The sequence below is a fragment of the Cricetulus griseus genome (assembly GCF_003668045.3).
Source record: "Cricetulus griseus strain 17A/GY chromosome 1 unlocalized genomic scaffold, alternate assembly CriGri-PICRH-1.0 chr1_1, whole genome shotgun sequence".
In the NCBI taxonomy this organism is placed as follows: Eukaryota; Metazoa; Chordata; class Mammalia; order Rodentia; family Cricetidae; genus Cricetulus; species Cricetulus griseus.
In genome coordinates, this window is record NW_023276807.1 from 27,554,644 (window position 1) to 27,626,732 (window position 72,089).

The 72,089-nt window shown below is 38.4% G+C and overlaps 2 protein-coding genes and 1 pseudogene across 3 annotated transcripts in view; 1 reads left to right on the forward strand and 2 right to left on the reverse strand.

The window, feature by feature from the left end:
- Positions 1-12,121: 12,121 nt before the first annotated feature.
- On the reverse strand, positions 12,122-12,390 carry LOC100763811 (annotated as a pseudogene).
- An 11,310-nt stretch (positions 12,391-23,700) lies between these two features.
- On the reverse strand, positions 23,701-49,948 carry Crisp2 (cysteine rich secretory protein 2). 2 transcript variants are annotated; one of them, XM_027387386.2, is made up of 9 exons: positions 49,867-49,948; positions 49,024-49,106; positions 45,803-45,880; positions 41,405-41,521; positions 30,526-30,613; positions 28,718-28,860; positions 28,186-28,283; positions 26,152-26,240; positions 23,701-24,316 (listed from the first exon to the last, which is right to left on the reverse strand). In XM_027387386.2, exons 3-9 carry the CDS (start codon positions 45,869-45,871, stop codon positions 24,189-24,191), a joined length of 732 nt encoding a protein of 243 aa, XP_027243187.1. In that variant the 5' UTR covers positions 45,872-45,880; positions 49,024-49,106; positions 49,867-49,948; the 3' UTR covers positions 23,701-24,188. The 2 variants fall into 2 exon arrangements, with proteins under 2 accessions (XP_027243187.1, XP_035308799.1); XM_035452908.1 differs by lacking the exon at positions 41,405-41,521.
- Positions 49,949-62,237: 12,289 nt separating this feature from the next.
- Positions 62,238-72,089, forward strand: part of Rhag (Rh associated glycoprotein) — a 31,134-nt gene continuing 21,282 nt past the window's right edge. Inside the window, exon 1 of the mRNA XM_027387485.2 lies at positions 62,238-62,382. Coding sequence (XP_027243286.1) covers positions 62,238-62,382 — 145 coding nt within the window. The remainder of the gene's footprint in view (positions 62,383-72,089) is intronic.

The window sequence follows — 72,089 nt, forward strand, 5'->3', positions numbered from 1 at the left end:
TTACAGGGGCTAGTGACACATCAGAAGCTCTAACTTTGAAATATATTGGGAAATCGAGGGGCTGCCCAGCTGGTCAGTTGAGAAATAAAATAGAGCAACACACCATGCTGAGGAATAGAAAAGTCAGTTCCAATGTACTTCCTCATCTGTCCATGATTAAGAAGAATGAGGCCACATTTTGCCTAAACTTTAGACCCTAAAGTAAGTGTCATAGGGAACAGAAGCATTATTTACAATTCACTCATTACTGGTCACTCTAGAAGGTATGGACACAGAGTGTAAGAAGACCCAGGGTCATTGGGAATGTGTTCTAGTTCCTGGGTAGTTTTTGATGTCTATGTGGGAAGACCAAAGAAAAACACACTATAGATCTCTGTGGGGGCATTTAAACTAAAATTTTACTCGTGAATTGCAATGAAATTCAGGCAGTCAGCTTGAAAGAGTGCATTAAGGACAACATAGGAGGGCTTCATTGGAAGAAAGGGAAGGGATAATGGTATAAAAATATAGAGTTACTAGACCTTTGATGATAATGGATCTTCATTGAGATTTAGTAAATTACATTCTTTTTTAAAAAGGAAAGATTTTGAGGATCTGGAAAGTACACAAAGTATAAAAATGAGACTGTGTACCTTTAATATGCCATGTCAGCCATTTGTATGAGCTCCAGAAGAAAGATGAGTGCATCCCACACTAGTGGCTTTTACCAGCATCTAAAGGATGTACAACTTGGAGACTCATTGAGAAGGAACATTTTGTGCAATGAGTAGAGGGTGTTTAAAACCTTATGAAACAACCCATCCAATAAAACATGGATTGAATCAATTTAAATAGATTAGATAAGCAATTATTAATTGTGTTTATATTTTCATATTGAAGAAAAATGGTGCAGTGGCTCTTCACAGATGACATTGCTGAGATATTTGTTTGTTTATAGCTTTGTAAACACAACCCTGGCACTTTGTTTCATGTCCAGTATAAATGATAGCTATAAACAGGGAACTGCAAAGTCAGCTATGATACAAATTGAAAAGAAAATTTGAAAAAAATTGAAACTAGGAAGACAGAAGAATATAACTGTGCAGCAAGAAACTAGGAATTCTCTAGACTTTTCAAATACACATCAGAGCCATCAGTAAAGTCCTTTAGGTATTGTGCCTATTAGAAGCAAAATAGGCACAATTAAACTACAGTGACCCCACATAACAATTCTTCCCTTATATTGTTAATGAATTTGTCAGCCATTCTTGCCTTGGCATAATTTCTATCGATGTGTAGTTTAGCTCTGTGTCCCACCCACTGCTTAATTAACCAGAATTTTTTTGTTGATTAGTTTTCAGCCATGTCTTCTTTCCAAGTCATGTTGTTTCTCATTACTCTGTTGCTGTCTTCTATTCTCACAGAAGGAAGGGTAAGTTTAAAATGTATAGTTATTGCAAATCTACCAAATAACTTTGTAAAATGGTACACTGCTTGAGAGTATAGGAATTCAGAGGGTCTGTTGAAGGCTGCATTTCCACTGGCATTTTGAAGCACTTAAAAGTGCATTCTCTACCACTAACAGGTGTAATACCTACCCACCAAAACATATGGGAACTGGACACTTGAAAAGTGAAATGCACTACAAATGCATGGTCCTTATCAGACACCTAAGACACACATCAAAAGGCTTGAGATACATGTCAATAGGCAAAGCATTGAAACTTGAGTTCAGATATCTAGCTTCTCTTAGATTGCAACATTTTCACTGTGAAATGCTAGACACAGACAGATAAATCCAGCAGCAACAAAAGGACCTTTTCTCAAATGTAACTGAATGTGAGGACCAACAGCCAAAATTATCCTTTAAATTATATAATGTTTGAGGTTTTCTGCAATTTCAAGAGATAAACCATCCCTTCTCTTTGTCATTCATATGGCTACTAATCATTTGATGATATATTGTTCATTCAAGATGAAGTCTGTAGAGATGTTATAATATATATATATATATATATATATATATTATATTAATTTTCAATATATATAATATATATTCCTAAATTATTGTTGAAATTTCTGCCCTCCTAATAAAAATTTAACTGATACTCATTAGAAAATGTATCTTTTCAAAAGAATTGTGTGTGTGTGTGTGTGTGTGTGTGTGTGTGTGTGTGTGTGTGTCTATAAAACAAGATAGCTACAGAACCTGGAAAAGCTGTTGCTGCTATTGATGCATAATATATTGCCATTATTGCTCTTTTTATATAAATATAAATATATACATATATATAAGCTAAAAAATAAAAAAAAGAAATATAGCTGTAAAGGATGTGAGAATGAAGAGAAAACAACCTATTATAAATATTGATTTTATTTTCTTGTTGGTAGTGTTACATATTTGTTCACTCATTCAATAAATTTGTGAGAAAAAAAGAAAAAAAAGATAGCATAATGGGTAGAAAATTATTATTTGTTGTCTAAGAAAACTCACTTTGATTTTTGATATAAATTTGTTTTTACATAAATTTTAAAATTTATGTAAAATGCAGTGATTCAGTATTACAGATGTCTAGCATGTACATTCTTTTTTAGCAAGATTTGGTTGCCTCCTGGCCATGGGACCATAAAACAGGAGATAGACATACACATTGCTATACTGTATGGTGAGGTCTATGAAAACAGAATTCTGGCACTCTAAAAACAATATTTCTTTGGTCATGGAGGAGTGAATACCTCACCTTGAAATACCAGGAAAAATATATAATGGCCCTATTCCTGTTGACATATGCTTAAAGTGTTCTCTTTCCACACTGTTGTGGAAAATCTTTAGACCTTGTTCAGACAATTCACAAGCATTGTTCTACAGCTGCACTTGATCCTCACATAAATACATCTACAAGATAATGTGTCAATTTCAACAAGAACTAATAGTTCATCAGTTGCATGTCTGTCACTAACTTGCACAAACTGAGGAACAGTCACTTCACTAGATCAATCTACTAACCCCAAATAGCCTGGAAGATTTTTGTGTTAATACCTGAAAGCTGGATGTTGAGTATTCCTGGAGAATGTCCAAATCTGTGAAATAATCCTGGTAGAATACGGTGGGACTCTGGCTCTTTCACTGAGCCAAATCATGTGTAACTCTGGATGCCAAGGAGCCAGTGTTCCTTTGTGGTCTAGGATGAGTCCTGAGCTCATAACCTCTTTCCATCTCACTGTGTCTCACCCAGATACAAATGGATAAGTCTTCTATATATTTCTTACTATAAATCTTGTTATAATTTTCTCTACCTCAGGTTCTGACTCAGACTCAGAAAGAACCCACCATATCTGCTGATCACATGACAAATGAAAAGGCTGTTTTAGACAAGGTAGACTTCCAAGGTAAAGGAAACAACACTGAGGCATCGCAGAGGCTGTTTTCTGCCTTCCATCAACATGAAACAGCATTTGAAGACCTGGCCAATGTTAGTCAAAACATGTTAGACCTGTCTACAATCTTGACTACCCTGAAAAAATTGCGTGTTCATGAGAACCAAGTGGACCCAGTAAACTTCTGTAGCAGGGCCCATAGACCTGTAGGGACTGAAATTTCAAATAAACAGGATGGCTCCACATGCAAATTAATCTACACATTGGCCAAATTCTTGAACTTAGTGGGAATTACTTTGGTTTCCTATTAAATTTAACTAGAGCTCCTGGTGTCCTACTGTGTCTCTTTTTTTTTTTCATCAGAACTTTATGTACCACATTTTTTAAGAACAAAATTTGAGTTTTAAACCTTGTTATGTTTACTACATCATAGTCATAAATAAAACAATGGGCAAGTGTTTGTTCTTCACATTGTATGAACTGGTAGTTTTATCATTCAGTAGCTCTGTGGAACTTATATGTTAGCAAGTTATAGGCTCTCTTTCAAGTCCTGCATCACATTTAATTAACCACCAACACACAAGGAGAGAGGGGACTCTAAATAAACACAATAAACTTAGTAAATAAGTCTCCCCTCCTCCCAGTAAAATGATAAAGATGTCCAGAGGCAGCAAAGAAAGTATTCTAAACAAGCTACTGAAGAAACAGGCAGCTAGTAATTAGCATGACTTAAGAACTAATGGCCTAACCTTTCTTCCTTTAAATGCACATGTTATTTCATGGCAGAAGTCCCGTTAATATCATCAAAGGACACTCAATATTCTTCACTGTAGTCTAATCAAATGTGAATGGAAATATCTTAAGCTTCAGACCTTGAAACTTTATGGTTATCAATTATTCACCCCCACAGTTTTTCCCTTTAAGTTCATTTTGATAATTTCATACAAGTATCTAATAGATTTTGATCACACTCACATCTCAGACTCTCTTATTTCCCTCTAACACCTATGTACTATAAACTGTCTTCCCAATAACTCACTCTCCTGCTTCATGTTTTATGTTGTTGCTGTTGTTTAGTTGTTAGTCACCCACTGGGTTTCACCTGGGCTACACATATGGCCATATGTATAGTGATCCCTTAAGCAAAGGCAATCACCAAGGGGAGATATTGACTCCCCCTCTTTCAGCAGCTCTCAACTGCCAATGCCTTCCTAAAGAGAGCGAAGGTCTTAATGATATTCTCTCTCATCTATGACTAAATATTGGCAAGTCCAGTCTTGTCCATACTCTGTTCATGCAACCCTATGTCCCTTTCTCCATGTGGAAAAGAAAAGTAAGTTTGAACTGGATGGTTATATTCATTCAAGTCAGTTAGGCTCTTGCAAATCTCAGATAAGGGACTGATAAAGTACTTGTTCTTGAAGACTGCCCTTTGCAAATAGAACAGCTTGCACTCCTTACATTACAAATATCTACTCTTATATCACCACCACCTTCTCCCAGAGGCCTGGAAGAGTAATATTCCCCTAAATCTTCTCTGTGTATACCAACCTTTGAGAGTGTTGGTGAATTCCTCAGAGAATGGATCTTCTTGACAATCTTTCTTTTTAATTTTTTGAAGTTTATTTTTTTATTTCATTTTTGCACTCCATCCACAGTTCTCCCTCCCACCCCTCCTCCTGTGCCCCTTGCCTCCCCTTCCCAGCCCACCTGCCATCCACTCCTATCATCAGGTAGGGGCTCACATGGGCAGTCCACAATGCCTGGCCCATTAAGTTGATGCAGGAACAAGCCTTTCTGCCTTTATTATAAGTTTGAGCATGTCATAGCACTATCTTATAACATTAAGTCCTCAAAGCAGATGAGGCATTCATAGTTTGCTACTGCCTCCCATGGAGCTTCTAGTGGTGGGTCTTTGACATTTGAATTTATAATTGTATGTACCCTGTGCCTAACTCAGATAGTTTTTTTTGTTGTTTTTTTTGTTTTTGTTTTTGTTTGCCATGATGTAGTGATGCTTTTAGTTTGCTTGAGATTTTCTGCTTGGCAGGGCAGAGTATCCACTACCAACCAAGGTATACTATAAAATAGGAGAGCCTGTTGTGGAAAATCATCTTTAGACCTTGTTCAGACAATTCACAAGCATTGTTCTACACCTGCACTTGACTCTCACATAAATACCTCTACAAGATAGTGTGTCAATTTGAAACAGTGCTAAAAATAGTCCATAAGTTGCATATCTATCACTAACTTGCACAAATTGAGCAACAGTCACTTCACCAGGTTAATTTACTAACCTCAAACAGACTAGAAGAATTTTTGCCTGAAAATACCTGAAAGCTGTATGTTGAGCATCCCTGGAGAATGTGCTGCTAATCTGTAAAATAGTCCTGGTAGAATACTGTGGGACTCTTGCTCTTTCACTGGGTCAAACCTATATAACTCCTGATGCCAAGGAGCTGGTGTTCCTTTGTGGTCTATAATAATCACAAGATCACCCTCTCTTTCCATTTTACTGCATTTTGCACAAATACAAATGATAGGCCTTATGTTTCTTACTGTAAACCTTGTTTTTTAAAAAAAATCTCTACCTCAAATTCTGTTACAGACTCAGAAAGAACTCACAGTATCTGCTGTTCACATGACAAGTATCAAGGCTGATTTGGACAAAGTGGACTGCCAAGGTAAAGGAAATAACACAGAGGCCTTGGAGAGGAAGCTGTGGGCCTCCCATCAAGATGAAAGATCATCTGAAGATCTGGCCAACATTAATCAAAACATGTTAGAGCTGTCTACAGTCTTGAATGTCCTGAGAAAATTGTGTGCTCACAAGCATCAAGTAGAGACAGTAAACCTCAGTAGGATGGCCCACAGGTCTGAAGGGACTAGAGGTGGGGACCAACAAGAAAATTTCAAAAACAAATACATCCTCCCATTGGACGAATTCTTGGAGTTAGTGAGAATTACATTGGTTTCCTATAAATTTAACTAGGAGCCTCCTGGTGAAGAGGCCTACTGTGACTCTTATTAGGCTCTCTTTCAAGTCCTGTATCACATTTAGTTAACCACCAACATACAAGGAGAGTGGAGTCTCTAAATAAACACAATAAACTTAGTAAATAAGTCTCTCCTCCTCCCAGTAAGATACTAAGAATGTCCAGAGGCAGCAATGAAAGTGTTCTAAACAAGCTACTGAAGAAACAGGCAGCTAGTAATTAGCATGACTTAAGAACTAATGGCCTAACCTTTCTTTAAATGTACATGTTATTTCATGGCAGAAGTCACAGTAAAATCATCATGGGACACTTGGTAGTCCTCACTGTGGTCTAATCAAATGTGAATGGAAATGTTTTAAACCAACAGATCTTGAACCTTTGTGGCTATAAATTACTATCATGGGTTTTTTTTTTCTCTTTATGTTTTTTTTTTGATAATTACATACAAGTATCTGAGAGAATTTGATACACACACACTCACATCTCAGACTCTCTTATTTCCCTCCAACATTCATGAAATATAAACTGTCTTCCCAATAACTCACTCTCCTGTTTCATGTCTTTTTGTTTAGTTGTTAGTCACCCACTGGGTTTGACCTGAGCTTCATGAATGGCCGTGTGTATAGTGATCCCTGGAACAAAGACAATCACCAGTGTCTAACCACCGAAGATAATGACTCCTCCTATTTCAACATCTCTCTACTTCGAATGACTCCCTAGAGAGGGCAGAGGACCATGGATACCCTCCCTCATCTGTGACTGAATGTTTACAAGTCCAATCTTGTTTAGGTTCTCTTCGTGTAATCCTATGTCCCTTTCTCGCATGGAAAGGAAAAGTACGTCTGAACTGGATGGTCACAGTCATTCAAGTCAGTTAGGTTCTAACAAATCTCAGATAAGGGAGTAGTAAAGTATGTGTTCTTGAAGACTGGCCTTTGCAAATGAGACAGTTTGTACCCCTACATTACAAATGGCTGCTCCTACACTGCCACTACCTTCTCCTGGATTCCTGATAGAGTAATAGTCCCCTAAATCTTCAGTATACATATCAACCTTTGAGAATGGTGGTGAATTCCTCAGAGAATGGATCTCCTTGACAATATTTTTTTAATTTTTTAATTTATTTTTTATTTAAATTAGAAACAATCTTATTTTACCTATCAATCCCAGTTCCCTGGCCCTCCCATCCTTCCATGTCCCCCACCAATCCTCCATCCCACCCTTCATCCACTCCCTAGGGAAAATGAGGCCTTCCATGGGGGAATCATCAAAGTCTGTCACATCATTTGGGGCAGAGCCTAGGCTGGAAGATTATCCCTCCATGGGGGAATGGGCTCCCAAAGTCCATTAGTGCACTATGGATAAACACTGGTTCCACTGCCAGAGGCCTCATAGACTGCCAGGCCTCATCTCTCTGAGGGATTCAATGGCTGGAAGCGTCTGGGGGCCTCATGTCAGGGGACTTAAAGAAGGAAAAGTGGGGAGGAGAAGCCTGGCACTCACCTCTCCCGGTGGGGGTGGGGTCAAGACAGCTTATTTTTTAATTTCATTTTGCATTCCATCCACAGTTCTTCCTTCCACCCCTCCTTGTTTCCCTTCTCACCTCCCTTCCCCAGCCCACCTGCCATCACTCCTCCCACCAGGTACCGGCTCCCATTGGGGGTTCACAAAGCCTGACTTATTAAGTTGAGGCAGGACCAAGCCCTTCTCCCTATATTAAGTTTGAGCATGTCATCCCACCATCTTATAGCATGAAGTCTTCAAAGCAGAAGAAGGATCCATATAGTCTGCTATTGCTTCCCATGGAGCTTCTGATGGTGAGCCATTACCATTTTAATTTGTAATTGTCTGTCTCTTGTGCCCAATTCTTATACAGTGATTTGCCATGATGTAGTGATGTTTTTAGTTTACTTGAAGTTTTTCTACTTGGAAGGGCAGAGTATCCATTACCAACCAAGGTTTATTATACAGTAGCAGACAATGAATACTGATTTAAGTGTATATTTAAATTGCAGCTTCAAATGCTTTTAATTCTTTTTAAAATTTATTTTCTTGTTTATACCTTATAACCAAACCTTGCTATCCATGCCCTCTTCCTAAGGTCCACAATCACACTAGTTAGTCATGGAATGTTGCCCAGGTGTCTAGTAATAGGCACCATCAACATGTGACTGACCCTTATTAGACCTTTACAGATAATTTCCCTGGTGATACTTGTTTCTGGTTAAAAGGTGGTGTTGCAGCTGGACTGTTGATTACTTAACCTCCCTTAGAAACTTGTACAGTATTGTCTGGCACTATGGAAGCTACACTGCAGGAAGGAGTTTTCAGGTTGATCCAACTCAAATTATGGGAGCCTATATCCTAAGAATGAAGTGTCTTCAACAATACTACATCACATTCAACCTCTGAGAGACAATGAAGAGACACACCAACAGTCTTTATATCCTTGGGAGTCATCAGGATTAACCTGAAGAAACAATCATTCAAAAGATTTTCCATGCCTGGCACTGGGGTCTTTGTTAGTCTGTGGTTCTTTGGGGGAGCATTGTTAGCCCAAGAGGCTGAACTTCGTTTAACACACACACACACACACACACACACACACACACACACACACTGTGTATGTGTGTATACATACAATTATATAAGCTTACACATATATAAATTGTGTATCATTCTAAATATAAAATATGATACCATGATGCTGTTATTTGTTCCTTGTCATTCTGTCTCCTCCTGTATTGACTAACTACCTGCCTGGTTTTTGTATCCTACTTCTTATCTCCTGTATCCTGCTGTTCCCGTCTCAAGCCCAAGCCCTTGTGCTGACCCATGCAATTTCAGTACTTGGAAAACTGAAGTAGTGTGGGTCTATTAACAGCACCAGCCAGCCTCAAATTGTGGGGTTTTAAATAAGACAGGAATGATGTATGTGGGTATCGCACAAAACACTGAACCTCCAGAGAAAGAAATTTGAGAAACATTTGCAGGCAACAAGCAACTAAGATAGCATTCTGGATCTAATTCTGAAGAAAAAAAAAGATTACATGTGGGACATTTGACGAAATGCAAATGAAATATATAATCCTTTATGCTCTGATCTTCGATTCTTGTTCTGAACAGACATACCAAGCTAAAGTGAAATCATCTAACCAAATAAGCTGACAGTGAAAGAGAAGAACTTAGAATTGTGATGTAATAGGTTGGCAAATTCCTTGTAAATCTAAGAATACTCTAGAAAAAAAATGATATTTTGAAATGAACCAAAACTAAGAATACTTTTCTTAGTTCAATAAAAACATTTCACTTTGTCTACAAAATATCTTAAACTTCTCTCTCAGATTTTTTTTCATAGCTTCAGTTCCTGAATTGGATGATTTTACTCTGTTATATTTCTCATAGACATTTCACATTATGAAAATAAACTGTCAAATGGGAGTCATGTGTATCAAGTATCCAGATTCTATAATAATTTCAAGAATAAATAATTCTTTCAACAAATATTTGTAGGTGTGAAGTGTTAAGGCAAGCAATATTCTTCTAAATGCTCATGAATCTGGAAAAACAAAACGTGAAATCCCTATCATCAAAAATATGAGAAGCACTGAAAAGTAAGGTAAAATTGCAGTCAATATGAAAGACTTATGAAATATAGGAATATCTAGTAATACAGTTATAATGGAATTAACAAAATGTGACCAAAATGCTAGACAAAACAAGTGGAAGTGAACACTTTGAGTCTCCTCTCTCCATCTCTTGCTTTAGAAAAGGGAAAGAGGAAATCTCTAGGAGCTAACACAAAATAGTCGGTAATGGACACAAGAGAATTCTGGGAAATTACTCAGACTTCTGTCACATGTCACTCACTCTCTTACATATATTGATGAGCAAGAAGCAGAACCCAAGAGAAACTCTGCAATCAAAGCAGTCAGCAGGAAACAGCAGCCAATGCAGCACAACCATGTGTGGCCTCAAAACTCTCTATTTCTGCCCTCTACCCAACGAAAAAGGAGACACTGAGAACCACGGAAGCACAGGCTGATCAGAACTCAAAGTCTGTGAAACAAGTGATTCTACCAAAGACTGTGAGGGGTGAAAGCAAGTTCCATGGTAAGATAACAGTATTTACAAAGTTAGGATTACAGTGGCCAGTGATACATCAGAGCCCAAGTCTTTGAAATATATGGGGAAATTGGGGGACTGCTGAGAAATCTTGAACAATGAAACTGTTCAGGTAAGGAGGAATATAGAACACACCATGCTGGTGGCTACAAAACTCAATTTTCATGCATTTCTTCATCTGCCCATGACAGAAGAGTGAGGTCACCTTTTGCCTTAAGCAAGTGTCACAGGGGGCAGAGGCATTACTTGCAGTTCACTATTTACTAGTTCACTAAGTACAAGAATAAAAGACAGCATTCAGGAAAGTACAGGCAATGAGTGTGTGAAGATCCCAGGTAATCCAGAATGATTTCTAGACCAGACAGTTACTGGTGTCTATGAAGGAAGAGTGATGAAAAAGATATTACAGATGTCTGTGGGGACATTTTGACTCAAATTTTAGTCATATATGACAAAAGAAATAAGGAAGTGATTAGAAAGAAATCATTACAGAGTATATAGGAGTATTTGAAGAGAGAAAAGGAGGAAATGATATATGAAAAAAAGCAAAATGTACTGGATGTTTGCTGATAATGGCTCTCCACTGTCGTTAAGCCCGATAACAATTTGAAGCAATTTGTATATTTTTTAAAAAGTTGGAGAATTTATAATTTTGAGGATTTTCTACACTATATACAAATATAGTGTAAACGAAATTAGAGCCCACACGTTTAATTTACAAGATAAACCATCTATATGAGGTCCAGAAGGAAGGTTAGTGCATTCCACACTAAGCCGTCTTTAGCAGGATCTAAAGGATGCCGGACTTGGTGACTCACTGAGAAGGAAGATTGTGTGCAATGAGTAGAGTATGCTTAAAACTTGATGAAAATATGAAACAACCCATCTAACCAGGAGGGACCAAGTGAACTTAAATTGACTAGATATTCTTACTGAAGAAAAAGTGCAAATTGACTCAAGAATAAGAAAAAATTGGCACAATTTCATTTGTTCTTCACCAAAGTGCCACTTTTAAGGTGTGGTATATTTGTGTCTGCACAATAACAATGCTGGAACCCTGACTCCTGACCAGTAAGGATGAAAGCTATAAACACAGAATAGCAAAATAAGAAATGATACACAGTGAAACAAACTTTCAAAAGTTTGTGATTAGATCTGTTCTTTTCCACATTTCCCTTGTGAAGACAGTAATAGAAATGTTCAGGAAGAGACTAGGATTTCTCTCCCCTTTTGCAAGTACACATCAAATCACGTTCTTTTCTTTTCTTTTTTTTTTTTTTTTTTGAAGGCCACTGACTTTTTGTAAGGATGGTGACTATTTTCGCTAAAAAAAAAAAAAAAAAAAAAAAAAAAGAGCCAAAGGACATCCAACAGATCGTGAATGGAGTGGGAGAGGCCAGGAATCCATTCGGAAAAGTTAACTGTTGCCATGGGAACTACAGGGTGAGGAGGGGCAAGGCATGCAAGGGCAAGAATTCTAAAAAGGTTCAAATGCCAAGGGGAGAGAACTCCCAAAAGACATAGAAGGTGAGTGTGACAACACTAATCTTTCCCTTCACGGAGGACAGGGAGGAGCCCCACCTGGCTTCAGACTCTGGAGACTCAATTCTGTGGCTGGGGGGCTGAGGAGTCCTCAGAGTACATTATAAGAAGGCATCACACCATTCTCCAAGGCACCCAAAACAGACCCGGGACTGCTTGGCATTGGCACCACACGTGTCCTTCAGCCATTCTCGGAAGAGTACTTCATCTTTCTTTAGCACCAGAAACTGGCCAAGGACCACATAAGTCTTGTCAAAGCCCCTTTCCCCCAGCTTTTTGCCAGCACTTCACCAATCCCGGCCAGGTTCCCCAATAGCTTTTCCCCCATGGGCTCTGCCAGGAAATCACCGTGCTATTGGGAGGTTGTCATCTTAATCAGGTTTAACCAGCTGCTCCGGATCTGGTAAAGGCTCCTCGCACCACCCCACCACTCCCACCGATACCTCAAGCTACTAGCTCAAATTAAGTTCTTTAGTTTACATATCGTCCCTATTGGGGGGAATCTGAGCACACTGAAACTACAGAACAAAGTGCCAATATGGTTTTATACAGATTCTGAGGTGTCCCCATGATGTGTCACTGTTAGTGATAACTCCGTTATCTGTAAGATGTTTTATACAAAAGGTAGCATCCTATTGTTGAGTATCTAACAGGACCTTAGTTCTGCATCTTATAAAGAATGGTTTTAATTCAGATTTGGGTGCATCAAGTTGTGCCTGTTAGAGTAAACTACATACAGTGCAGATAGCTATACCACAAGGGGGGGGGGGGGGGGGGGGAGATTCCGAAGGTTTCTCTGATGCCAGTAGAACTTAAGAGTCATTGAATTAGCTAGGGAAGGTCAACTCCGAAGAAACCCTCCCTCTCCTTCATGTTAGAAACAATCTCAGAGACTGTCTTAAGAGTTTTGATTAGTGAGCTAAGTGTTCCTGACTAAATTCTAACATGATTTCTGCATGAGAGAACTTTTCTTAGTGCAAGCATTTTTTAATATCACGCCAGGTTCTCATAGCGTTATTAGATTAACTCAAAAGCTTTTTCAAAACTTATTAAGAACAACTTCCTGGAATTCCTACTGGTATGCAAACCACTCTGAGGCTCTAAGAACTCACATTTCTTCTGGAAAATTTATAGTTCCCCTGATTCCAAGTAACACATCTTGTACCTGTGGAAAATGTTGATTCATGTCTTACAAATAGTATTCATAGAATCTCAGGAAAATGGAGCTTAGTAGAGAGGAAGGTAGAGCTCTGGGAAAAAGAGATGATTGCCAAAGCAATGGAGGAAGAAATGAATGCATGGATCATATTGATCTACTAACATCATGATGTAGACTGGTTACTTACTGTCTTATCCTCTATATCTAATATATTAACAGGTGACATCATTGAAGTACTGTATCTAAAATTAAAATAAATCAAGATCACAGTATGTCTTTAAAAATAAAGGTGGCAGATAAAATAAATAGGATTTTTAACTTAGAGTTATTTATTAACATTGTGAATTCCTAACTAGAATAAGTGGATTGGAATTCAGATTACCAAGTTAACCTTCTTTCTCTGTCTTAGTAGAAAGGATCCTGTAAAGACATTGACTAATCTTTAGTAACATAAGGTGTTTGGGTAAGCCAACAGCTGTTAAAAAAACACATAAATTATGTAATGACATAACATCATCTTCACCTGTAGCTTTACCAAAAATTGGAATTAGTTTAATTTTTTACCATTTAAGAATATACAGGCTCTTTAATCCCAGCACTAGGGAGGCAGAAACAGGCAGATCTCTGTGAGTTTGAGGCCAGCCTGGTCTCCAGAGCAAGTGCCAGGATAGGCTCGAAAGCTACACAGAGAAACCCTGTCTTGGATATATATATATATATATATATATATATATATATATATATATATATATATATGCTCTCCTCTTCTCTGTGGAGATCCTGAGCAGACACGATGTAGACACCAATGGATTAAGAGGCCTGGACCTTTTGTTCAGTAAGATAAGACCACGTAGAAATACTTAGATTCATAGAAATGGGTTTATAATTGAGACAGACCTAGCCAATAAGAAACCATAACCAACGGCCAACAGTTTCATAATTAATATAGCATTTGTGTGTTCATTTGTGGCCGAGGCAGGTCTGGGACCCGGCTGGTGGGAAAGAGCACATGCTACAGGGGCCTCTCTGAGATACTGTGAGTAAAATCAGCTTTCTGGCTGCACCAAGTCTACAGTGACTCTATTTTGTTAGGTGACAACTCTGCACTGATTTATTCTGAGTATCAATGTCAAAAAATATATAAGGCACAAATTAATAATTGATCTCAATAATGACACCTGAAAATATATCAAATTATAGAAGAAGTCCCACCTAAAGCAATAGGCCTATTGAATGATCACAGGATGAATGCCAAGTAACAGGAACTCTATCACAGGGAAGGACCCTGTCCTCTGCTCCAGGACTCTAGATCCAGTACAGTTTCTCCGACCACAGACATCAGCTCTCTTCTAACAGCCTGCGCTCTGAATCCTCGCCACTAAGTCTTCAGTTCTCTACCTCCAACTTGAAGAGAACCTTTCATATCTTCATCCTCTTCAACCATTTCCTGACATTCAGTAACCTGTACATGTGTATACCATTGTGTGAAATGTTCGTGTGTAACCTAACTGCCCAGTGATATTAGTGGTTAAGATTGAGATAAAAGCATCATGGTTGCCCATGGCCAGCTCGAAAGGATAATCAGGTGTACTCATCATATTGTAGCCAAAGAAACCAACAAAGGCTGTGAAGTGATTGGCAACTGATTGAAAAATAAAAGGAGCTTGGGATAAGGATAACCTTTATTAGAAAAACACCAGCCAAACGCAAGCCAGAGCTTTCCAGGGGCAGCAAGGCAGGGATGCCAGAGAGAAGGGGCTCCCATGTGCCTTGCAGCCCCTTAAAACCCTATTAAGATTTTAACCTCACCTTGACCACGCCCTGACAGGCGTGGTCAGGCACACCTATGGCCAGCTTCTAGCAGGCATGGCTTACACTGTCCCCTACAATTCCCCTTTTAGTCTAAAAGCAGATTAAAACTTAAGTGTAAAGTATCCAAAATTAACAATCATAAAGGTGAAATACAAGAAGATACAATAATCTGTTATGACATATTCTAACTATGTCTACATCAGGTAAATCCTAAAGTCATCTGAAAAGAGGTGTCCAAGCCTGAATGCCTCCTTCCAATCCCAACTATAAACAATAGTAAGTTATCCCTAACTAGGCTTACACTACCCTAATAGACAATAATGGGGAATGGGGACTTAGCATCCTCCAAGTTACTTCCTGCTGAAATGGGACGACGGTAGCCTCATGGGGTCCTGTGGGAAGAAAATGTTAGTATGGTGAAAGTCTTTAATGGATTATATACAATGCATGTTAGATGGGATTTGCTTGATTGAAGATCTAGGTTGAAATCATCAACTTGACTGAGTCAGTATCTGAAGTTCTGGTCAGAGTATCAGTTGAAACGGAGTAAGTTGTATCCAGTGCAGTCTAGGAGGTATGGCCCAATTTCCTTCCAGAGGGTCCAGAGATTGCTGTCTTGTGGGTCTTCATTGGCTGTGTGGGACTCAAACATAAGTGTTAGCAGAGAAATGTTTGCTTGTATATGTATGCATGCTGGAAAAGGCAATTATAGAAAAATAATGATTATGAGACAGTGTACACCTTGAAGGAAAGTGCCAAGAAAGACAGACAGTCCCCAAATTCTTCTCTCATTCTGTATTACATCAATTGGTTTCCTGATACAATACAGAAACTCTAAAGTTTAATTAAACAACATGCTTGGATTTTAGAGGAGGAAAGCCAAAACCAACTCTAAATCTAGCATTGATTTACTTGAATAAGGACTAGAAAAATAGAGAAATAGTTATTTGAGAGACAGCTGTAAAGTTTACCCTATGGCGCATTCCTTTTGTTTGATGGTTGTAGCTACCTTCTCTTTTTAAGCATTTACCCATGTAGTGTTCTTAGAATTCTGGAGATGGGTTTTCCTGTGAAGATAGAAGCAAAACACTTCTGTTTCCTTTGGGAGGTTTCTATTTAGTTTATGAGATATACCTCAGTGAATACCTGTCACTTGTCCTTGTTGAGAGGCTTGTCTTTTTCAACTTGAATCTTGATCAACTTTGATGGTATCCACAGTTTTTCTTCTCCTGTGGAAACAAATGAAAAACCCCTACCCCAATGTAACACATGTCCAGGCTTCCATGGATAGTACTGAGGTTAGTACATCTTTGAACATTGAGTTCAGCAGTTTTTTCCGTAGTCCAGTGTCTTTCTGCAGCTGTTTGTCCTTTTTCATTGGCATTAAGAAAGTTTAGTGTCAATAAAGCATTATGCAATCTATGTTTGGGGGGTTTTGTCTTCCCAGCCTCTCTATAGAGCATCTCCTTAAGTGTTCTATTAGATCTCTCAACCACTGCTTGTCCTGTAGGATTGTGTGGTATACCAGTTTGGTGCCCATCAGAAATCCACAACCCATTCTGGCTTATTTCGAGCCAGCTGGGCAAAGCTCAGAAGCTGTGTGACCTATTAGGGCTGTAAGACACTACTGCATGCCAGGTGCCCATGCTGCAACCAATTGCAGGAATTCGACCCGCCTATGTACGGAGATCCTACACTCTTGCTCCTTGACTCGAGGCTACCAAAGTTCCATCGAAAGCAGTGAGTTAAACCTTCTTGGCCTACCGCCTCCCCCACCGCCTGTTGTGCAGTCCCCGCCCTCCACCCAGACAGAGGACAGGAGAGTTTTAAATTTCCCACAGGCTTTTATTTAAATTTCTCCGAGGTTTTTACTGCTCTAGGCAGCAAATACCACAGCCGCTTCCAGCTGTGCGCTCTCATTTAGTGTGCCCACCAGCGGCCCTAAGCTTTGAGCAACACAGGTTTGTCCGATTTTTGTCCTGCCTCACCAAACTGAGAAAGTTTTCCTTTCTGTGTGGGCTGCCGCAGTTTCTGTGGCCTACAGCCCCTGGCAGAAAGACCTCGTATCAGTGTCCTCCACCGAGACCGGCCAATGCTGTGTCCCTGTCCAGAGCTAACATTCCCAGGTTCAGATCCCGAAGCTGAGTGCCTGCTCAGCAGTGAGACCATGTCCAGCTCCATTTGCCAAGCTTGGTCTCCGCCCAGCTAGCTCAGTTGGTAGAGCATGAAACTCTTAATCTCAGGGTCGTGGGTGCCCCACGTTGAGTGCCAAATATTGATTGAGAAATAAAAGGAGCTTGGGATAAGGATAACCTTTATTAGAAAAACACCAGCCAAACGCAAGCCAGAGCATGCCAGGGACAGCAAGGCAGGGAGGCCAGAGAGAAGGGGCTCCCATGTGCCTTGCAGCCCCTTAAAACCCTATTAGGAGTCATCCTGACCTCACCTTGACCACACCCTGACAGGCGTGGTCAGGCACACCTGTAGCCAGCTTCTAGCAGGCATGGCTTACACTGTCCCCCTACAACTGGCTATCGTGGAGACATGATATTCTGCTTGTCTGACAACGTGCACAGAACCTGGGTTCACCACACCCCTCCTCACTCTACACTCTCTGCCACCCACCCTCTCTGCACACAAGCCCTAAACCAGCTATCTCCATGACTCTCTGCCTATACCGCCCAGGCTGCAAAGATGTGGGTGCCCAGGTGACCCAAAATGCCCAACACTGAGCGCTCAGTGAGGGACAAGACGAGCACTCTTCCTGCTGACCCAGCTCCACCCAGCGAAATATGAATTGTGAAATATGAATTAAGAGTTATGAATTATGAAATGTGAACCATGAATTATGGAATGTGAATTAGGAGTCATGAAATATGAATTATGAGTTATGAAATATGAATTACAAATTATAAATTGTGAGATATGAATTATGAATTATGAATTATGGGTTGTGTGATATTGTGAAATATGAATTATGAGATATAAATTGGGGTTTGAACTATAAATTATGAAACATCAATTATAAGTTATGAAATATGAATTATGAGTTGTGAAAAATGAGTTCTGAGCTATGAATCATGAATCATGAATTATGAACTATGAAATGTGAATCATCAATTGCAAAGTATGAATTATGAAATATTAATATAGAATATGAATATGAGTTATGAATTATGCAATGTGAATTGTGAAATATGAAGTATGGATTATGATAAACGAATTAATTATGAGTTATGGATTATGAATTATGAATATGAACCATGAATTTTGGAATATGAATTATGAGTTATGAAATATGAATTGTGACATGAATTTGGGGTTAAAATTATGAAATATGAATTATGAATTGAGATATGAATTATGAATCATGATCTATGAATTATGAATTACAGATTACAAATTATTGGATATGAATTATGATATGGAATTATGAATTATGAAATATTAATTGTAAGGTGTGAAATATGAATTATGAAATATGAAATGATTACAAAATGAGTTATGATTATAAATTATGAGTTATGAATTGTGAAAAATGACTTATGGAATATGAATTGTGAATTTGTGAGATGAATAAGTTATGGATTATGAATTACAAAATATTAATTGTGAATTACAAATTATGAAATATTAATTATGAATCATGAATATTGTGAATTATGAATAGTGAAATTTGGATTACAAATTATGAATTATGAAATACTGATTATGAAATCTGAATTGTGAATTATGAAATTTGAATTATGAAAAGTGAATCATGAAATATGAATTATAAAATATGAACCATGAAATATGAATTTTGAGTATTTGTCTCAAATTTGGAGGGAATCTTTTCTAATTAAGGAGAGTATCTTCTTGACTTCACTTCAAGTTTACTGTGAAAGGCAATCAATTTTGAAAATTTAGTTATAACTTATATAAATAGTACCTCCTAATGAGTACAGAGAAGACCAGAAGAACAAGGCCTCTAAAACACCTGAACAAAGCTCATATGACCTCAAGGAGACTGAACTATCAAGCACAGGGTGGACACAGGTCTGCACTAGGTTCTCTCTGTCTATATATACACAACAGCTTTCAGTAAGCACTTTTACAGGACTCTGAATGTATAAGCAAATGGGTCTCTGGTTCTTTTTCCTTCCCTTGGGGTCTCCTATTATTTTCTTGGCCGGTCCTGTCCAACTTCAGTGTAATGGTTTTCATCTTACCTTACATTTTGTTCAGTTTTGTTGTTAGCTCTTAGAAGCCCGTTGTTTTCTACTGAGAGACAGAAAGGGAGTAAACTGGATAGAAGAGGAAATGGGGAAGAACTGGGAGAAGTAGAGGGAGGGGAAATTGTATTCTGATTATATTGTGTGGGAAATTCTGATTATATTGTATGGTTAATAAAAGGCAGAAGTAAAGTACCTTCTGATTCAGATGCAATCACATTATCTTTAATTTCAATTCTCATAATACTTAAGACATTATATTTCCTTTATCTCTAAGAGTAATTTATAAATTCTAATAAATCCATTATCCAAAACTATTTTATACTAATATTCTTTTTTATCAAAAACACATATCTACTTATCTTTTCCATCTGATGTTTTTTGTAAATGAAAGTAATTACATTTGGGCCAACAAGATAGTTGATAAAGATGCTTCCAACCAAGCCTTGGTTCATGCTTTAGGAACCACATGTGGAAGGAGACTGACTGACTTTCTTAGGTTTTCTATTGCTGTGAAGAGACTCCATGACCATAGAAACTCATCTAAGGAAACATTTAATTGGGGCAGGCTTACAGCTCATTATTGTCACAGGGTGAAGCATGGTGTTAGTCATGGTGTTCGAGATGAGAGTTCTACATCTGGACTAACAGGAAGAAATTATAACACTGAGCCTGGCATGAGAATCTGAGACCTCAAATCCCGCCCCAAGTGAAACACTTCCTTCAAAAAACACCCACTCCAAGGCCACACCTCCTAACAGTGTCACTCCCTATGGGCCCATGGGGACCTTTTTCATTCAAAACACCATGGAGAGTATGGATATCCAAGTTGTCCTCTGACATCCTCATGTATAGTATGACACACTGTCATCAGGATACACACACACACACACACACACACACACAAATACTATTACAAATAAAGCTTGGTAGATTACATTGCATCACAGAAGATAGTTACTATGTCAACTGCAAAAGAGAATGAATATATTGAATTAAGATTATTTCAAAGTTCCAAGATTTCTCTGAATGTGTTTAAAAAGAACTTCTTTACCTAATTATATTTATATATGTATATATTTATACAGAGAGAGCAAAGTGGGAGATTTTTCTCAGCATGGTACACAGGGACCAGGAGACAAGAAAGAGGTATGGTTGAAGGTGTTTTGAAAGCCAAAGAAGAATCTTTGATGTATGAAATTTAAACACAAATTAGTTATTTTAGAATGTAACATATAGGTTATGACCCCTTGACAGGTGCTGTTGTATCGTACTCTGGTTCTTTGGAATACCAGTAAATGCTCTTAACTTATGAGCCTATTGTTGAGCCATCTAGATATCATTTTTAAACAACTAAAGTAGTTGTACCTTTGTCTATGTTAGCAAAAACAGATGACTATCTTAAGAGACTATAGTTGACATAACACGGGACTACATTTTAGGTATACATCAGTGTGTTGAATTTTGACCAAAGAATTTAAAAATCCTATAATTCTAGTCAATATAGTTATACACATTTCTGTTTAGGTTCATAACCATTTTTCAACCTAGTGTGACTTACTAATTGTATTCTTATCTTTATCATTTTGGGGGACATTCTATTTTAAGAAAAATCTGGTTAATAATCTAATCTTTTTAAGTCTTTCCTTTTCCTTTAACCATTTTAACAAAAGTGTATCTTCATACATTTCAACCATTCTCTCTGTTCTGCTTTCTGAATCCCTTTCCCTTTTTTAATATCATGAGATATAAGAGCATAATCACAGATCTTTATAAGCATACTAAAAGAGAAAAACAAATAGCCATGAAGTTCTTTACCCATTAGCCATACAATTACAGTTTTATCTAGGAAGGAATCAGCTCCCCTAAAACATTTCTAGACAACAAAGAGGAGATTCTCCATATCATCATAAGCAGGGACAGATGGATTTATCAGAACATGCCTCATGAAACTACTTCCAGGAATGGAACCTATTCTCACAATCAGAACTGTGAAATAAGTCAGAAAGCAATAGCCACAAGATGAAACCTGAAAGACAAAGCCAAATACATGGGTGCCTTATATCTGAGGTCACTTAAGCTACAGAACACAGTAAGTATATTAGATTAGAAACCACATAGACCACAACCTAGGTAGACAAATCAGAATAGGTCAGTAATGTAGACAATGGATGGGTTGGACAGGTCATCACCTACTTAATAAAGAACAGGGCAATACTTTTTAACTACATGACAGATACTTTTATTAAACTCAGGATTGAAACCAGGGAACTCAGAAACTCAATTTGTTCTGTGAAGTTGAAATTGCTGGAACTTGGATATGGAAAGTCCCTAAATGTAATTACTAAGCAGCACCTTGTAAGATTTCTTGTCCTGCCATGATACAAACCTGGTACATGAGCTAGCTTGTTGGAGCCCATTCCCTATGGTAGGATGCCATGCTCAGCCTTAATGCATGGGAGAGGGACTTGGACTGCCTCAACCTATTGTGTCAGACTCTGTTGATTCCTCATGGGACCCTTACCCATGAGGAGGAGTGGACTAGTGGTGAGCTATCGGAGAGGTGAGGGGGAGTGGGAGGAGGGGTGGGAGGGAGAACTATGGTTGAAATGTAAAAAAAAAATCAAAACATTTTAAAAATGAAAAAAGCAAAGATTTGTTGTCCTGGAACACAGGGTGTTCCAATCTCAAGCAGCCTTCAGAATGAAGTACATATGTGTATACATGTGATGCAAGAATACAGACTATGAAGTTCCCCTAACAAAGCAAATACAGAGAAGGATATGAGAGTTTAGGGGGCTTCAAAAGATTCCAGAACAACTGGTAGTGATGTTTCCCGCTTAGCATAGTCTACCTTATGCTTGCAACATACCTGTCCCTGTTTGGTATATATAAAGTCTTTACCAAATTAAAGGACAAGTCATCCTGTCTACCTGACTCCCACTGAATCATGGAAGAAGCTTGGAGACATTTCTAAATACAATCTGTGAGGGCTAATCTTGATTGTCAACTTGACTGCATCTGGAATCAGCTAAAACCCAAACATCTGGATGCAACTGTGAAGAATTTTTCTTGATTTGATCATTTGAGATAAGAAGACTCATCCTGACTGCATCATTGGAGTTCAGAAGACCTACAGTAAATTGGGCCTCGCCTTCTGGTAGCAGCCCACATAAAAGGTCATGGAATAAGGCTTTTCACCACTTGCCCTCACTCTTGTGCTGGAGCATTCATCTGGAAATGATGCTGGGGAGCTCCTTTACTGCTATTAGAACCTATTTCTTAGATATTCCAATGTAGACTGAAAAGCAGCTGAGACACCTAGCCTTGTGGACTGAACTACCACCAGATTTTTGGAATTTCTGCCAGGAGACAGCCGTTGTTGGATTAACTAGACTACAACCTATAAAGCAATATAATAAACCTCCTTTTACTAAATATAGATCCATTCTATCAGTTCCTCTAGAGAACCCTGACTTTCCATGAAGTAAAATTAAAACTGATAATTTTGTGAGTACATGGTTAGGACACTGAATAAAAATCTGAAGGGGGAATCGACACAAAACAGTTTAAGAGACAATTGATTTCTCAAAGCTACAATGAAGAAACATTCTTTCTGGAGATTTCCATAGACACACTTGGGTCTGAGGTGAGAATGAATGTGCTCAACAACGGCAATGAATCCTCTAGATACACAATAAAAGGCCATTTATTCTAGGAACTTGTTCCAAGTCTTACTTCAGCATCCACTTGATGTTTACTACTGAACAATTTACTAAGTGTCCTTTTAGGATTTTTCCATGTGTATCATAGTTATACATCTGTATTTTTTTTCACCTTAAATTTTAGTATTAGGATGACATAATCTCAAAGAATGAACTGACCAATATTTCCTTCATTCAGTTTTCCAGAACAGACCGTACAGCAATTCTAAATACTTTTTGACATGTTTGGCAGAATTCTGTGGGAAAATCAGGTAGCCCTGGAAATTTTCTTTTAAAGGTTTGAGACGTATGCATTCATTTTCTTCAGTGTTGTGGAAAAATTCAGATATCTGTTTCATGTTGGGGAAATTGGTAGCTCATGGTATGTCACCATCTATTTAATCAGACCTAGTTTTTGGCTACTTCTGGTAACCTTTCAATATTTGGGATATTTAATGTACTTAATCTTATGGAAAGTGAGCTGATTTACATGTTATTGTCAAACAATCTCGAATGAAATGTTCAGAATTATGAATGCTAAGTTCTCAAGGACATTTATTAATCTTAATAGTTTCATCATATGACTAGGCTTGTATATTATGTTGAACTACATCCTCTATATAGTGATTAATTATATATGTGAAATAAAATCAACATACAATTGTTATATTTTTGTTTAAATTTAGTGTTAAGTATCTAATAGATTTTTCCCTGTATAATTATTTCCCTGTGCTTAGTTATTAGCAGTTAAAACGATATGCTGTATAAATATTACATGAAAATTGTATCCATGTAGTTGCTTGAGTTCTTTATTGAAAATGATGATTACTTGTGTTTAATTAAAAGGACATAAGAAAATACATCCTGGTAGACACAGTAAAGTAGGTTGATGGTGACGTTACTACAGCCCATTAATCCATTGCAAGTTGTTTTAGGACACATATGGCTCTCTCTCTCTCTCTCTCTCTCTCTCTCTCTCTCTCTCTCTCTCTCTCTCTCTCTTTCAAAATTCTAGTGATGAATGATCTGTGTTCATACAACTTTCAAAATTCTCCACTCGATTCAGTTCACTACATTTGAAACACCAACGTTGGTCATAATCCAAAACTGTCATCCTAAATGACATTTTTTAAATTGCTGTATGAAAGAGATTTCTGTATAAATCCAGGGATGGAAGAAGCCTTGTCACTTGGGGTCCAACTTTTCATTAATCTGCTATAGGTTTCTCTGGCATGTCTCAGCTAAAGGCTGCATCCCCTTGCATGTACTCCTGGACATCTTAATAAATTTTGCCTTCACACAGGCAGGTAGCCTGGCACTTCTCCTTGAGCAACTCGTGTTCACAGCCTGCTGAGCTCTTCAAGGACTCACAGTTACTAAGGTTATCTTCAAACTCACAGCTATTGGCTGCAATGAAAAGAGATTTCGTTATCTTATTGCCATCATCTGAAGTAGCAGCAGAAAATGCACCAGTTAAAGCATCCTTGGAGAGGTAGGAAGGAGAAACACACTAGCATCATTGCCACTGAGGTGATCTCAAGTAACTCAGGGGGCCACCTTGGCTGAGCTCACCAGCTCACCCATAACTCTTGGTTTCAATGGTATATTCCTAAAATGAATTGAGTTACTTATATCCCTGTCAGTCAAAGAGAAAGAAAAAGATATAAGCATATCTCCAGCTGCTGAGTCTGACACAGAACCCACTAATCAAATTTAGTTGTTCTAGTGTATGGTAAACTAAATTGGCTCCTTAGTCTAACTAACTAGTCCATTTCAAGTCCCCAAGGCCACATTCATGGCTAATCTTCCAAGACACTTGTTATAGAGGTTCTTTCTCTCATCTCACATTCTGGAAATCCAACTTTATACTTTCAGGAATAAATGCCCTTTGTGAATGAACTGAGACAAGGGCAGGGTGCCATGTTTTCCCCTGAACTCCTCAGAACCTCAAAGTAGATTTTAAGTGTGGTCGCTTTACAGGCCTCCTACAACCTCAAGGACATGGAATTCCAACAACTCTGCATTTAAGCAGAAACCAAGCTGGTATAGTCCCTCTTCTCCTGGCAAACATGCACACAACACTCAAACACTCTTCCTTTGGTTCATAGTAAAATAATACCCATTGCATTTAAACTGTTCACCCACTACTTCTAAACTTGATCCCACTCATGACTTTTGTATTATTGTGCAAGGAAATTTTTCTATAAAACATGACTGACACTTTTTTTTAAATTTCCTGTTGAATACTCAGTAAAAATAGGATATATTCAAAACTGTTTAGCAAATAAAATTCAGAAGAGTTATAGTCACTTAACACATTTTCTTATTAGTTTGCATGTTTGATACTAATATTTTTAAATTATAGGTATACAATTGAGTCAGAAATGATGTTAAATAAAAGTGAACATGCTTGATAGGTAAAAATCTCAATGAGTGATTCAATTCTACCATTCAAAGCAATTTTTAAAAAAATCATTAAATTCTGGGACACAATAGTCATGCCTCTCTATATTAGTGAAAAAATAAGATATATGGCATTTATGTTATTCTTTCATTTGTAGCCTTTTATCTATAAGCCAATACTGCATGCATATTAATATTGTGATTAAATATTTGCAAAAATACAATCACCTAATTACAAGAAAAGTGATCATTTTAAGTTTCTGGGTATACTGTAGAAATGAGAAAATCAACATAGGCAAAGACTAGCATTACAGGATGTAAGACAGGCAAAGCATGATGTCAATTCATGTTGGTTAGCATGATTTCCTTTTTTCAGTTATGGGTTTATATGTGCCTTCGTGTCTGTATGTCCAGCACCTGTATGCAGGTATCTGGAGATAGCAGAAGACAACATCAGATATCCTGAAACTGGAGTCACAGGCAGTTGTGGACCACCAAGGTCAGTTCTGGGAATGGAACTCAGGTCCTCTGTAATTACTGAGCTATTTCTCCAGCACCATGTTTTCATTGTTTAAATACCACTTTGGGGTTATTGATACTAAAAAATCCTCTGCACATCACATTGGGGGGTGGTAAATGTTCAATTATAACATGGGCAAAATTCTTTACCGAAAAAAAAAATGTCAGTTAGTGAGGTGTAAAAAAAAAAAAATACTTATTTTAACGCTTTTCTTGGGCAGATTTTTTTCCTTTTCTAAGAATACATCATTTAGTTGATTAGACAGTTCATAGAATAAAATAAAATGCTGACAAGCAGTAGTTCATCCCTTCACACTTACTGCACAGTCCCTTGTCACAGTTATTAGGACAGCTAGCACAAGGTAGCCCTTGCTGGTAAGGAGTGCTCTTTTTCAACACATTGTTGCCCCTGAAATTTGAAACATACCATTATTTTTCCCTTAGCTGCTCATTTCATGCCCTGAAGCATTAGTGAACATATATACATGGCTATTCATGGTTTTCAACTTTGTTTACATCATTTCCTGAACCAAACTGAAAACTGATTTCCATAGCAACAATAGCAACTAAGAGAACATTTCAGACATGAATGCATTTTTCTAGTTTTTTTGTCTGTTGTTGAGATAAAACTGACTAAAAGTGACTTTGGTGGAAGGGGTGTGTTATTTTAGGTAACAGGATACAGTCCATCATTGAGGGAAGCCAAGGCAGGAACCTGGAGGCAGGAGCTGAAGCAGACACAGTAGTGGTTTAAATTCTGCTTATAGACGGTACCCCAGCTCAAGTTCAGCTACCCTTCCTTCATGGTCCAGGTCTGCAACACCAAAAGGTTACATGGCCAGAGGTGGGCCAGGTCGTCCTGTATTAATTAGCCATCAAGAAAATGTCTCACAGACACAGACACAGGCCAGTTTAATACAGGAATCTGAGGTTCCTTCAAAGCTGTGTAAAGATGGCAACCAAGATTTAGCAATGACATGCCATCTCTTTGACCACAGTTCATCAAACTAAGTAAGGAAACTGAGGTAACTGGCATTTAGAATTTTCCCTTTCGTTGTCAAATAGATGAAATAATAACTAAGGCAAGACACCCTCCCCCAGGTGTGGGTTGAGAAAACACATCTCTCCAGAGAAATATCTCGTAAATGGTAGTGGGAGTGGAAAACTTTTCAATACTAAATCTACTCTATTTGAAAGCTCAGCTATTACACAGTTACTCGTTTTGCTGAGAGTGAGTTTATGTTGCTTGTGTGTGGTTAGTAGCATGGACTCAAGCACCTCTGGCTGGCATTTAAAGAGGTATCATGTGTGAGAATTTTATGGTTACTAAGAAAAGAATGCCAGTTGGCAAAGTCTTGATCTGTGCCAACATCCAAGGTTTATTATCTTACAGGAGCCAATTTGTGATTCTTAATGCTCACTACCATGTGGGCCAGTTAGTCAACTTGAAAATACATAAGGATCTGAATCCTAACTGTGCAAGTGGAACAAGGCAATGCAGCTGGGGTTTGGTGTTATTGAGTGAGCACTTAGAAAACAACCATGGGGGTTCTAGAAATGCTCTGTAGGTTCATTCCCAGCTTCCTCCCATTATCCATTCCATTACTGTTTCTTGTGTCTGCCCATGGGATGCTTTTATGAATAAGCAATATATTTAGATACAAATCTCCATGGTCTGTGAATTCTCTCTAGTAAGGGCTAAATGAAGTACTTTCAGAAAAACAAATTCTGAGTTCAAAGCTCTCCTTCTGGCGTCTTCTATCACCTGAGTAACCATCTCTCCACATGTCTGACAGAAAGTGTGGTCCCCCACCCCATTCAAAAAGTAAATATAGTAAAAACTAAAAATTATGTTGTCATTACACAGGTAGAATAGCAAAGTTTGTGGGAACAATGTAAGATGTTTCTCTTTTGTAGGTAACAAGCAACTGAAATATCTGAGTATAAAAAAATTAGGGTATGTCATCCTGTTTGCAAGCCAACAGCTTAAATCTTTTGTTCAAGCATTAAACTTGTACAGTCCTGAAGTACGAAATCAGCAAAACAGATAACGTGAAATCTTAGAAGAATCCACAGCACAAATGGTCCTTGAATGAAGGACCTAGGAAAGGATAATTCAAAGAAAGGACATCATTAAATAAGTGAAGGTGGAGATCTTAGATCTTTACATTCAGAACTGTGTAACTACCCTCTTCTCTGACAAATTAATGTTGTCTAGATCTTCAAAGAAAAGCCCTGATGTTTCCCCTTCCCTTGGTGGTTCTAAATTTTTTATTCTGGCTTGGTTTATATAAAATTTCAAATATTGGTTTGCAGGTAAAATGACACACATTAATTCTGAAGTGCATACTTACGCAGGACAGTATTGGCAAACATAGAAGTACTTTAGGGTATCCTGGTTGGGACAGAAAGCAATTCCACAGCCAACTTTGTAGGTTGAATACCAAACAACCTACAAAACCATGGAAGATAAAAGTATGGATGTTTATTAGAAAACTGGTGAAATACACAAAATAATATTAACATATTTAGAACATAAATATGTAGCTCTTACAGTCTACCTTATAAAATTTTTATTTTAGGAATCACAGTAAATAAAATTTTATTTTAATACCCTTTAAAACTAAACATGTCATGTGTGAGATTGCTATTTTATCCATGTATGATGAAAGGATATACTGTATGCTTTCCTATCAAGTATTCTTCAGATCCCAGGCATAAATTAGCATATCTTAAGCATATCTTAAGGTATCAGTCAAATGACAGAACTATATAAAATCTACTCAGCCTGTCTCCTCAAACTTAACATAGGAACAGGCCATCAGTTGGCAAAGCTTTAGTCATCTCATTACAGCGTTACTATGGCGTCTTCATCTATTTGCTTACCTGAGTGAAATGTCCAACTGCTGTATTGGGTTTTGCTCCTACACCATAAGTAAAATTTTCACTTTCATCGTACCAGCTTTGAATTGCGGTTGTCCAAGGAGTAGGATCACTTGACATATAGAGATTCTCACCACATCTCGTCTCTGGGGAGGAATGTATTTATGAGGAAGACAATAAAACTTTCAATGGCAAAATAAATTGACTACACAAATGCAAAATTCTGCATGTCAGCCATAGACTCTATGGTCAATAACTATTGGTTGATGTGGGAGCAGGGTGACTGCTTCTTAGATTGATTAATTGATTGATTAATCAGATAAGAAAACAGCCATCTGACACATCCAAGATGGCCTAAGCATGCAAATATTTTGAATAGATTGTGACTACTCCATTCTTTTAAAATGCCTTCTCCACTTGCATTGTCAAAACTGCAATCATCTAGACACTAAATGCTTCATGAGTATATGGCTTGTGTGCTCTCAGCTTTGTGATACAGGCTTAGTAAAGACAAGTGACCAACACTTGAGTGTTTTCTATGCTGTCTGACCCATTCACCAGTTTCCACAAAGAAGACCTTAAAAATAAGCCCATGGGATTTTTTTTATGAAGTAAGATGACAAATTTTCAAAGAGACAACTGTCAGCAGGAAGAATAGTTTCACAGACTTAATCCTCTTCCTGAGAGAACCAGACACAGTCAGGACAAGTTGACATCAAAGCCCTTACTGAATCTGTGTGAGCTTGAAATAACATGTCTATTCTACATACAATGAACATCAAACATTCTAAGATACTTCCCTTAGTAGTGAAGGGAAAAGTAACAATCTAATAATACACTAGATCTCCAAGACTGCTTCGGTCTTCTACTGACTCTGATCCTCTCGCCACAGTTCTTTTATTATCAGAGCAGCCATGATAAAATAACAATAGATCAACTAAAACAGTGGAAGGATGACTTCCACAGTGGGCTTCTCTACATGCTTCAAGACATAAGAAAACAGTCTGTGTGAGGTCTGCGTACCAAGTTTCCTCCATCATGGTTCTGGATTGCTCCACAAAATGTGTCCTGCTCTTCTTTAGAACAATCTATACATTAGTCACTTGCAGAACATAGAAAACAACACATAGTCTGGGCTTGGTATTGCACACCTTTAGTTCCAGAAGCAACCTGGTCTACAGAGCCAGTTCTAGAGAAGCCAAGGTTACATAATGAGAGCCAACCTAACCGAGAGAGAGAGAGAGAGAGAGAGAGAGAGAGAGAGAGAGAAGAAAAACTTCACTGCTTGACATAATTTCAAAACATTCTCAACATATTCAGTCTACATTGGATCTCAATATGATCTCAAAACCTTAGGCATTTTGCAACAAAACTGAACAACAGCTGAACACAATTATCGGAAAAATAGATATCAAAATGCTAAGCATTTATGCATTATCAAAATGAGGTGGAGGTGATTAGATTTGATAAAGCAATAAACAAAAACATCAAGTATGACATGACTACAGTGTGTTCTCTGGCCTATCATTTCTTCCTAATGTTGTTTTTCTAATCTGAGGATATTTGTAAAAAAAGGCATGACACATGCTCTGCTTTGCTTATGAGCTTGGAGAGAGCAAATGACACATTGCATGAAACATTTGCATAAAATAAACATGAACCATGCTGTTATTATAACTAAATTATAAATAAATGACTTTGAAAGACTGCAGAAGTGGCATTTATGTGCAAATTCTCAGTGTAATATCCTACAAATGGCTGTTAGTATTGAATTTATTTACTTATGAAGCAGCTATATGTAACATACGTACTGATTTTTCGGTCTTCTGCATTACTGTGTTCTAAAGTACACTTATTAGCCCACTTTTGAGCATTTCCTGCTACTTCTACGTTCCATTCCTAAATATCAAAAGAAAAAGAAAACTACATTTAATAATCCAACCATAACAAAAGCATATTAATTTGATTAGTTAGCAAACCTATAAAACTTCTGGAGAAGTATTTCCTAATTATCACTGATAGTAAAATTCCTCTTTTGTTGTTTGAATTTTTGCATGTGCCAGTATCCACATGAAGAGAAGTCCAACAGGGATGTGTATAAGGGAAAAATATCTAACTGTAAAGCCACATCCGTGATGTTTGTGAATGATGCTAAATATTGATAATATTTTAATATTATAAGCTGCTCTGGGTTGTTCCAAAGTCCTTTGATGCTTGTTGCTTTCATGTGGGAGACATGGGCTTGAATATGATAAAGGCTAATAGCACTGTGTCCTGTGAAATGCTTTACATTAAGAAGGGTATAGTATTGGGAATGAAGAGATGCCTCACTGGTTGAGACAATCTGCTGCCCTCTTGCAGAGGTCCCATGTTTGGTTCCAAGCACTTCCATCAATTTACTCATAGCTGTCCATAAACCAAGTTCTAAGGGGGTCTGATGCCTCTGGTCTCCACAGGTACCCACACAAATGTGCAAATGTGCACGCGCGCGCGCGCGCGCACGCACACACACACACACACACACAGAGAGAAAGAGAGAGAGAGAGAGAGAGAGAGAGAGAGAGAGAGAGAACAATCCTCTTCAAGAATATTCTGAAAACCAGAAAATGCCTTGATTCATACCTAAGAAAGACAATGAACACAATGCTTCACACAGGATACTCAAAGATTTGGTTTCTAATTCTGCCTAACTTATTAGACCCAAAACCTGAAATGTCATTGAGCCATGTTAAAAAAAAAAAACAAAAATAATATAGTCTTCACACATAAAATTTTTAGTAAAATCTCAAAATCTAAGCAGGAACTGCCAGTAGTCATATCAGAGGAGCAGCAGGTGGCAACTGAACTGCAGCCTGTCAGAAGCAAAGCACTGATGGGTGAATCTCAGATAGGAAAGGTCCCAAGGACTTCAGCTCCAGAATATGTCTTGTAACTGCTGTGCCTTTACATGTTTGTCCTTGAAATTTTTCTCTGGTATCTGGCATGGTGTGAATGGGTGTGGGGGAATCCCCATTGTCTTTAATGTAGTGTGATTATCTCATGGAGATATCCCATTTTACTGAGCATTTTTACCTGTAAATTATTATGGAGATGATGTCCTCTTAAGGTGTACTGTCTAACTGAAGCAATGATTTTATACATTAATGGTGTTAGTTTAAATAGAATTTTGATGATTAGGGTTTTTTTAAAAAATATAGTAAGGGATTATGATAGAGGTTAGAATACTGGGAAAATTAATATAGGTAAAGGCAGGATATGGTGTTGCCACCACCCTTGATAAAGCAGGGCCTGAAGAGAATAGGAAATAAGAACAAGGAAGTGTCATGCAGCTAGGATAAACTGTGGCTTAGGTTAATGATTAAGAAAAACAACTGAGTCCCAGAAGCTAGGCTAGCTCAAGTTCTTTTAATCTTAATGTGGGAGATGTGTTCATGGGTTTCAGTGAGCATTGATAGCTAAAACAAAGCTTTACATATTGACTAAGATTAGTTTAAGGTGTTTTTATTAATGGCTTTGAGGTAGAAAGTCTTCCAGAGCAGTTTCAAGTTTAGAAAGGCACATAGTTGAGTGTGGGACTCTTTGAGGTCAAGAAATAACAAAAAGGGGAGCCCCATTATTATTAGCTGGCATGCCTTTCTCGCTGAGGATGGGCTGGTGATCAAGGGTGATGATTAATTCCTTGTACCCATTTTTGCCCTTAGCTTCCTGATTTAAAATATTTTTCATGAGTGGATATGCACCCTGAGGATTTAAAGCAGAGCGGACTGATTGCTTTTCATATATAAAAGTTTATATTTGTTATTTTTTTAAGATTTTTGTATGATATTATCTTTTGAGATAAATAAAATGATAGAACCTTTCTTTGTAACTGCAAAATGCAACCTTCCAGTAAAGGAACTGGCTGAAAAAGAATACCTTGCTTGCTTACACTCTGTTAATCTATAACAAGCTGCTTGGACATGAATGTATATATGTTCTTGAGATAATTTTTCATCTGTAATATGTAAAATGTTTAATCAAGTAAGAGAAATGGGAAAATGTTTTTTACTTGCATTCACTGTAATCATTCATTTAAAAAATAGAATGTAATCACATTGTAATTTTTATATTGCTTGAGGAATCTGCTGGGGTATATAAGCTGTAAGGGAAAAAGTGGTTACCAGAAGTGATACATCTGGATAGAGGTAAGAAATAAAAAGATGAGACAGAGCATTCCGCCGACCGACCCAGGAACTAGGTGAGTGAGTCTCTGCCTGCTCCTGACTCCCGACCAAAACAACATACACCCCATCACCCCCACCCCCACCCCCGCCTGCGCCTGCTGGCTTGGGTCAGACACACCCAGGCAGGGAGGAGCTCCCTGTGCCCCGAATCTGCTAGCACCCCACTCTTCCATTCCGCCGACCCACCCAGGAACTAGGAACTAGGAACTAGTGAGGAGACTACAAGGAGCGTCAAGACCATCCAGAGTTGTGGGCATTGAATTCCTGGACCCCACACACCACTGGGTCATAAGAGGAGATAGAGAGACCCCACCTGCACCCACTAAAAGAAGATATGGGGAGAAGACAGAATAAGATTTCACTCAACAACAGAAAGACCAATATGACACCACCAGAATCTAGGGACTCCACTCCAGCAAGATCTGAAAAGCCCAACACAGAGCATGAAGATGAGATGGACCTCAAAAATTATCTCAGCAAGATGATAGAGACCTTTAAAGAGGAAACAAGAAAATCCCTTAAAGAAATAGAAGAAAAAGCAAACAAAAAATTAAACGAATTGGAGGAAAAGACAAACCAAAAAATTCAAGAAAGAAAGAAATCTCTTAAAGAATCTAAAGAAAGCCAGGAAAAAACATCCAAACAAGTGAAGGAAGCTCTTGAAACAGTTCAAAGCATGAAAGCTGAAATAGACACAATAAAGAAAACACAGAATGAGACCATGCTGGAAATGGAAAGACTGGATAAATGATCAGGAACTAAAGATGTATGTATATCCAATAGAATTCAAGAGAAGGAAGAGAGATTTTCAGCTACTGAAGACTCGCTAGAGGATATACATTCATCAATCAAAGAAAACCTCAAGTCCAACAAATCCCTAACACAAAATATCCAAGAAATATGGGACACTGTAAAAAGGCCAAACCTAAGAATAATAGGTGTAGAAGAAGGGGAAGAAACACTGCTCAAAGGTACAGAAAACATATTCAATAAAATCATTGAAGAAAACTTCCCCAACCTACAGAAGGATATGCCTATGAAAGTACAAGAAGCTTACAGGACACCAAACAGACTGGACCACAAAAAGAAGTCCCCCCAACACATAATAATCAAAACTCCAAATCTACAGAATAAAGAGAAAATATTAAGAGCAGCAAAGGAAAAAGGCCAAGTAACATATAAAGGCAAACCAATCAGAATCACACCTGACTTCTCAATGGAAACTATGAAAGCCAGAAGGTCTTGGATAGATATCCTACAAGCACTAAGGGAGCATGGATGTCAACCTAGACTACTGTACCCAGCAAAACTTTCAATCACTATAGATGGAGAAAACAAGATATTCCATGACAAAAACAGATTTAAACAATACATATCCACAAATCCAGCACTACAGAAGGCTCTGGAAGGAAAACTCCAACCCAACCAACATAACTATACCCACAAAAACACTGGCAATAGATAATCTAATTTTACCAAACACAAAAAGAAACAGGAGGGCAAAATCCACACGCAATGATACCACGAACAATAAATAAAAAACAAAGAAGAACCAATGAACAATGGACATTAATATCCCTAAATGTCAATGGTCTTAACTTACCCATAAAAAGATATAGGCTAACAGAATGGATACGAAGACAGAATCCATCCTTCTGCTGTTTACAAGAAACACACCTCAACTTCAAAGACAGGCGATACCTCAGAGTAAAAGGATGGGAAAAGATTTTCCAATCAAATGGGCTCAAGAAACAAGCTGGGGTAGCAATCCTAATATCTAACAAATTAGACTTTAAACTGAAAGCAATCAAAAGAGATGAAGAAGGGCATTTCATACACATCATAGGAAAAGTCCATCAAGATGAAGTCTCAATCCTGAACATCTATGCCCCTAATATGAAAGCACTCACATTTGTAAAAGAAACATTACTAAAGCTCAAACCACACACACTTATAGTAGGAGACTTCAACACCACCCTTGCACCATTAGACAGAACCACTAGACAAAAACTTAACAAAGAAACAAAGGATCTGACAGAAGTTATGACACAAGTGGATTTAACAGTTATCTATAGAACATTCCATCCAAACACAAAAGAATATACCTTCTTCTCAGCACCACATGGAACCTTCTCAAAAATTGACCACATAGTTGGCAGCAAAGCAAACCTCCACAGTTACAAAAGTATTGAAATAACCCCCTGTATCTTATCAGACCACCATGCATTAAAGCTAGAATTCAACAGCAATACGAATTGCAGAAAACCTACATTTGCGTGGAAAATGAATAACTCCCAATTGCATCATTACTGGGTTAAGGAAGAAATAAAAAAAGAAATTAAAGACTTCCTAGAATTTATTGAGAATGTAGACACAACATCCCCGAACTTATGGAACATCCGGAAAGCAGGGCTAAGAGGGAAGTTCATAGCACTAAGTGCTCAAATGAAGAAACTGGAGGAAAATCACATGAGAGAATTGACAGAACAACTGAAAGCTTTAGAGCAAAAAGAAGCAAACACACCAAGGAGGAGTAGACGCCAGGAAATAATCAACCTGAGAGCTGAAATCAACAAAGTAGAAACTAGGAAAACAGTACAAAGAATCAATGAAACAAAGAGTTGGTTCTTTGAGAAGATCAATAAGATAGACAAACCTCTAGCCAAACTAAGCAAAAGGCAGAGAGAGAGCATGCTAATTAACAAAATCAGAAATGAAAAGGGGGATATAACAACGGACACTGAGGAAATCCAGAGAATCTTTAGGTCATACTTTGAAAACCTGTATTCCACAAAATTGGAAAATCTAAAGGAAATGGACAGCTTTCTGGATAAATATCACTTACCAAAATTAAATCAAGATCAGATAAACAGTTTAAATCGACCTATAACCCCTAATGAGATAGAAGCAGTAATCAAAAGCCTCCCAACCAAAAAAAGCCCAGGGCCAGATGGCTTCACTGCAGAATTCTACCAGAAATTCAAACAAGAGCTAATTCCAGTACTCCTCAAACTGTTCCACACAATAGAAGCAGATGGGATATTGCCAAACTCTTTCTACGAGGCTACAATCACTTTGATACCCAAGCCACACAAAGATATGACTAAGAAAGAGAACTACAGACCGATATCCCTCATGAACATCGATGCTAAAATACTCAATAAAATATTGGCCAACCAAATCCAAGAACATATCAGAAAAATCATCCACCATGATCAAGTAGGCTTCATCCCAGGGATGCAAGGATGGTTCAACATAAGAAAATCCATCAATGTAATCCACTACATAAACAAACTGAAAAAGAAAAACCACATGATCATCTCACTAGATGCTGAAAAAGCCTTTGACAAAATCCATCATCCCTTCATGATAAAGATCTTGAGAGAACAGGAATAACAGGAACATATCTAAACATGATAAATGCAATATACACCAAACCAATAGCCAACATCAAACTAAATGGAGAGAAACTCAAAGCGTTTCCTCTAAAATCAGGAACAAGACAAGGCTGTCCACTCTCTCCATATCTCTTCAATATTGTACTTGAAGTTCTGGCTATAGCAATAAGACAAGAAAGGGGGATCAAAGGGATACAAATTGGAAAGGACGAAGTAAAACTTTCACTATTTGCAGACGACATGATAGTCTACATTAGTGACCCGAAAATCTCTACCAGGGAACTCCTACGGCTGATAAACACCTTCAGCAAGGTAGCAGGATACAAAATTAACTCAAAAAAATCAGTAGCCCTACTATATACAGATGATAAATCCAATGAGAAAGAAATCAGGGAAACATCACCTTTCACAATATCCACAAACAACATAAAATATCTTGGGGTAACACTAACCAAAAAAGTGAAAGACCTGTACAAGAACAACTTTGAGACTTTAAAGAAAGAAATTAAAGAAGACACCAGAAAATGGAAAAGATTTCCCATGCTCTTGGATAGGTAGAATCAATATCGTAAAAATGGCAATCCTGCCAAAAGCAATCTACAGATTCAACACAATCCCCATCAAAATCCCAACACAGTTTTTCACAGACATTGAAAGAACAATACTCAACTTTATATGGAAAAATAAAAACCCAGGATAGCCAAAACAACTCTTTACAATAAAGGATCTTCTGGAGGCATCACCATCCCTGACTTCAAGCTCTACTATAGAGCCATAGTTCTGAAAACAGCTTGGTATTGGCACAAAAATAGACTGATAGACCAATGGAATCGAATTGAAAACCCTGATATTGACCCACGCACCTTATTTTTGGATAAGGTATTTTGGATACCTTATTTTTGACAAAGGTGCTAAATCTATACAATGGAAAAAAGATAGCATCTTCAACAAATGGTGCTGGTACAATTGGATTTGGACATGCAGAAAATTTCAGATAGATCCATACCTGTCACCATGCACGAAACTTAAGTGCAAAAGGATCAAAGAACTCAGCATAAAACCAGCCACACTGAATCTTCTAGAAGAGAAAGTGAGAATTACCCTTGAACAAATTGGCACAGGAGACTGCTTCCTGAACATTACGCCAGTAGCACAGACATTGAGGTCTGCAATTAATAAATGGGACCTCCTGAAACTGAGAAGCTTCTGCAAGGCAAAGGAAACAGTCAGTAGGACAAAACGACCACCCACAGAATGGGAAAAGATCTTCACCAATCCCACATCTGACAGAGGACTGATTTCCAAAATATATAAGGAGCTCAAGAAGCTAGCCACCAAAACACCAAACAATGAAATTAAAAAGTGGGGTGCAGAACTATAAAGAATTCTCAACAGAGGAATCTGTAATGACTGAAAGACACTTAAGAAAGTGCTCAAAATCACTGGCCATCAGAGAAATGCAACTCAAAACAACTCTGAGATACCACCTCACGCCTGTCAGAATGGCTAAAATCAAAAATACCAATGACAATCTATGCTGGAGAGGATGTGGAGAAAAAGGAACACTCCTCCATTGCTGGTGGGAGTGCGAACTTGTAAGACCACTCTGGAAATCAGTATGGCGGTTGCTCAGAAAAATGGGAATCAGTCTACCTCAAGATCCAGCCATTCCTCTCTTGGGTATATACCCAAATAGTGCATGTACATACAACAAGGACATATGTTCAACCATGTTCAGTAGCATTGTTTGTAATAGCCAGAACCTGGAAGCAACCTAGATGCCCCTCAACTGAAGAATGGATTGAGAAAATATGGTACATCTATACAATGGAGTACTACTCAGCAGAAAAAAAGCAATGGAATCTTGAAATTCGCAGGCAAATGGATGGAACTAGAGGAAACCATCTTGAATGAGGTAACCCAGTCACAAAAAGACAAACATGGTATGTACTCACTCATATTTGAATTTTAGACATAGAGCAAAGGATTACCAGTCTATAATGCTCTTCACCAAAGAAACTAGGAAACATGAAGGACTCTAAGGGATCCCCAGGAATGGAAGTGGCATGAACTGCCGAACTAGTTGGGGGCATGAGGGTGGGGGGGAAGGAGCTGCTACAATAAGAACAAGAGAAGAGGAGTAGAGGAGAGGAAATGGAGGGGCAGAAACATTGAGTTGGGGGAAGAATAGAGGAAACAGAGCAGGATGTGAGATACCATATCAGAGGGAGCCACTATAGGTCCAAGAAGAGATCTGGAATCAGGGAGATCTCCAGAGACCTACAAGGATGACACGATCTGACAATCCAGGCAACGGTGGAGAGGATAACCTAAAAGCCCTTCCCCTAAAATGAGATTGATGACTACTCTTTATGCCATCCTAGAGCCCTCACCCAGTGGCTGAAGGAAGCAGAGACAGACACCCACAGATACACACTGAGCCGAAATCGGGAATTTAGTTGAAGAGAGGTTGGAATAAAGAACGAAGGGGTCTGTACCAGGTTAGAGAAACCCACAGGAACAGTTGACCTGAACAAGGGAGAGCACATGGACCCCAGATGCTGTCTGGGAGGCCAGTACAAGACTGATCCAGACCCCTGAACATGGATGTCAATAAGGAGGCCTCTGCACTCCAGGGAGCCTCTGGTAGTGGATTAGTATTTTTCCCTGGTGCAAGAAGGGACTTTGAGAGCCCATCCCATATGAAGGGTTACACTCTGGCCCTGGACACATGGGAAAGGGCCCAGGACCAGCACAGGAAGATTTGGTGGACTTTGCAGAGCCCCCATTGAGGGCCCTACCCTGCCTGGGGAGTGGTGGGTGGAGGGGGTGGGGGAGGAAGTTTGGGGGTGAGGGGAGGGAGAGGGAGAAGGGACTTGAAATAAGCTTGTTCCCTAACTAGAACTAATAAATTAAAAAAATATCTAGACATCCCTACTACCCACAAAGCGACAGCCTTAGCTCACTCCCTTAAAGCAATCAGTCTGGGGCTAAAGAGATGTCTCAGCAATTAAGAGCATACACTTTCTTGCAGAGGACCTGTGTCTGGTTCCCAGCATCTGCATCAGGAAGCCCACAATTGTCTGTAACCCCAGCTCTAGGGGAATCCAACATTCATCTCTGGATTCTGAGGCACTTTCACTCACATGCACAAACCCACACATGAAAATACGTGCATACAAACATTAATTAAAAGACAATAAAAATAAACCTTTCTGAGAGAGGTAACAGACTCAGAAAGACAAATATAATATGTACTCACTCATAGGTGGATATTAGACAAAAAAGCAAAGATAACCAGCATAAAATCCATAACCCCACAGAACCTAGGCAACCAAAAGGACCCTAAGAAAGACAAACATGGATCCACCTACGAATGGGAAAAAAAGACAAGATCTCCTGAGTAAATTGGGAGCATTGGGGAGGCAGGGGGAGGGTGGAAGGGGACAGGGGAGGAGGAAAGCAGGGTGGAAAATGTATAATTCAATGAAAACAAGTCTTTTTTTAAAAGCTATGGGGCTCAGAATCCTATCACCTGATAAACATGAATTTGTCATCCTCACTTTCACAAGACTTATTCCTTCCTCTACTGTTTCCTGTTTGTACTGGGCTTTGGCCAAATCAAAACTTGAGGACTAACAAGTTTTACACTCCTCTCCGACCTGGACGTTCTTCCACTGTGTCCTGGTCCTCTCCTTCTCACTGCGATTAGATGACTCTATTCTGATGTATTGATTTCACTCAGACAATCACCATCTCTTTTCTGGGCGAAAGCAACAGCTCCCTAACTTCTTCCTCCCTTAATTACAACATGCAGCCCAATTTTAGCGAGCTGTTCACGTCATCACTCCTGTTAAAATCCTAAGCTGACTCCCCACGACTCTCAAGAAAAAAGTTGAAGCCACTGAACAAATCCTACTTCTCTGTCATGCCCTAGCTCTCCAACTCCAACCCTTCATCACCCCTCACCAGACCACAATGCCACACAGATATATTCCCTGAACTAATCTTGAATGCCTCCTGAGTCAGTGTATGCCTTCCCATGCCTGATCCACCAGCTGGTGTCTACTCCCCTTTCGGCTGAGTTAGAGTAAGGTTTTCTCTAGGAGAATTCTTCATACCTCCATGTCATTAGGTACCCGAATGCTCCCTTTCTATTATTGTTTCCCACTGTGATCATCTAACTGGCGTTGGACCTGTGAGTGCACTTATTCTTCCAAAAGACTACACACTCCATCCTAATATCATGTTTCAGCCACAGAGACTCATATTTTCATTTATTTCTCAAACCTTTCATAATTTGAACTGGAAGACTGAAGAGAGCCTTGGGGCTTCAATGGCTACATATCTCATGAACCCTAAGCACTCATCTTAACATGTTCAGATAAGAGACGTGATATGAGGAACCTTTTGCACAGAGATGGAATCACACAATGGATAATATCTTCTCCCATGTGATCAAAACTAACAGAAGGATGCCTGGTTGGCATAGGAAGGCAGCATTAACTGCGTCACAGAAACTAATGTCATTAGCATCGTAATCTACCAAGACTAACTAATAAATGCACAAAACACTGAGGCACCACAAATGAAGTCAATAAAGAAAGTACGGTTGGTTTGTGTTTTGTAGCTGTACCACATATCCGCTTATGCATTTTAAACTGTGGAAAGAAAGAAATGATATATGCTTAATTGTGAACAGCTATTATGTTAATGTGATTTTTAAAATAAAACTGCTTTCCATGGCAAAAAAAAAAAAAGATGAGACAGAGGTAATAGAGAGATCCTAAAGGGATGTGATGAGTGTTATTCTCTTTTTCACTAGGCACAGTGAGCTAAATTTTGCCCCAGAAAGTTAAGTTTTACCCCCCAGATAGAAACATCAAATTGAGTGATTAGTTCACCGACTTTGGGCCCCCCCTTCAATTCCTGAGCTGCTGAAGACTGGTTCTTACGGCAGCAAGGAATATTTTAAACCACAATGTTAAGCTATCACCAGCTGCTCCTCCCTCCACATCCATCTGCTCCCCCCACAGCTGGCTCACATCATTTCCAACACAGTATCTTACCATTCTTAGCATGTTGCTGGCAGTGGGATTAACAGCTCTCCTCAGTTCATTGTGTTTACCTACAATCTCTAATTGAACTTGTGGTTGGTTGGTTAACAACGCAGTAAAAGCTGGATCCTATGGGAAAATAACTTAACATTTTTGTATATCACAGACAGTGACAAAATTACTTCAATAAAAAAATATTATCACATAATATCATCCGGATAGAAAAAGAAAATATTAGCTACTTGACAGTGCCAATAAATCTGAGTCAGCACTTAATTATAATAGTAATGACTATCTATAGGCAGAAGACTTGGAAATGATGAGTAACTCATTGCAAAACAAAAATTCCTCTAAGGCCACAAATGCTAGATTCTGATTTTAGCTCAGCTTTCATTATATTTTTTTTTCCAATGCAATCCTGTGAGAAGTAATTTAGGGAAGTAGTCTGCATATGCCCAGAGAAGAAAGGTAATCAAATCAACCTGTGAGACTTACAACAGTGATCTGCCTGCATGTTATACTGATGCAATAGGGATCAACATTATGAAAGTAACAAGCCTCTTTTTAATTGGATTTAAGGCCTACTGCATGAGCAGAAACCCATACCTAACAATGCTAAAGGGGCAAAGAATCTGAGACTATATAGGTCATGTGATCAAGACGAAAACTTACTACTATTTTGCTAAAGGAACAGCAATAAAATGACTCCTAGTGGCATATTGTTATACCCATAGATGAGTGCATCTTTCAGTAGATGGGAATTATTACAGAGACCTACAACTTGACAATGTGCAGAAGAGTGAGACTTTGAAGCACTCAGTCCTTTGTGAGATAACCTAAGTGAGATGATGTCTTCATCAAACCCCTGCCATCTGCCCACAAGAGGGATCTATGCAGGAGGAGGAACAAAATGATTCTAAGGTCCAGAGTGATGGGTGAATCCAAGGAAACAGTGTCTTCCAGACACAAGACTGATGCATGTATGAATTTACAGACTGTGGCAATACATAAAAGACCTACCAAGAATCACCAAACAAAAATCCCAGTCATGAGAGGGAGAAACTATTTGTAAATGATATATGCTGGCAAAGAGCAAATCAGTCTTCTCCTCCAATGTAGTGTCAAAATAAAGATTCTATTACTGTCAAGAGACACCAGGACCATGGCAAACTCTTATAAAAACAAACAAACAAAAAAAACCATTTAGTTGAGATGGCTTGCTTACGGTTTCAGTTCAGCCCATTATCATCATGGTGGAGAGCATGGTGGTGTGCAGGCAGGCATGGTGTTGGCTACAGCTTAGCTTACAGACAACTGGAGGTTGACTATCTGGACAGTATCCTGAGCATAGGAAACCTCAAAACCCACACTCAGAGTGACACACTTTCTCTAACAAGGCCTTACTCACTCCACCAAAGCCACACCCCCTAATAATGCCACTCCCTATGAAATCATGGGAGCCAATTACATTCAAACTACCACAGTGAGTACATCAACCATGCTCCAGGGCAGGGCCTATGCCCAACCAAGAATAGTTTGCCAATGAAAAGCAGACTATATTGGTTTTGCCTTGTTTTAGCTTTTTTTTTTGTACTATTTTTGTTTGTTTTGATTTTTTTGTTTTGTGTTTAGGCTGCTTTTTGTTTTGTTTTGTTTTGTTTTGTTTTAGAGAGAGACACAGAACATGAAGTTGGGTTGGTTGGAGTATCTTGGAGGAGTTGATAGAGGGAAAAAAACATAATATATATGGCATGAAAACTTCAGATTAAAGAGATATATTTTGTTGTCAAACACTCACAGCAGGAAGTCTAAGACATATCTATTGGTAATCTCCACTCTGGTTTCACTTCTCCCATTCTAGACCCTGCCCCTCAGAATGTCCAACAAGGGTCAGCTCCTCCCCCAAGAGCTGATCAAGACCACGCCTACAGGGTATTTAAGACCTGGTTGCCAGACCTGACACATGCTCTCACTCTGAAAGTGCTCTGCTTTGCTTTGCTCAGTTTATTAAATCTGGATTTATTAAGTCTGATTTGGCTTATCATATCAGTGGAGGATACCCAATAACCAAGGATCCAATACTTGTCAATATCCATTCACATTTGATCATACCACAATCGGATATAGTGAGGGAATCAATTTGTTGAGGATAACAAAGAGTTCATAAAGATGATTCTGGATTGGGATTTTAAAGATGAACAGTGTTTCTAGGACTGCTGAGAAGTGTAGAAAGTCATGCTGAGTGAGGTAATCAGTAATCCAAAAACCCAGTGACATCCGCTTTGTAATGATTTTTAGGAATCAAAGCCAAGAGTTGGACCAGGAAGTCAAAAAAGAATTGTTTATGTCCAGGAGGAAGAAAAAAACATTCAAGGGAGAAAAGATGGGAAACTGTTAAAATAAAGGCTTGAGACAAGGGGGGAGCTCATGGACCTCAGACTGATAGCTGGGAAACCAGCAAAGGACTGTTCCAGACCCCCTGAACATGGATGTCAGTTTGGAGGTCTGGGCAATCTATGTGGCCTCTGGTAGTGGATCAGTATTTATCCCCTAGTACACGAATGAACTTTGGGAGCCTGCTCCACATAGAGGAATACTCTCTAAGCCTAGACACATGGGGGAGGGCCTAGATCCTGCTCCAAATGATATGACAGACTTTGAAGATCTCCCATGGGAGGCCTCACCCTCCCTGGGGAGCAGAAAGGGGATGATGGGATATGGGCCCGGTGGTGGGCAGGGAAGGAGGGGAATCAGAGGGAACTGGGATTGACATGTAAAACAAGCTTGTTTCCAATTTAATTTTTTTAAAAAAAAAGGATTTAAAAAAATAAAGGCCTAAAAAAATAAAAAATAAAGGCCTTTGGAGTAAGAATCAAATTCTCTCCAGTCTAAGAATTTAACTATTATAACAGACTGGTTTTGGTTATGAATGCCAAATGAGGTTTGAAAAACTATTGAAGTCTTCACTTCTGGCTAGTATTGAGTTCGAAAAGTGAGAACAGAGTGTGAGAATGGTAACAATCACCGCAGTACTTCATATTCACAAGCCTCCATGCCAGAAGGTGAACTCCAGGTGTGAGACTTACACATGCTAACAAGGATGACTGGCCTTATTCTGAGATCACTAAAGCTTGAAGTCTTAGGTGAAACAGGGGGCCTGAATTCAAAATTTCACACAGTAACAATGTTTTATGTGCTAATTCCATGACCATTGGTAAACACAAAGAGACATTGGAATTAGGTTTTCAATTTAAAAACAAGTCCAATTATTTGTAAACAAGAACAATAGATAAATATAGTGAGCAAGGTAAAGAAAATGCAAATTTAAGATTACACATTCTTAAATTTCTGTAGCAATCACATGGAAATTGGATGAAATAAAGAATATAGAAAATACAGAAGAACCATAATCAGTTAGCTCTTTAAACCCATGTAACATATTGTATTTTAAGAATATAATTTGGGGATAACATGTGGTTTTAAATGCAGATGGCCTATTAAAATGTAAAATAAGTAAATTTCAGCAATATATGTACTTGTAATATGTTCAGTAATTGCCCCAAAGATATTTCCATATTCTAATTCTAATGTGGTACCATAAATATGGTACCAAAGTGGAACCTGACTCTCCAGCAAGGGATTTTATGAAAAACATATAGAGATGAGATTATGTCAACATGAAGGAGGAGGTTGGAGTGACACGGCCACTTGTCAAAGGGCAACAGTTGGCAGAAATCACTGTAAGATAGAAAGGAAGCAAGCCATGCGTTTGTGGCACACACCTTTAATCCCAGCACACAGGAGGCAGAGGCAGGCAGATCGCTGTGAGCTCGAGGCCAGACTGGTCTACAGAGTGAGTGCCAGGATAGGCTCAAAAACAATACAGAGAAACCCTGTCTCGGAAAAAAAAAAAAGATAGAAAGGAAGGCATCAGTCCCTTCCTATATCTGCATGTCTGCAGAAAGAACTCAATTTCAGACTTCTAGCGCCCACAGCTGTAGAAAATACATTTCTACCGTTCAGCCAGCAAGTCTTTGGTAATTCTTAACAATCATGCTCTAAACTTCATGTATTATTTAACCAATTATACAAAATACTGTTATCTCACTATTTAACATAGAATACTAGATGAGTTTGTTGTTCAACTTGTGCTACATTGTTGATGCCTGCTAACCTTCTTGGAATAGTCTTTGTCTTTTCAAGTATCTAATAGGCACATGTGACTGGTGGCCACTACAGCCACTAGTGATGGCTTAGTCCCCTATGTCTGCCTCTTTGTGAAGTACTCTGAGACAACCATGATAGCATTGTCACCTATGAGACATGCTGGATTCTTCTGCTCTCAAAGCAGCCTGTCCTTTCCCAAAGTTGTCAGATGGCTGTGAGAGGATGTTTCCACATTAAACTTACCTTTCCTTCTGAGGGCATTGATTGCAGCAGCAAAGCAAAGAGAAGCAGCATCACCTGGAACCAACCCATGGCTGGAAGCTGTCAAAACAAACATCTTCACTGAAGTCAGGAGTGTAGAGACTCAAGACAGGGGATATTGGGTGATCTAGGGTATGCCAAGCACCTGTAGAGTTCTAACAATTTAACAGTTGAAGGTCACTGTATAGTGCAAATATAATCGCAGGGAAAGCCCCCTTGTCTCTAAAAGGGACATGAAATGAAAAAAGCTTGATGGTTGTCCTTGACTTGCATGCCTTGCAGGCGCAGTGACCAGGGAATTCCTAGCATCTTCCTGGAAACTGCTGTTGCCTTTTCTTCATCCAAATGGTGTTGGGAAAAGAGATTCCTTCCTAGCTAATTAGGATGCTGACATTCATTATCCATTTCATTGTGGGGGAGAGGGTGCAGTTTGTTTTCACTGTGTCCCATCTTACTATTCTCAATTAGAAGAGAACTATTTATCTCTTTACACTAGAATTTAGTCACGATTTCATGGTTGGGATTATGCCAAAATAAATGACCAAACACCTTAGAAGAGATTATTTTTCAAGGAGAGAGATTAGAAATTATGCTTATTTTTCCTCATGCTTGTATTATTGTTGAAAGTTCTGGTGTAGAAAAACAAGCATATAGTTAATGAATTAAAATCCTCTACTCAGTTCTGGTTAATCCACGAAAAGGCACAAAGGTTGTTTAATATTATCATTGTATGTTAAAAGGCCTCCTTGCTCATCCCCATATTGCTTCTTCTAAAGAGGATGACACATCCTGGGTCCTTGGGATAGTACTCAAGGCAGCTCAGTTGGGGAAATACTTATCTTCCCATCATCACCCACCGGTAATGACTTCAAACACATTGCACATAGAAAACCAAAAACCAGTTTTATTTTGCAAAGAGCAAATCATTAATGCAGCCTCATGGAGCCCCTTTATCTTTATTGTAATAATTCATATCATGTAACCACATATTAAGTGACATGGAAACATACAAATACCACACTTTTTCACTTTCCCAATAAACATAGTTCTAGTGTAGATGACAAACATGAGAATTAGCTATGCTATTTATTTACATAGTGAATACGAAGTTTCATATAAAATATATATACATATATATAATTGATGTTTTTGTTTCTGTAATAGCATTGCTAAAAGAGTTCGTTGATGCCATTCTTGATACCACAGGTAGATATAATTAAGAATATATATTTTAAATTTAAGAAAATCAACTGGCACACTGGAGCAAAAAGGCTTGGCACACAGGGAGGGTGAATTTTGGATTGACCACTTTGGGCACACTCAGCAGGGTTTGAGTCCTAGTCCCACCCTAATTCTGTGAGTCCAGCATTTCTCTGTGTCTCAGCTTCCTTGCTTGTATGATAAAATCAGTGACTGGGTTGTTAATGGCAACAACCTAAAGCTAGAAAATCAAGTCAACACTCAAGAAAATGGACACATATAGGCTTGGTGCTGTCATTTGAGATGCTTAATTCAGTCATACCCGAAGTCAGTGTAACTTATTCCAGTAAACTCTCCTCATTCACAAAAAAAGAATATATATTTTAGTCTTTGCAACATTAAAGTGATTGGCATGATTAAAATGTTCACATTAGAATGGCTGCTTACTGGCCTGAACAAGGGGGAGCACATCGACCCAGATGCTGTCTGGGAGGCCATTACAGGACTGATCCAGACCCCTGAGCATAGATGTCAATGGGGATGCCTCTGCACTCCAGGGGGCCCGTGGTAGTGGTTTAGTATTTTTCCCTGGTGTAAGAAGGGACTTTGAGAGCCCATCCCATGTGAAGGGATGCACTCCTGCCCTGGACACATGGAAAAGGGCCCAGGCCCAGCTTAGGATGATGTGGTGGACTTTGTGGAGCCCCCATTGAGGGCCCTACCCTGCCTGGGGAGTGGAGGGTGGATGGGGTGGGGAGGAGGGATGGGAGTGATGAGAGGGAGAGAGGGAGAAGGGATTGACATGTGAAACCAGCTTGTTCCTAATTTGAACTAATGATAATAATAATAATAATAATAATAATAATAATAATAATAATGAATGGCTGCTTACTGTTGGTTGGACACTTGAAATATCTACCTTCTCTGTGTCAAGAAGGAAGGTGTAGAGAAAGGACAGATTACACATCAAAACTGTCTCCGGGCACATTCTACATCTGTCCCAGTCAACACTGCCCACAAATGGAGTTTTTCATACCAACAGACTCAAATTTCACCGCCAACTCTTTTATTTAGTTCATATCTAAACTATTAACATGAGCAAGTAGAATAAACCTTTGCCTCCTAATCAGTTGGGTTCTTCAGCAAATTACAATCTAGGCTATGTCTTTGTAGTCTGGTGTGTCTATATTGGCTATATAAGACTATTTAATTCTTGAAAAGTAGAACATATCTTATAGCTGAACGCATTTGTGAAATAAACTTCGTATGACCTTTATTTCTATCTGTAGCTTAATATTCATTAAGATACAGTCTTTGGAAACCATCAGGATTGGGAAATCCACCAGAGCTTCAGTTCTCTTACTCAAATAAGAATTTCTATAGTTTTACTTAAAAAAACCAAAGACAATTACACAAAAATTCTAATGCCATACACATGTAGTATAATATGCATAACCATAAATGGATAATATCAGTATTTTTATTATCTTTTGCAGTGCCTAAATCTGGCTTAACCCTGTCAGATATTTCCATAAAGATTTGTAATCTGGTTTAATGTTAATTTCAGAATTGTTTAAATTTTTTTTCTTCCTAGTGTTACAGGGAACAAAAAACAGTGTAGTCTATAAAATATTTAAGTGCTGGAAGTCTGGTCCTCCCTAACATAAGGAAAATTAATTAACTGCATCCTCATTGAAAGGCATATACATGACTCTGAAGCTTTTATACAGCTACATCACTCAGTGTGTCTACATTGTATGATCCACAGTTCCAAAATCTAGTAGGCCAGCAGACCACACAGTCCTCTCCCATATTCTTTCCAATCCGAATTGTAGTCATCTTCACTAAGTCTGGGGAAGGACACCATTTCTGAAAATGTATTCAAGAAAAAAATATGTCTTACGCATTCCCTCACTTTCTATTTTATTCTTGATACCTACATTCATACTTAGTTAAAAATTTGACCATCATTTTACCCTTCCTACATGTGAGTGGAACAGTACCTTGTCCTTTCTTCTGGTGTTCTAAGATCAGGTTGACATGGTTCTTCTAAAATGTCAGGGGAGTGATGTATGATTCCATTGTCCTAGAAGACAGAAACAGCATTTGAAACAAAGATGTATAGATACCTTTACCGATATTGTCTACACTCTCTGTCATAAACTTAAAACCTGACTGTTCACTAATGTCCACTTAATTCTTCACAATTAGATGTCACAATTAACACAATATTATGCTTTGGGGACCAGACTGTGCTTCTGTGTCTTAGCATTTCCTTCACACACTAGACCAAAAGTGTGTCTCCTTAACTAACTCAGTAGTCATTGGCTGGATGCCACCCTAGAAAACTGTAGTATGTACTGGTGTCCACTTTGACCTAGCTCTTCAGTCTTCACATTCTTCAAAAGATGGTGTCTACAACTACAACAGTGTTTCAACTACATGCATCAATGTTTGGTCAATATAGCTTCCCATCTTCTATTCTGGAAGTCAAAGACAGAAAGTTCAGAGGAGTGAATGACCCTAGATCTAATTGCTGGAGTCATATAAATGCACACCTACACAATAAGAAACACTGACATTTTTAATTTGACTGCAGAGAAGTCAAGACTTGGACATGGCTTTAAGCTCCCTCTAGGTGACTCAGTAGAAATCATACAGACAGGACCATGTCTCTCTTATGGTCAGGAGAAACCTCTAGCGGATTCTTGCTAAGAAAGTGAGCTAATGGTTGTCCTTGAATCTGCTGATGGCTCCGCTCACCCCACACATCTTTCTCTGCACTAAATTCACCCACTTTCCATTCCCTGGTCACATCCCCAATCCCTGTCTGCCCTAATATTTACCAGGGCTTCACAGCAAGATCATCATGCTGTCCCGGAGAGAGCCAGAGAGGGCTCTTCCTGACCTTCCTCTCTGCGGACGACGGCAACTGCCTTTTGCTGCCACGTGGGGGCGACGTCACGAAGCTTTATGCCCTCAGAGTAAGTGTTCACGAAGGAGCAACCCTCACTCAACCATCTCTCTATAGGATGTCACGGACAAGCTCGTGAATATTTTCCCCTGTGAAAAGTGAAGTTCTACTTTGTTATTGTCATTTGGGGGGTTGAGGGGCGTCAATGTCTGTTTACATAGAGCGCTCTAGGAAGAGGGAAAAGGAGATACATAAGGAGGTTGAAAGTTCAGGGAGACAGAAGCAAGCCCTTCATTTCCAGGATGCCTGAGTGAAGAGCTTAAGAACCAACACCTAAAATCAGAGATCTCTTACTGAGAGGATTACTGAAGATTTCAGAATCGTGGCAGAGTAGCGCCTACAATACATCCAATCCCAAGGAGTCAGCATTCTGCCTTTTTGTTTACAAAGTTTCCCTGATCATCATCTGTGCTTGACAGAAATTTTGTGGTCAGAAAATTCAAGAATGATAGCTGGATCAACTTTTGAATACCGAGATTCCTGACCAAGGGTTTCTATATTCGGGCTGAGCAGCTAGGTTTCATTAGTGGTATTCACAACAGGACTATAAATGATAAAAGAGTGGATAAAAGAGGGGACAGTTACCTCATTCCTTAGAGAAAGAGATCAACAATGTCAAGTCAATTAAACTCCCTCACACCTGCTGTTTTGTGTCTCACAAAGAAGAGGTAGGGATGCTTACCATTTATTATTCTTACTCTGTTTAAATCGCTTATTGCATGGGGGTGCCCATGTGTCCACATAGCTGTGAGTATTACTTCTCAGAGGGTAAACACCTTTTTTTTTTTTTGTAACCAGAGTTTGAGTGGCCTGGAATTAGTGGAGTGGGCTAGCTTGCCAGTCAGTAGATGGAAGAGCTATCTCTTTCTCCACCTCCCCAGCAATGAGATTATAAATGTGGGTTGCCATGCCCAGCTTTTTTACATGGCTTCAGGGGGTTGAACTCAGGTCACCATTGTTATGAAACAAGCACTTCACCTGCTGGACCGGCTCGCCAGCTCCTTTATTAGGTTGTTTATGCCTTGGTAGAATTTTGGTATATCATATGTGTCTAGGAGTTTATATCCATTTCTTGTAGATTTTCTAATGTAATGGAATATGAGTTTCAAAATACACTCATATTTTTAATGATTATCTGAGTTAGCCATTGCATGGGTGTGAAAACATTCAAATGCCAAGACATATAGAACATTTACAAAGTAGTGCAGGACCCACTTAGTTCAAACAAAATGTGAAACTTCAGGTAATGAAAGAAGGAATTTGCCCCACCATGAAAAAATAATCACACATTGAATATCTTGCTACTCACCAATTTAAATTATTCACATTGCATGATCTTCTCTGAAAGGATCCTCTAAAGGAGATGGATTCCAGAAGTCTATCAGCTTTTCACAGAAGTAAATTATTTGAATAAGGGACATACACAATGCCACTAAAATCCTCTGCTACTCCACACATAGAGGAATTTTGATGCCAGGATCAATGTATTAGTCACATGATAATATAGTAGTGATGTCATAATGTAAAAGTCTTATCATAATGCAAGGTGAAAACAGCTGATTTCAAGCAGTGTCATCATCACCAAACCACTCATCAAGCAATAATCAGCCCTAAACATAGTTAGACAAGGAAGCTATTTACACATTATACATCTTTTTAACCAGTGTTGTCTTTACAACTGCTCAATACATAAATGGTTCCTTGGGCCATTTGATTGTTACAGGTTTTTTTACTATGAGAGAACCAACACAAAGCCTCTTTAACATGTAACCAAAGATTCTCAGCCTGGAATAATCGTATCCATGCTGTATTATCTACCAGGTTTGTTTGTATTTTCTTTCTTCCCTCACCATGTCTTAAACATTAACAAACTGCAACTGAACCAGTAATACAAAGTAGACACTGTGATGGAGACATGAGAACCAAGAAAATATGTCTACCCTTAGACTGTTTATGCATTCTAAAGAATGGACATGTTATTAGTCACAGTAGATAATTTTTCCTTCCTGAATCTCTCCTTCCCTGTCTGTCTCCCTCCGTCTCCCCTCTTTGCCTTCTTCCCTGGTACCTGGTACTTAGCCAAACTTTTCTCCCCTAATCTCGCCTCCTCAAAACTGCTTTCCTCCTCCCAGCTAGCTTCTGGCAAGAACAATAAGTCATAGACCAATCACCGGGTCTTGAAACTTTGATTAATATAGTTTGTAACAGTAAAATTTTAGTAATTAACTGGTGTGTTTAAAGTAATCACCCTACCCATGCCCAAAAGTCAGGAAAGTTGTATCCATAAAATATGTACTTTTAATAGTTTTGAGTGTGCTCATTACCATGCTTCTTTCTGCCTGTGGGCACAGTGTAGGGGTGTGGTGAGAGTCTTCCCTTCTCACTGAAGTCAGTTCCAAATCAGAACAAAAGAAGCCAGAGGCTTCAACATACCTAACTGAATGGATCAGTTAATCCTGGTGGAATGTCAGGTTCTAAGTGAGCTGATCCTTCAAACTGGAATCTGAAGCCAAAACAAGCAAAGTCATATACCACTGCATTGAGCAGTTGGACTTGACATAGGTCAGAACAAAATAAACAGATGCATTTCATAAAGCACAAGCCATGGTGAATGAAAGACTTCTTTATCTATAATAATAACCCAGTGACAGTTTGAAAGGGTTTGCTTTGAAAAGCTAGCAGCACACCTGGCCTCCTAGATCTGGGCAGGCAAAGGCAGGAAAGTCATCTAAATTCAAAGCTCTGGCTATATAATAAGATCCAGGTGATCAGAGCCTGAGGCAGACAAAAGGAAATACTGCATAAATATAAATTACCAAGTTATTTATACTTAGGCACTCCCTGCTGAACTTCTTTTCAATATGTGTTAAAAAATTATTGCAAAAATACTTATTGGATTCAAACTAGGTTTTCAAAACACAGATTAACAGGCATTTAGATTAGTATTTACCATGAAGCAATGCATTTTCCAATTTTATTAGCTCTTTATTAGTTTCATATGCATTTTGATCATATTGATCCTCATCCTCCAACTGTTTCCAGATTCATCTCCAGCATCTACCCACTCAAGGTATATTCACTGTTGCAAAAGTGTTACGAACATCAAGGAATTAACCAAATATTTTCTAATTGGATATAAATCCTGCTTCACAAGATGAAACTCATACTTGGTACCATTTTAAAGCTAGAAACCTATGCTTACAGGTCATTAGCTCTAGAAAAAAATATATATATATATACATATACATATATATATAGTTTTTCTAGAGAGGCTTTCTCTATTTAGCATTGGAGCCTATCCTGGTGCTCGCTCTGTAGACCAGGGTAGCCTCAAACTCACAGAGATCTGCCTGCCTCTGCCTCCTGAGTGCTGGGATTAAAGGTGTGCACCACCAACACCTGACAAGTATCTATATTATTATACTGCTGAATAATCATAATATTAAACCAACATCTAATGGCTTATGGTTACATGCATAAATCAATGCATTCTTTAATGCTCATTCGAGAAGCTTCTATTCATAATAGATGATTGATATAGTAAACCACAACTAACCAAAGTCCAGAGAATTAAACTACAGGATTCCAGGATTTTCATCCTTAAAGGGAACACACACCACACACGTACGTACAACATATATATATATATATATATATAATATATATATATATATATATATTCCTAAGGTTAAGGGATCATTTTGGAAAAGAGGGGAAAGAGCATAAGAGCCAGAGGGGGTGGGTGATTGCAATTTCTCCTTTCCCAAGAAATCATGTCTGTGTGGATGTAATCTCATGGTTCTGATTTCTAAAAGTCATCTGAGTTCAATGCTGGATCCTATAATCCCTGGCTGCTCAGGATAAATAAGAAGAGAACTGAATCTGAGCATCTCTCCAAATGTACTAGGGAGAGACAACAGCTCATGTAGCTTTCTGTCAGTACATGTTCTCAACAATGCTACAGGTGAATAGTCAAATAATGGTGCAGAGAGGGTGCCATGACATCAGAGCTTCAGCTGCTAACTACAGAAACCACCTCATCTCTGAGGTAGAATCAGGATACTCGGAAGCCAACAGAATCAACCAAAGGTCAAAAACAGGAAGGAAAGTTCCACCAAGGCATTCGATGTCATGGCGTTGTAGCATTTGCATGGCTGCCTCTTAAATTCTGCAAATTGTGGATCAAAAAATTCAACTGACCAAGACAGAATGCAAACAGAGAAAGAATAGGAGATATGGGCTCCAACCTGACTGCTCATATTGAGAGCAAATGCCTTGTTTTAAAATTTCTTCAAAATAGACTTGGCTGTGAATAGACAGAAATGACAAATGTAAGACTAATGCTTCAAGTGACTTTTTCCCCAGTGTAGCCTATAATTTGTTAAGAGTTGATTATATACCAATATTTTGATGTTTAGGATAAATAATTTTGACAGTATGGAGTAATTTTGTCTCCAACTTTTAGAGGAAAAAGACCACTGACAGAAACTGGGGCTCACTCAAGTCCATATATCACATGCGGATTGCAGCTGGACTGTGGTTTCTGGATGCAAGGGCTACTACCATTCTCAGGTCTGTGCTATACTGAATACTCCAAAGTACCTTTCCATACAAGTTTGAGTGCATGGAGTTTTAAAATGCAACTTTATCCCTTGAGTCATAATCTTCCAATAAAAATTTCCAGTGACATAGGTTATTAGTTTTTTTTGGGGGGGGGGTAATGCTAGAAAACTTTCAAAAAAAAAGATCATGCCATGAATTTAACCAGGCACAAAGTCTATGAATCTCAATGAACATCAGTTAGCCATGCTGAAGCTTCACATTGGATTTTATATATTCACTATCAAATACATGTTTGATACACACTTATCTTCCACCAAGGGGGAAAAGCTCCATGACAGAGTTAAAACTGGAAAAGAAATAGCTCTATATCCTCCTTCATGATTCGTGTGCGTCCAGTCCTTCCTTATCACCTAATAGTTTATTTTTATTTTTCTCCTTTTTACCTGCTACACTGTACCCAGGTGATATAGCACAGTGGGGGAGTGTCTACCCAGCATGCCCCCTGAGTTTGAGGCATCTGATCCTAGTTACTAAAGAGGCTGAGGCAGGAAGATTGGAGCTTATGATCAAACTGGGAAAAAATAGCAAAATTAATAGATATAGAAAAATGCTGTATTTTAATATTTTAAAACAAGACAAATGTATAAGAAAACATGTCTGTGTGTAAACATACAGCAGGAGACCAGAAAGATTAATGCCAAACTATTGCCAAGACTGTAGAATGAATAGATATCCATAGTTACCTTGTATACTGTGAATTATTTTTAACTCATTTATGCATAAAGTTTTCAGTGTTTCTGTGATATAATACTTGAAGCCCTTCATAGAAAAGCTTCCAATTCAATTATCCAGGGGGAAAAAAGTATTCCATTTTAGAATTAGAAACCTTGGCTTTTGAAGGTAGGTAGTGGAATCATTGAGCTGACATTAGACTTTAGCAACCCATCAGTGACCCATTGCCCAGTTGTAATGTCATCAAATGCATAACCCATGCTCATGCCTAGGCTCAGCAAGCTGAGGTACATTGAGAAATGTAGTGAATAATGAAACTAAGTTTTAGAAGGAGCAAAAGTGAAGACCTTCATTTTCCAAGAAGGCCTCTACTTTCTCCCTTATCTTTGAAAAACAGCTGTGAAGGCCACTTCTGGTTCCCTTTTGTGTAAGATGAATACACCCAGGAGCCAACTGCCAGGCCTTTAATCAGGTGGGTATCTCTGGAACCCAGAAGCAAGTGTCTGTGCCTGCCCCCATCTCTACTGCCTTCTCTTTCTCTGACTTCTCCTCCCCATTTATTCCTTCATTTAGGATAATGGATACTTCTGTTACATTTTATTCAAGAATGTACTTTTTGGGACATGATCTTTTCTGAGAAAGAATGTAAAGCAAAATATTTTTAAAACAAAACATTTCTCTGTTTTCAGCAAGTAATTTGACTGAATATCTGCAGTGTCATGTTCCTCCTGATGGCATGTGATGAAAAGGTCACTTTACCTCGGGAGCACCTAAAGCAAAGCAAACACCCATAACACCTACACTAATTGTGAGAAAATTTAAGGTAAGCCCCGACTGTGGATGAGGCAGACATCCTACAGAATGTCTAGGATTCTACTCTTTATAGATGCAAAGGTGACCAAAGATAAGCAGAGACAGAAGACCTGTCTCCATGATGGGAGGTTCAGACATCTCTGTGAGCTTGTGGTCCTCATAATCCAATTACACAACAGGGGACAGCCCCACAACTGGACACATGAACAACACAAATTAAATAATGAAAAAAAGAGAGGGTCCAAAGTGGGGTGGGATGAGGGAGTGAAGGCAGGTCTGGGAGTAATTAAAGCAGGGGAGCTATGAATACAATCAAAATGCAATGTACAAAATTCTCAAATACTAGATAAAAAGTATCACCATGACTATGCTATGAAACCATAGCTTGCACTCTGGAGCAGAAAAAAAAAGATGCTTGGGGAAAAAATCTAGAGTTAATAAAAAGTGTTATATCAGTGTGATTCTGTTTTTATATAATTATACTATAGTCCTGTTAGAGAATAATATGAGAAGAGGTTGAGTGACAGGTAACAAGGGACTTTCTGATGTCTTTGCAACTCTTCTATAAATCCTACAGTTACTCAAAATGAAAACAGAAGATACTTGTGGTGGAGTAAAGGAGGGTTCTAAGGCTGTGGTGGCTCAATTTCCATCACTATTTGCTGAGAAGGAACATGCAAAAGAAAATTAACTTTCCATCAGCCACTGTTAATGCAGTTTCTATATTTTCATTAATTAAGACAAAGTAATTGATTTTCCTAAAGCCACATAGCGGGTGAAGGCCTGGTTTCCCCTAGCTGGAAATACACCTACTTACTTATGACAATTCACACTTTCACCTCATATTAAAAATAGTCAGAAGAACAAGTCTGTGTTTCAAAAGATGGGGTGCTGAAGAACACCCCAATCCTCCAGCCTGTTCTCTTCACATCTTGAGAGAGAGAGAGATTTTTGTAAAAGGCAGTCAGTGTCTCCAGACCCATACTGTCCTGTTTGCCTCCAGCCAGCCCTCAGGTCCTTCCAAGGACCCCGACTCAAATTGAGTGATCAATTTTGTGGCAGGCATGGAGATTTTGATGACAAGACTTGCTGTTGGAACAGTGACAAAGCCTACAATATTCAAGTGACTGCTGAAATGCTACAGATCAATAATCTAATGTTGAATTCACTAATGTCAGTCTATTAACTACCCATCCTCACACCGTTTGGACTGCTTTCTTATCCCTTCGTTCTTCTTCAAGTCCACCCCTAATTCAATTCATTTTAATGATATTGATCATTTATTGCTGTTAGGGTACAGTATTGATATTAGACATGCAGCATGCAAGAAAGACAAAATATTGTTCCCAGAAGCTAAGAGGCCAGGTTAGGGTTTGTTTGTGTGTGTGCTTGTTTGGCTGGTGTTTGTTTGTTTGTTTGTTTCCCCAGCCTCTCTTTTGTAGTTTTTAAAAAAATCATACAATATATTTTGATCATTTTTCCCATCCCCCAACTCCTCCCATCTTCTTCTCACCTCACTATCTACCCAAGTTCATGTTCCCTTTCATCTATCTGTATGTCTATCTTTTTATCTCTCTCTTTGTCTCCAAAAGAAAATGAAAATCAAAACCAACAAACAATAAACAATTAAAACTAAAAAACCAAACCAAAACAGAACAAAAAGTCCACCAAAAAGGGAACCACCATGGAGTCTTGTGTTTTGTTGGCCAACTATCCTGGACATGGGGCCTTCCCTGGAGTGTGGTTGTGCCCAGTGACAAACTATTAGGAAAAGTTGATTTTTCCCTCTCCCTACTGGAAAGCTATCAGTTGTAGATAGCTTCATGGTTAGAGGTGAGATTTGTGCTCACTTCCCCTTCTCAGTGCAGGAATCTTTTCATAGTTTGAACCTGTGCAGGTCTTGCGCATGGTGTCACCTCTTTACAAATTCATATGTGCATCAGTCCTGTTGTATATGGATGGTGCTATTTCCTTGGAGTTATCTATCACCTCTGGCTCTTACAATCTTTCTGTCTTCTCTTCTATATAGATTCCTGAACTTTGAAGATGCTTGATGATGTCATCCCAGGTAGGACTGAATACTCCAAAGTTTCTCACTCTCAGCACATTTTTCAGTTGCGTGTCTCCATGTTTTAAAAATAAAAGACCTTTGAAAATGTGTATGTAAACATACATAGATGACTAAAATCTGAAAAGTCACATGTGTTAAAAAGGATAAACAGTAGTTCCTTGGGGGCAGCTCACCCTCACAGTACTATATGAATTCCTTTCTCTGATTTTCTTTTTGACACAAAATAGTGTGTTTCCTAGAACCATGAAGTAAGTAGCTCTGCCCAGTCTTTAAAATTTTCAAAACTTAGGCTAGAGAGATGACTTGGTGGTTAAGAGCACTAGCTGCTCTTCTGGATGACCCAGGTTCAGTTCCCTGCATCCACATGGCAGTTCATAGCCTCTATAACTTCAGATTCATGGGATACCCTCCTCCTTTTTTAAATTTCTGAAACTATGAACCAAAATAAGCCTCTTTTCTTGAAAGCTAGTTATCTCAGAATTGAGGCTAATATAAAAAATAAATAACTATATGAACCCAGTTCAAAATACTAGAGGAAGGATTTTGTTGGGTAAGTAACGTTTTGAAACCTGAGTGCTGAAGAATGACATGAGTGGAAAGAGGAAACCCTGTGAGGACCTTCCATCAATTACAAAAAAAGTCATGTGCACAGTAATTAATGAGAGAGGGGATTCCTACAGAGGGCTCATGGAGGTGTCTATTTAAATACACAGCATACAGAGCAAGGGCAGCAAGTTGGAACACCTCCAGATAAACCACTAAAGACAAATCCTTCATAGCACTGTTTGGAACAATTACTAGATGACAATGAACATCATGATAGGTGTTGGATTACTTAGAATATCTTTTCATTTTGTTTTTTAATTTAGAACCACACCTACTTATGATATTAATATATTCTTATGACATATAATTTGTTACTTGGTTTACAAAAGCAATTGTATGGTTTATTAACATAAATGCTTTATGTTTATTACTAACTGGAATTCACTAACACACAAGGTCTCCACAAAATCAGAAATCAAAGTATAGGGTAAACATATATTCCCACAATCAGACAGGTAGCACAGTGCTGTTGTGACTTCTGTAATGAACAAGGTAAACAGATATTTTCCATGTCTTCAAGATGGATGTTCAAAATTTAGAAGCAATTTAGTCCTAAGAGTCCATGTTCTATTGTAGAAACAGTTGCAAAGGGTTATATACAAATGCACAAGCATGTACTGATTCTGTTGAGTGTATGTATCCATTCAGGTGTATGCGCACATGTGTGTTAGGACATGCCAGAAGTGTACTTCAACTGTGTTTTGTTGTTGTTGTTGTTGTTGTTGTTTTTGTTTTTTTCAATCTCCAACTTAGGTTTTGAGAGAGTATCTCTCACTGGATTTCATGATTGGTGTTTGTCTGACTGCTTGACCAGCAAGCCTCAGAGACCCACCTATGTCCTCCTCCCTAGTGCCAGAATTATAGGTGCATGCTGCTATGCCCACTTTTCATGTGGATACTGAAGACTAAACTCAGGTCTCCACACTTGCAAAGCAAGAGCTTTGCCCACTGAACTATCCTCCAGCAGCCCAAACTATGCTTTCAAAAAAGGAAAGCAGTTGTCCTGATGTAGACTATGAATGATCTAGCAGGTATTTTTAGTTTCCTCAATATTTTGCATAAGAATTTTTGAAATGAGGTTAAAAGACAGTAATTTTATTCAGTGGTTATCTCTATATCTCTATATTCTTCTACGAGAAGAACAGTCTCAATTTGGAGAAAACGTCTTCCATCCACATGGTGGTTTTGATAATATTTGTCAAGATAATAGACCTTCTCTGACTAAGTTCATTTCTCTTATTATAAGATGAAAATATACATTCTAATACATTTTTAATATCTTCAGTGTTCCCACAGCTAAACACTGAAATGAGCTGGAATCCAGTTGCAGAGAAGGAGGAGCGATGAGCAAAGGAATCCAGACAGGGTTGGTGAAACCCACAGAAACAGCTAACCTGAACAAGGGGGAACTCTTGGTCCCCAGACTGATAGCTGGAAAACTAGCATGGGACTGATCCAGACCCCATGAACATGGGTGTTAGTGAGGAGACCTCGGAAATCTATGGGTCCCCTTGTAGTAGATCAGTACTTATCCCTAGCATAGGAATGGACTTTGGGAGCCCATCCCACATGGAGGTATACTCCCTGAGCCTAGACACATGGGATGGGCCTAGGTCCTATCCCAAAGGATATGACAGACTCAGAAGAGCCCCTATGTAAGGCCTCACCCTTCCTGGGGAGCAGAAAGGGTATGGTATAGGTAGGGTGTTAGTTTGGGGGGCACAGGAGGAGGGGAGGGAGAGGGAACTGGGATTGACATGTAAAACAATCTTATTTCTAATTCAAATAAAAAATTTAAAAGAAATACCTTCAGTGTTGACATTTGTGTAAATCAGTACGTGATGGTTTGGAAATTGGTCCACAAAGGCTCATATCTTTCATGCTTTGTCTCCAGTTAGTGGAACTATTTGGGAAGAGTTAGGTAAGATGGCCTTGTTGGGATAAGTAGCTTTGCTGAAGGAGGCTTGTCACTGGGGTGGTTTTGAGATTTCAAAAGCCCATGCCAGGCTTAGTGTGTGTGTCTCTGCCAGCAGATCAGAATGTAAAGCTCTCAGCTACTGTTTCATCATCATGCCTGTCTTCTTCCTTCCATGATGATTATGAACTAACCTACTGCAACTGCAAGCAAACCCCCAATTAAATGCTGTATTTCATAAGATTTGCCCTGGTTATAATCTCTATACAGCAATAAAACAATAACTAAGACTTAATGTAAGAGAAAAAGAAAAATTATAATCCAGCAAATCTAGTTCTTATTGTGCTATATATTCCTTGTGGCCAACAAGAGAGTAACCAACATCCAGCACCCTCAATGCTGGACACAGAACCCTAAACCAAACAGCAAGACAATTTTAATTCCTGCCACCCATTCTTCCATCCCAATCCCAGTATTTTCCAAGTTTGCTTGGCAAATTGCTGTCCCACAAATATGACATATGTTTCCTGTCCCATCTGTGTCTTACAGAAAAGGCCCATTTACTATCAAGTTTCCATGCCAATTAACCTTTATACAACACTGACCTTAGCTTAAAGTATATGAGAGGTAAATATGCTTTGATAGAATATACATTGTCCAAACACTTTGCTAAACATCGACATATTTCTTATTATTAAATGTTACAGTAGCCTTTACATTCTTTAATTTTTTCTTTTATGATTGATAACTTGATAAGTTATGATAGTAACTTGATGCATATACAATTGTTATATGCTATACATATTAATCCAGTTGAGATACTAAGTATTTCCAACTCTATCACTCATCACAAGATGAGAAATTATAACTCTTCTGGTTACTTTTAAATATATCATGTAAATATTCTTTTTTCCACATTTGTTTTCATGCAAACACTTGCTTATATTTCTGCTTTCTCAAACTAATTCCCAACTTCTTCAAGGAAGTTGGTAAGCTCATGGTATGTTTTTTTTTTAATTTATATGTTTTATGGAGCATGGGAGAGTATTTAGCACATGATAAGCACTGAAGAACTATTTATTGAATCAGGTTAAACACAATTCTAGACATATATATAATATATCACTTGATTTCCAAGCATTCTACATTATATGGGACAGTAACCTCTCTCAATCTATATAATATATTCCTCAACATTCAAAGTAATTGCATTACAGAACTTAATATATTTCCAGTGGATGAATCATTTTAACCAGTTTTGCCTCTCTCCCCCCTCTGTCTCTCTCTCTCTCTTTTTCTTCCCCTCCCCCCTGCCTCTCTCTCTCTCTCTCTCTCTCTCTCTCTCTCTCTGTGTGTGTGTGTGTGTGTGTGTGTGTGTGTGTGTGTCTGTGTCTGTGTCTGTGTCTGTGTCTGTGTGTGTGGTCTCTGGAGTGCTCTGAGCTTTGAATGTGCAGCCTAATTCCACATGCAAAACAGTCCTCTGCTCTTATCAACCCAACACAGCCTGTGAAGTCCTCATTGCAACTCTGACTTTGCCACAGTCATGAGGTTCAAGTTCTCTCTCATGGCCATAGGCCTGGAAGTTGTTATGATTGTTTTATTTGGATTATTTGTTGAATATGATATAACCCAGCAGGTCAATGCTACAACACCAACAAAGACGGACCAATTCCTTCAATTGTATCCCTGTGAGTAAGCAACTTATTTCTTATACTCCTTTGGGTTCCTTAGGGTCTCAGAATTCAAATATTTAAGTACTATAATACTATACATTTTGAGGTACTTGTAGAATTGTCTAGTATTTTAAGTGTCATGGGTATTGTGTGTCCCCATTAGGACATACTTGTCTTCTGTTAATGATGAAAGTGTTTGGACAGAATCTGTGTTCAAATATCAGAATATTGAGCTAAAATTAAAACATTTCATCTATTTTTTAATTCATCGCATCCTTAAAACTAAATAACCATCTTTATTGTGTGGGTTTCTTTACTCATTCTGCAATAAATAAAGGTATTGGTCACCTTCTCTCAAATAAAAGAAACAGAAATAAATCACACAGGACAGAGACAAAGGTAAAATGGAGTGAAGAAATGGAAGCCAGAATTCACCTTGGGTTATTAGATAGAAGAAGGGTATTTAAGTAGATGAAAGAGGTTACTGGAGTTTTAATTCATGTCTTCTGGGTTTTGGAAGATTATCAAAATAGACTTTTTAAATTGAACATGGTGAACATTTAATTTAAAAATAGACTCCTTCACTGAGAACAGAGAGAGAAGAAAAAGAACAACTGAACTTCTATTTCAAGGAAGCAGAGTATGAAATAGTTAATATATAGTAAGTTCCATTTGCTGGGGTTATCATGACCCTGACACCCTTATTAGCTCATCTTCCAAGAGAGATAAAGTACACCATTATTTCTACATTCTCAAATGAAGCTATAGCAACTGTAATTTTTAAACATTTAAAATAGCAATTGTTATTATTGTTTACAACACTTGTTTAAACTTCCTAAAATAATGCTTTCGTGTCTATATCTTTCAGGAGTACATATAGTGGAAGCTTTCTCACTTATGAGTTAGTACCAAGGATGAATTAGTAAGCTACAAAATTCAATTTTAAGATTAGAGTTAGGATCAAATGCCACATTCTGAACTCAGTTACCTTTATGCTCATAGGCATTTAATAGTATTCTTAATTAAATTTTTTATTTTTCAATTTAGAGAGAAATAAAAGAAATAGAATTATTTTGATGACTTGTACCAAGTACATAGTATTTTCAGTCATTCATTCACTGAATAAATACTTTGAGTAGCAAGAATACATTATAAAAATTTATTCAAGATTTCTAGGCCAACAATCTCCAGAGCGAGTGCCAGGATAGGCTCCAAAGCTACACAGAGAAACCCTGTCTCGGAAAAAAAAAATATTCAAAGGTGAATCAATTGCAACCCCATTACAGTGAGCACCAATCTATTGCACATGGGAGCAATAGGATGCAAGACAAAACCAATTGCCAAAAATACTCTCCAAGATTAATGCTATTAAAATAAAATTATATAAAGACCTTAAGAACGTAGTAGTTTCCGAATTTCTAAAGTCGAAGCATTAAGCCTGGTGTCAGAGAGTCTAAGCAAAACTTCAGTTCAAAATGAGGTAAAAGGCAAGATGAAGGAAGTAACTAAAAATGTTATTTCCTAGATTAATAATAGATGATTAATTTCTGGTAATTTAGTGTACTGGCTGCCAATGAGAGCTAACAGTGTATTTTATACTTGCAACGTTCTAAGCCCATACATCTTAAATCTCACCACACACCACATAACTGTAACTATGTAGAGGTAATGGGGTAATGGGTGTATTAATTAACTTGATTATCATGATCATGTAACACAAATATCCTAATACACATGTAATGTGTTTATTTTATATATGTTGGCTATATCACAAAATGTTATTTGAAATATGTACGCTAACAACTACAACATTCTTGTCATTTTTTGAGAACAGGAAATTCATTAGTATTATGACACATTAACAAACTATTTATTATTATTCTAATTTTGTAAAGAATTTTCTAGGCCTTAGGAACTACGTAGTAAATGTGCAGACAAAATGGGCACAGTTTGTATCTTCACAAAGTATTTGCCTCAGTGGGAGAGTAGTGTGTGTGTGTGTGTGTGTGTGTGTGTGTGTGTGTGTGTGTGTTTTAGATGCTAATAAAATGCTTACCTAAAATTATCTTATAAGTCAGTCTTTGTACATTCCCTGTTTTAGGTGCAATTTTAAATCTGTTTTCTCCATGGATAACTTACATCGCAAAATGCTAAAAAATTCAAAGAGCTACATGACCCTTGTAGAAGTAATTTGTAGAATGGTCTGAGAAACTACATGATTTGTGATATACATTTTCTCTAAATTTCAAAAAATTCACATATGCAAAGCTTGTGTATAAATACCACATGTTAGAAAACAGTCACAGTCCATTGTTAGGAAAGAATATTCAAGTCAAATCAATAAACATTTGGGCACTCTCCTAGTGTGATGCACTGTACCAAGTGCTAGGATTTAAGATATGGAAGGCAGAATTTCCTAAGACCTACTAAGCTCCTCTACAGCTCTCAGTCAGAGTGCTACAAGCTTCTGAATTTCTCACAGATATGAGAGGCTAGATGCCAATTTGCATTTTTAGTAAACTGCACAGAGAGGGGGGAGAGGTTTATTCTCCCCAGACTTGTTCATTGTAGGACTCTTGAGTAGTAAAGTGTGATGTCACATAACCATAGAAGTGTGTCTCACATCTGAATGCCGAGTTTCTGCGATGCTAACTTGCAATACCATATATTCTGTATGTTTGGCTTCTAAGACACATAAAGAAGTATTGGCCATTCTATCAAGGGGCATAAATTGAGAAGTCAAACTTAGCAACAGTATAGTGAAAGCTGGATTTAGAGGACAAGGGCCTTTGAGGATTGGTTCAAGAGACTCTGCAAATGCTAGGGCCTTATTGCCTAATTGATATTTAAACCACACCAATGACTTTTTTGTGCTTTGCTACACTAAAATCTTTTACTTTCACTTTTACTGGATCAGGTACCTGTGGGTAATTTTGAACCTTCTATGTTGTATGCATTGTTCATTTAAATATGTAGTGACACAATACAAATGTTGGCACACTTCATTGTAAAATATAAAATATATATTTATTTACTTGTGGAGGTCCTCTTTCCCTGTTGGCCTTTTAGTTGTTAGTCCAAAAGAAGAAAGAGGCAGAAGGGATGATAGCTTTGTATTCTACTCATGAGCACAAATGGAGACAGCTCTCCAGGAGACAGCTTCGGCGACTCAACTTTATCCCAGAGTATAAGGAGTTTTTAGGATTGAAGAGCCTGGGGTCAAACCCTAATTTACATTAAATTTCACACTCCTATCACATTTCAGGAATATGTTGCATATATATTTGCATATCATCATACTGATTCACACAAAATATTAAAATGATATGTTGAGGGGTTATTACCTTATGAAGTTAGTAACATTTGCTGCTTCATTACAAAATGATTATATAGAGAAACTGGCTTTTTCCTTCAAATTTACAGTGGTGAAAATCCCATAAATAATCTAACCACTTGATAACTTTTCTTTCTTCCCACTAAAGACCCCAAAGCTTAGATGCTATCATCTTTACCATCTGTAGAAGTATCAATGCAGTGAAAAAGAAAACTGCCATCTTAAATTGTCATGAGAAGAGTTTTGCCTTCTCAGACTCTCTGAACGTGTCTCTTAGGTACTTGGAAAACAGTAAAGGTATAAAGTACCAAAGGATTCACACAGAACTCAAAGTTATTCTGACTTTCCAGACTAGCAAAAGATGTAAAACTATGATTTATGCTTAAAATTAGCATGTTGAAATTCATTCCTACATTTATTCTGAGAATATTCACTTCCATTTTCACCAGCAAAACACTGGCAGTGAACGCCTCTTTCGTCCAATATTAACTATTCCCAGAGAATTGCTTGTCGCCATCTTTTACTGAAACTGTTAGGAATGAACACACTGTGTCATATATGACCTATGAATATGATGCTAGATTGCCAAACTTGAATAATGCCTTTAAATTGAATAGCTCAATCCTCAGACAAGGGCTGGAAGCAGTAGGCACAACTACACCTCAAATTTTAATTACAAAATAACCTTCTCTCTCCAGAATCATTCATAAAACTGTTCATTTAAAATCGAAACAATGATGGGGCTGGAGAGATGGCTTATCTGTTAAGAGCACTGACTACTCACTCTTCCAGATGAGCGGGGTTAATTCCCAGCACCTACGTGGCAGTTCATTGCTATCTATAACTCCAGTTCCAGGAGACTCGACACTCTCACACAGACATACATACTGGCCAAACACCAATGCATATAAAATAAAAATAAATAAAATTCACAATAAAATAAAATAGAAGCAATGATAGCATAAGGTAAGCAAAGTGCTTAGAGGCAAATGGGAACACATCAAAGAAACCTAAAACCTTCTTACCTAGATGCCAATTTATTACAATTAAGATGGAGAGGCTACCTTAAATGCCCTCCCCTGATAATGAGATTGATGACTAACTTATATACCATCCCAGAGCCTTCATCCAGCAGTTGATGGAAATAGAAGAAGATACCCACAGTTAAAAACTGAATTGAACTGGAATTCAGTTGAAGAGAAGGAGGAGTGATGAGAAAATGGGTCAAGACCAGGCTGGTGAACCCACAGAAACAGCTGACCTGAGCAAGAGGGATCTCTTGGTCCCGAGACTGATCACTAGAAAACCAGCATGGAACTGATCCAGATACCATAAATATGGGTGTCAGTGAGGAGGCCTCAGAAATCTATGGGGCCTCTTGTAGATCAGTACTTATCCCTAGCATGGAATGGACTTTGGGATCCCATTTCACATAGAGGGATACTCCCTCAGCCTAGACACATGGGGGAGGACCTAGGCCCTATACCAAAAGTTATGACAGTCTCTGAACCCCCCCATGGAATGCCTCACTCTCCCTGGGGAGCAGAAATGGTATGGGATAGGAAGGGTGTTAGTGGGGTCAGGGGGGAGGGGAGGGAGAGGGAGCTGGGATTGGCATGTAAAACAATCTTGTTTCTAATTCAAATCTAAAAATTTTTTTAAAAAGAATAAATTGGATGGTAGAAGTAGTAAGATGGTAGCAGAAACATAAAGAGGATTGAATAAATTGGAATTTTCTGTAGAAGGAAGAACAGCTCTGGTACAAGAGAATACCAACTAAATACAAAAAAAGTAGCACGGGGCTTGCTCCATGCATGGTAAGATACATACCATAAAGCTTGACAACTAATTGACATGCCCAGATGGAAGGAGAAAGCTGACTCCTACAAGTTGTCTCCTGACATCTTCTTGCATGCTTTGGTACATACACAGCACACACACACACACACACACACACACACACACACACACACACACTGATATAGATGATAGATAGATAGATGATAGAGAGAGGCAGAGATAGAGAATGACAGAGAGTATATTAGATAAATAAAAATGCAATTTTAAAAGGTATTAAGGAGTGATATATAGAAAAATAACAGTTTTGACATACCACTGTGTCAATATATGCCACCAAAGCGATAAGTGAATTTTGTAGCCACTGAGTGAAGACCAATGGGGAATAGTCCATTCACATAGTCTGAAGGAATCATTGTCAAGATCCTCTGATAGTTACAAAACAAAGAAACTTTTATAACGGGAAGATCTAACAGTATATACTTAATTGTGTGATCTAACTCACCATTACAGATGCTGTGTCTTATGATGGATCCAATGGGTAGTGTACACCTGCATAATATCACTGATAAAATATTTAGTATGATTTTAATTATAGTATACACCCAAATGTGCCCAAGTTTTGAGGGTTGCTGTGTGAGTAGCTAATGAAACCAACAATAAAATGCATGTGAGATGATTGCTGAAAATGTTAAAATCCAAAGAGACACAGCAACTAATGCTGAGGATTTTGAGTATAGGTACATAAATCCCTAACTGCAGAACAAGGAAAAAGAAAATCTAGAACATATTACTAACTTATAAATTATATATATATGTATATGTATATATATATATTCATTTTGACACATTTTTAAATATTTGAAATGTTTGAAATGTGATATCTGGAGGTAGTTGGAAGATAATTCACTAAGATTGCTATTCACACAGAAAGGATGAGTTCACTGAGTGTGTGAATGGGTCTATGATTCTTGTATCTTCTTTTGGGCTCTTTTCCTTGCACAGTTTATTCTGTGCAACATGGGTGTGATAGTTTTTGCTTTATCTTATAATATTTTATTTTGTTATATTTTTTAAATGAATGAATGAGTGAAAACCTAACCGCTGAGGTAAAGGTTAACAACTGAACCATCATTTCTACCTGCTAGGAAAAGGAAAATCCGTTTGCTCCAATAGAGTGACACTGGGTATATCAATCACTCCAGATAAAGTGAACAGCATACATACAAGGTGATAGCTGTGCACACTTGTACTGAGAAGAGGGTTAATTCTTGAATGAGGTCTAGATTTTCAGGAAAAGACGTGCTTGGTGTAAGACAAAAAAGATATTATAAGATGAAAATTAGATGCGTACAAATTAAGGAAAATAAGGAATTCGATTCATCTTGTTTGGTTTGGGTGGTATAGGTTTAGCTAGAACAAGTTTCGTTTCAAATTGTTGAATTATCAGGGTTTGTAAGATATCCTGTTGCAAGATGAACATGGGAGAAAAACAGAACAAATTTAACAAAACAAGTAGAGCTTTGCTAAGTCAAAACTAAGGAAAAGTATGCTGCTATTCCTGCTGCTGCTGTTGATGGTGATACTAGTGATGAGTAATGAGGATGATGGTGATAGTGACAGTGATGACTGTGATTGGGAAGATGATGGTGATGAGGATGCAGTCTGTAGCCTGGCAGGTTTGGGTGCCAACCTCAAAACCAAACCCTTTGTTTGAAGCAATGTATAGACTTCCAAATCTCAATTATTAAAAAATAATAAGTAAGGGGTAGAGAGATTACTTAGTGATTAAAAGCACTTGTTCTTTCAAAGGGCCCAAGTTTGATTCCCAGCAGGTACATGTGAGCAGGGTACATCTTTCTCTAACCAGTACTAGGGCATCCCACATCCTTCTTGCTTCCACAGACACTAGGTATGTGTGTGGTGCCTAGACACACAGGATAGCAAACACTCACACACTTTAAATAAAAATAAGTAAGTTTCTGATCTCTGTGAGTTCAAGGCCAGACTGATCTACAGAGCAAGTTCCAGAAAAGATTCCAAAGCAACACAGATAAACCCTGTCTCAAAAAAAAAAAAAGTAAATTTCAAATAGTAATAGCAGAATAAACTTGAATTTGACCAAGGTACAGGTTAATTTAGCACTCACTTATCTTCAAAGCAATCTTTAGTATACATGTTACTAAGAAAAACCTTTGATAAAATTGGGTTAAAGTTATTAAGTAGTTTTCAAAAAGTCAGATGTAGCCAGGCATTGGTAACACAAGCCTTTAATCCCAGCACTCATGAGGCAGAGGCAGGCGGATCTCTGTGAGTTCAAGGTCAGCCTGGTCTCCAGAGCGAGTGCCAGGATAGGCTTCAAAGCTACACAGAGAAACCCTGCCTCGAAAAACCAACAAAAAAAAGTCAGATGTTTGGTAGAAGGAAGATGAATTAGAATTCAATCCTGGGTTGTTTTGTTTTGTTTTGTTTTGTTTTGTTTTTGTCTGTAAAGCCTATGGTCAAACCACTGCATTATACACCCAATATTGATTTTCAATTTAGAATGCAGGATTCACCTATCAACATAAGCCTACTGTCTCCAACAAATTCAGTAACAAAATATTTGGTCTCCACTAGCATCAGTCCTCTCCTCCTTCTCTTGAAGGAAGGGGCGGGGGCAAAAGTTGTCGTTGGCAGTCTCCTGCTGCCCCTGACTCTTTGCACCTTTGGTTTTGAGACATCTCTCCCTGAATCGTTAACGAGGCTGGCTACCCAGTGAGACCCCAAGAATCTCCTGTCTCCTCCATTCCAGAGCTGGGTTTATGGTTACATTCCTCTGCATCCAGCTTTTCACGTGGGTTCTGGGGAAGCAAGCTCAAATGCCTGTGTTTGTAGAGAACACATGTCAACTGTGCTCTCTTCCCCAGCTCGGGTCAACCAGCATCCACGGGGATAAGAAGTTTACTCTGAAAATACCATGAAATGTCTCTGTTTGCTTTTTGGTTTTTTGTTTGTTTGTTTGTTTGTTTTTGCAAGACAGGGTTTCTCTGTGGCTTTGGAGCCTGTCCTGGAACTAGCTCTTGTAGACCAGGATGGTCTCAAACTCACAGAGGTCCACCTGCCTCTGCCCCCCAAGTGCTGGGACTGAAGGTGTGCGCCACCAAGGCCCGGCTTTTCTTTTTTTTTTTTTTTTTTGAGGCAGGGTTTTTCTGTGTAGCTTTGGAGCCTATCCTGGTGCTCACTCTGTAGACCATACTGGCCTCAAATTCACAGAGATCCGCCTGCCTCTGCCTCCTGAGTGCTGGGATTAAAGTTGTGCACCACCAACTCCCGGCCTCATCTGAACAACTTGTATAGCTTGAAGCCATTGCTTGAGATACCCATGAAAAACCCCTGTCGGCTTAAGGTCACAGAAACAATGAAAAGAAGTGCAACTACTGAAATTGACTCTTCCATTGAAATCTCCAACAAAATTTATGTGTTAAGACAAAGAAACAGGTTTTTTTTTTTTATGCAAACTGCACGAGGCTTTATTATAGTTGTTTAATGAGCTAACCCCATGTTAGCTCAGGTCTTTCATCCACCGGTGATGGCAGATGGCTAGAAAAGACTGCTGGAAGCATCTGCATAGAGATCTTGTAGGGCAGCGTAAAGGGAGTGAGTGCCTAGGGTTATGCACAGGTTTAATTATTTGAAAATATTTGAATATTCTAACCCCTTTTAAGGATGACCCTGAGCATAGTATCTTAACACAGATCTGTTAAAGTGTAAGACCTTACTGTCCCATGCACTTATGAGTTTAACTTGCTTATTCTGTATTTAGCATGGGGTGTGTCTCAAGTAATGGAGACATCAGCAGAAAAGCAAATACAAAATCCAGAATCATATAGCGTCTTGTAAAGTGAGATTACTCCCATTTTACAGAGGAGAAAACCTAGGCTTAGGAAAATTTATTGAATATGCAAGGGCACTCAACTAGTAAGAAATTCAAATGAAACATGAGCTATTAGCCATCTGTGCTGGCTAGTCTTATGTCACACCAACCAGAGTTATCTGAAAGGAAAGAACCTCAATTGAGAACATGCTTCCATAAGATCCACCTGTAAGGCATTTGCATGATTAGTGATTGATTGAAGAGGGTCAAGCCAGCCCATTTTGGGTAGAGATATCCCTAGACTGATGGTCCTGAGCTCTATAAGGCAGGAGGCAGGGCAAGCCACAGAAAACAGGCCAGTAAGCAACACCCATTTATGTCCTCTATATCAGCTCCTGCCTCCAGGCTCCTGCCCTGTTTGGGTTCCTGTTCTGACTTCCTCCCATGATAAAGAGCAATATGGAGCTGTAAGCCAAATAAGCTTTCAGATTCCCCATTGTCTACTGTCAAGTTTCTGGAAAATACTTAAAATTAAAATCAAAACATTGTGTTTTGTTCTCACGTTCTACCATTCAGTGGGAGAAGAGAGCAAGGGGAAATCGGGGCCACTTGTAAATTACTGTGCGCAAGGCAGAAGGGAGGTATTTGTGAAGAGGAGAGTGGGGGCATAAATCAAAGTATAGTGACATATATATGTATATATATACATATATATATGAATATGTAGGGATAAAC

What these genes read in the sequence shown, in the direction of transcription:
- Crisp2 (XM_027387386.2), bottom strand. Translation starts at nt 45,871, where the DNA reads ATGGGTTGGTTCCAGGTGATGCTGCTTCTCTTTGCTTTGCTGCTGCAA. An exon ending in CAATGCCCTCAGAAGGAAAG is followed by an intron (nt 41,522 to 45,802) that starts GTAAGTTTAATG and finishes ATTTTCCCATAG; the next exon opens with GATCCAGCTTTTACTGCGTT. An exon ending in TGCAGAAGACCGAAAAATCA is followed by an intron (nt 28,861 to 30,525) that starts GTACGTATGTTA and finishes ATTCCTCCCCAG; the next exon opens with AGACGAGATGTGGTGAGAAT.